Source organism: Leiobunum rupestre, chromosome 5, assembly GCF_980474605.1.
Source record: "Leiobunum rupestre chromosome 5, qqLeiRupe1.1.hap1, whole genome shotgun sequence".
Taxonomy (NCBI): domain Eukaryota; kingdom Metazoa; phylum Arthropoda; class Arachnida; order Opiliones; family Sclerosomatidae; genus Leiobunum; species Leiobunum rupestre.
This window is the reverse complement of record NC_143388.1, coordinates 39,522,946-39,592,034: the sequence shown is the minus strand read 5'-3', so window position 1 is coordinate 39,592,034 and position 69,089 is coordinate 39,522,946. Positions and strand designations below refer to the sequence as shown.

The following is a 69,089-nucleotide window of genomic DNA, read 5'->3' as shown; positions in this document are numbered from 1 at the left end:
TTCCCAAATGGAATCGAAAATTGCAACCGGCTATAGCTCCTCAACCGTTGGTGGTAGAGCAATGACAGTGACCCTTTCTAAACATGGATCGACCACCCTGAATCCGAAAATGCCGGTTTCAGGGGCGTAACTGCATTATTAAAAAAGTTGTTAAAAACGACATCTGGCGTTACTGCCGAAACTATTGTCGCTCTGAAAAAACCGACAACTCCACGAGAAAAGAAACAAAAAAATATTAAAAATTGTTTCTGGTGTCATTTTTCTATCGTTTACACGTTTCGAGAAAATTTAAGAAAAATGCAAAAACTCCATTTGTCGAAGACTTTTGTAACATAATGTACAAAGGTTTTAGTCACGCTTACAATAACGTTGAAAGTGGTTACTTGTTGTAATACATTTTTTGCCTCTCCAAGACAACTTTGTTCAATAGGAGGATTATTACATTCACAGTGTCAAATCTGGGTGTGTTTGTGTGTGTCTGTCTGTCTGTCTGAGGAAACGCGTTTGCTGTTTCGGGGCACTGCGTTCGCAGTTTCTTGAATTTTGATAAAGTGTTTATTGTTTCTAAACGCCTGAGCTCAAATTCGTTTTTGTATTGCAACGTGTGCGGATGTTGCGATGTATGTCGAAGTTGTCTTCGTGTTGTGCATGTTATGTGCGTACGGGGTTTCTTTTCTCCAACTTCTATTTATTGGCTTGATATCGGGCCTTCCTTCTTGTCAGGCGAGTATTCTACCACAGAACCACCGATACACATGAAGTATAATTGAAAATTAGAAATTTAGCTTAAGCGGATGCGTATATTGATTGTTAAAAGAGTTTTCATTTTGGTTCTTATTTAAATATAACGGGATTTCATGTTCGATTTAAATAACTTCGTAGAGGATTTCAAATGTTGCCACTTGTCTATTCAATAAAAACAAATACGGCGATCAAGATTTGAATTCTGGACCTCAAGTGAGTGCTCTGCCACCGACTCACCGGCACATAAAATGTTACAACGATATTTAAAGAAACAATTTTGAGGAAAGTTCATCTTACTTTACGTTTTTATGAACTTATTAACGTCAATTTATTCTATAATTTTTAAATATTTTATTAACTGAATAAAAGTTAATTAATTATTTTTATTAAAAATACCGTCGTGGCCAGGAATCGAACCCGAGTCACATTCATAACAGATGGATCTATTACAGCAGAGCTATTGACTTCCACATGCTCATATTGAAAATCATTAATATCACTGACTAGCCATGGAGGAATAACAGGATAAGTTTAAATTTGCGGAACTATTTAGTACAGTGCGACAGCCAGGTGACGCTAGCTTCTCCTTTCAAAATAAACTTACAAAGCCTAAGAGCTGAGTCGACTACCTGTTATTTCTCCATATCTTGCCAACTTGATATTTTCAGGCCACGGCTAACGAGTGGCGTTCCCAACGAGTGGCGTTCCCAACGAGTGGCGTTCCCAACGAGTGGCGTTCCCAACGAGTGGCGTTCCCAACGAGTGGCGTTCCCAACGAGTGGCGTTCCCAACGAGTGGCGTTCCCAACGAGTGGCGTTCCCAACGAGTGGCGTTCCCAACGAGTGGCGTTCCCAACGAGTGGCGTTCCCAACGAGTGGCGTTCCCAACGAGTGGCGTTCCCAACGAGTGGCGTTCCCAACGAGTGGCGTTCCCAACGAGTGGCGTTCCCAACGAGTGGCGTTCCCAACGAGTGGCGTTCCCAACGAGTGGCGTTCCCAACGAGTGGCGTTCCCAACGAGTGGCGTTCCCAACGAGTGGCGTTCCCAACGAGTGGCGTTCCCAACGAGTGGCGTTCCCAACGAGTGGCGTTCCCAACGAGTGGCGTTCCCAACGAGTGGCGTTCCCAACGAGTGGCGTTCCCAACGAGTGGCGTTCCCAACGAGTGGCGTTCCCAACGAGTGGCGTTCCCAACGAGTGGCGTTCCCAACGAGTAGCGTTCCTGACGAGTGGCGTTCCTGACGAGTTACTTTCTTGACGAGTGAAGTTTCTTACGAAAGACTTACGATCTACTTTCCTTACAAAGAACGTTCCTTATGACAAAAGTAAATAGGGGGAGAAAGTCTGGCACTTGGGTCAAACCGCACGACGTCTTATTTGAGCGGTAAAATTTTTGGGCTTCGGAAATGAATTCCCCCTCGCCTCTTTACAGGGACAAAAAGGTATCGGTTGTACTCCGCCACGATGAAAAATAGTTATCTATAAAGTACGTGAATATTAAACTTTTGCTTTCGATAATTTGGTTAATTTAGTTCATAAATAAAGTAGATGTATGATAGAAACTAAAATGCGACATTTTAAAAATTATGGCACGACTTTTGAAAAGAAATAAACCGTAACTAGAATAACGCTCAATTAAATCGTGGAGAGTGTTGCGCCATCTAAGAGCAGAGATCGGGACTAATTGGTAAATCTACGATGTTAAGGCCTAACAATTTGCAAGTTTAACTGAAATAATAGCTATAGGCCTAGCTTCGACCTTTTTTTTTTTTACAATTGATATTAGGGATGCAACGGTTCCACTGTTTTGGACTATCTCGGTTCCGGATCCGGTTACGGTTCCTAAATTTTTGCTTTATCGGTTCCGGTTCCGGTTCCGGTTCCGCTTCTTAAAATTTTTATTTATCGGTTCCGGTTTCGGTTCCGGTTCTCAAAATTTAGAACCGATCGGTTCCGGTCAGAGATGGGCAAAAATTGTGAGCGCTCAAATTTGAAAATAACCTAGTAATGAACGAGCACTTAAAATTCGAAAGTCGGCTGATCTTGTTCAGAGAGAGAGATACACTGAGCAAGCTCAGGGCGAACGCAGAATGGTTTTTTCACTGGCTGATAAATCACGGCGCGGTGAGCGAGATCGGCCGATCAACGGGCTAATCTTTTCACTTTTGAGCGATAATCCCTCTAGCGGCGCGGCAGGTTTTCAGTTGAAAGCGAATAGCGGGGCGTCGAGAAATATCTTCCCGATTGACGGAATTGGATGTTCAATTTTGAAAACTAGTAGAGGGCGAATCTTGATCACGCTGAGCAATGGCGTGGTTTTTTCCTCGAATATCGTTCACCGGGAGGCGAACCTTCATTGAAAATATTTGGTTTTCTAATCGATTTGTCTATTATTTTTTAATAAGTGGCCGTTCGAATAATTGTTTACACAACGATTTGTCTATTCTAAAATTGGAAATATCTAGGCGGTAATAGAAACATTACGGTTATACTTGAAATATTCCACACTTTTTAATTATTGAGCCTAGTTCACACTGTACAATTAATTGGGCCACATAATTGTATCCAACTATTTGTAAGGCTGATAATTGTATAGTGTGAACGGAAAAAGTGGGAACAATTGTTACAATTGTCTTGTTCATTGTATACAATTTTCTTCCTTACAATTAGTTTGATACAATTAAGTGGGCCAATTAATTGTACAGTGCGAACTGGGCTTAGAATATAGTGGCATTAAAGGTTCTTTTTGTGATTGTTGTCGCCCCCCCCCCCAATTCGTCCCGGAAACGTTACAATAGTTAACTTGTTCTTTATCATTGTTTGGAATGAATCGGAACCAAGCTTTAACAATGCAAAATATACGATAAAAAATTTCGGGAAACAAAAATGTAATGTACACAAAAAATAAAGAAGCCCATGGACATGATTTTTAAAGTGCTTAATAACGCCATTACGGGCTATCAAATGCCACCCAAGGAACTTCCAAAGGGAAGCTAATTTAACCGCTAGAAGGCACAGCTGACAAATGTTTGTTATCGGTTAATCACTGTTAATTTTTATTCCAAATATGCAAACATTACTTAAAGGGCAACGCAAGTGACCATGCAGGGTGGTAAATTATCTTATAGATAAAAAGAACGACTGCGCATGCGCTATCTGCCATAGCCTTTCCCTCTGTAAAAAAAGTAGAACCATATTTGCCGAATTTATTTTGTATAAATGCGCCTCGCGCGGTTTTTACGCAAAATCCATGCATTCTTTAGTCGCGAAAATGGCCGAGGAAAGTGAAGTCTCCGTGCTTACCGACAAATCGGATCCTAAACTTCTACAAAATAAATATAATAAAAAAAGATAAATATTCTGTCGGGGTATAATGGGCCCAAAATGGGTTAGAGTGTGCAATAACTGGTGGCTTTACCGGGGAGTCGGGGTCCGGCTCTTGTAACCCATAAGGGCGGTGGCGCACTGGGGGATGTTAGCTCTGATCAAATGGTCCTATCTCCACCTCCGTTTTCGGTCAGGTTTGGGCTGGATACTGAGCTTCGGCTCAGGCTAACGGAGAGGGTGCGGGCAAACTGGCCGCTTCGGCGGATTGGGTAGCCTGCTGTGGGGCGGCGGGCCTCCGTATGAGGGCACGGCGGTCCTGTTTCCCGGCCTTTTGGAGCCACACTGGGATCTCCAGTGCCAGCTGTGCCGGGTTACTTGGGCTGCTGTGTGTCCGTCGTTCCCCTTTAGGAGCTCTCTCCAAAGGGTTTGGCTCCTTACCTACGTAGGTAGGGTGTCGGCTGGAGTTGCTACAGCATCCACTCTTAATCCCACTGCTGTGTGCGAAGTGGGGATTGTTCCACCCGTTGCTTCACCTTCTGCTGGGTTGAGTGGCTTGCGTCAAAGGTGTGACCATCAGTAGTAGGGTTCTACTACCCATGCTGGATTTGTCACCTGTCCGGGCTAGGGGGACGCTGGCGTAGGGCACTATGATGATAGGCCTCCGGTGGTATGGTCTCTGTTACTAGGTGCACCGGGCTATAAATTCTGACACACTGTCGGGGTATAATGATAGGGAAATTGTTAAGGGAGACGGGATATAGGAGTGTGTGTGGTGTTGAATTTTCTTAATCCAATGTGAGGCTAGCGGCAGAGATTTACCACGTCCAAGGCCTAATGTTTCAACTTCCATAATTAAAAATATTCAATTCACAAATAATTTTATTCCAAAACATGTTAAATCGAAAATATCAAAGTCCAACTCTCGGTAACTAACCCAGTTCTTTTCTCCATAATAAATAAATTAAGGTGGCCTAAATTCCTGGGTTCGTTGATTGCGAGCTGCTAACTCGGCGAAGAAAATCGAAAAATTCGCGAATGAGAGCGAAATTGCGCCACGTGGTTACACCAAGGAGAATAAGGCTTTCGCGCTGTATAAAATCATCCTTGGGAAACCTACTTACGGCTTGTTGAAGAAAACATAGTTCCCCCCTGCATGACCACTTGCGTTGCCCTTTAAATGATTGCGTTTTTTTTTTTTTTTCATTTCGCCGATTATTCGGCGTTTGGATAAACTGTACCCTTTTCAGGGGCGGACTGACCTGGTAGGCAGGTGGGCGCTATACCACGAGGTCAAGACCACAATTACCTTTTAGTTCGACATGGGGCCTCTTGAAAAGCGATTTGGGGGCCGCAAGTCAACAGTGCCCACGTCACAAAAAAGGCGCCAGTCCGCCCCTGACCCTGCTTGCAATGCTTTTTACCAGTGGCCGGGCTATTTAATAATAATTAGCTAGGCTAAAACCCTAGGCGCCACCACTGTCCCAAGTCAGCTAGCGACTTTTAATGCCTTATTTACAGGACTGGTGGCCGTGTAAAATTGTGTAGGAGTGTCGTTGCCAACTAATCAACCATACATGTTTTATATATAAAATCAATTTTAATTTAAAGTTTTACGAGGGTTCAGATCCAAGTTACTTAATATCTACGGGAGGGGGCAGGAACTAATCGTCATTTTAGTATCGTATTATACAATATTGCGAAAACGTGGTACACACCGATGAAGTGGACAAGCATTATGCTTTGTAAACACTGCTGTCGGTTAAGATGTGTGGCAATTTTTTTATGAAATAGTGGATTATAATTAATAACAATCGATTCTATAATTTGTTTTTAAAATATATTTACAGCGTTTATAAATTATAACTTATGTAACTTATGAGTTTAATAACCTTTAATATGTTTTAAAAAATGCTTGTACCATTTCTTTAGCAAGTTGCGCTCCAAGATTTAATGATTGGTTTTATCGCACTTAATAATATCCTATTGGTAGAAATAATCCAATAAAAAGTCAATAGACCTTCGTATTATATACCAATTCAGATAAAATAAAGCTTAATCGGAGAATTTAATTTTATATATTTCACCTTTGACCCCTCTTATCTGTATGACGTTCAAACCATATAAATAAACCGTCGCGTATGATCAGAATGCAATTATCAAGTTTATCTAATAAGCAGGTATATCTGAAAAAAATAAAAAAAAAACAATTGCTCGTTGGGTAAATTACGCAATAAATAAAGTAGACATTCTATCAGATAAAAACAACATAACCTTTATCTCATTCGTTTTTGTAATATACTTGGTTTTCGCAAATGAACATTGCATCTAATTTTTTTATCCGATTATCCGTTACGAGGTAGGCTACATAGTTTGGTAGAATTCACAGGTGACTTGTAAACTCAGTTCCCGGATAAACGGATTTTCAAACGGAAGCGTGGCAGGCACCTCTAAACTGCGAATTGACGTATATAATAAGCAAGGCTAGGCTAAGTACAAAATACCAAGTGGCCAAATGCCTTTACTGCGCGGAGTATTAGCAAAAGCAGAATTATATATTTCTTATGAGAAAAATATACATCGCACTATATTGTGACCATAGAGTGCTTCGTACACGCGAGCAGTTTCAGTGAGACAGGGAGTCCACTAAAAAACGATCCAGGGCGAATAACTCGAAATCGGTTTTAGCTAGGATTTTGAATTTTTAAGGTCACATAGCAGGCGTAGGGGGCATTCGACGATGAAAATTTCAACGTCATTCAAAATCTATCTCGAGACTGGTAAAAGTCCAGCTGAAGAAGGAGGAACAGTTCCTCCGAAACGTAGGATTTTTTAAATAAATAAATTGTGAATTTTAAAACCGTTTTAAGTCTATTTTCATTTAGTTTTTCACAATGTGCTTCTCTTCACTTCTATCTCGAGAACCATTGGGTTTAGAGATTTTGTTCCAATTAAAAAAGTGTGCGCTACCACATTCTACGTCTAATACGCTTTGATCCGATGTAAATTGACTAATAAGAACCAGAGAAAACAAAGAAATAAACCTGTGTGGCCATCAAGCTAACAATAACAAAGATTCCAACCAACCTGTTTCGGCGTTCAATTTTTAAGCTCCCAATTGATGAAATTAAGTCAGTTCAAATTTATTTAGACATAAAATTTGATGAGGAAAAACTTTCACTACTCTACTTTGTACCCTCTTGCTAAGTGGGTTCTGAAACTTTGGTTACCCTAGCAAAAGTAGTCTTGAGTTTATTAACGTACAACCGTGGAATCTTTGTTATTTTTAGCTTGATGACCACCCAGTTTTCTTTCTTCGTTTTCTTATCTTCTTAATGGTCAATTTACATCGGGTCAAAGCTTATTAGAGGTAGAATGTGGTAGCACAAAATCTCTAAACCAAGAGGTTCTGAAGTGAGATTTTGAATGACCTTGAAGACATGGTTCAAGGACATTGAAATTTTCAACGTCCAATGGCCCCCTGGGCGTGCTATGTGACATGAAAAATTCAAAATCAAAGCTAAAACCGATTTTGAATTATACGCCCTGGGTCGGTTTTTAGTGGACACCTGTATAACAATGGTCGATGCCCCGTAAGATGCTTGTTAAATAATTTTTTTTTCAAACGATTCCTTCAAGATTTCAATTTGGTTCAAAACTTTACCAAGAAAAACGTTGTTCACGGTTTTACCTTCGATATTATTTAAATCGACAGCCAGAACTTGCCCCTGTTCAATTGCACAGGGACGTTGGCACGTGCCTGCTAATTACCCACCCGTGGAGGTTTGTACGGTTCTAGCCCGCGCCTTAAGTAACCCACGGGCGTAGCACTGTATGCCAACATACATTTGTTAGGGCTAGAAAAGTCCAAGAATGTACTGCATCAAGAGCCTTCATAATTTTTGGAATCAGAGCCCGAGAAATTGCAATTACGTTGCTTAATTATAAATCTAATTTTTTGGACCAGTATACAAACCCCCACAACTTCCAACATTGTCAATCCGTGTGTTTACAGAGGTTTATACGCGAGTTTTCTTTTCGCATTTTTCAAAGCTGCCACCCTCCCAATTTCCAAAAGTGTCATCGTTTAATCGTTAAAAACAGTAAAAACTACAATACAAGGCACTGTAGGCACACTAGTGAATAATGGTGTTCTAAAGGCTAGTAACCTTGCTTTATTATCTACAAAATATTTGAAATATTACAGCAAAAGTACAAAAACATTAAGAATACGCATTAATTCTTGCCCAATGAACAAAAAGCGAGTCTCACTACGAGAAAAGGATACACTTTAACCATTACTAAAAACAGGCAATTTTCTTTACTTCAATGAAAATGCCGCCCGGGGCGGACAGCCCCTTCCGCCCTCCCCTGGTAAAGCCACTGCACTTGACGGAAAATTAACAACGTAAAGTTGAGCGTTAACGGTATATCAAATGTGAAACAAAATTCCGCGCGGCGTTTATCGTAGACACTCCGTCGAGTGTGAAACCAGCTTAAGTCGTATGCCTTGGTTTCAACGTATGACCAGAATTAACAAATAAGTGTAAAATTTTCGGAGCAGTACACGTTGCTTCCAACGTATGATCCGACATAACAAATATAAGTGTGACACTTATCGGAGAAGTACGAACGTCGCTCTCAACGTGTGACGAAAAGTAACAAATAAATGTGACACTGATTTTAATCGGGTTTTCGACAGGATTGTGTGTATTCTGACTGTCGTACGTCTTGTTTCAAAACGAAGGGCTTTGGAAATATCAGTCTGCATAAGCAATTATGGGGTCGGCCTCATTTGGCCCGCAGGCTTTGACGGATTTCGGGTGGCCAACCCCACTCATCTCTAAAATATCGGAAGAAAAGTACTTCGATACTATTATGTTGAAATACATTACGTGATAAATTTAGTTATATAGCAAAGAACAAAAACCGTATGTGACGGTACCATGGTCACATTAGGACAACACGAACTTTCAGGACAAATAGTGGTGTCCCTAAGAGATGTAGACTGGCGTTGTTTAATTAATTTTAGTTGCAAAATGCTATTTCTTCAATTGTCGGATTTTTTCATTTCGTTGAATAAAGAATTGACATGAACTGGGTTTCCGATTCTATATCATTAGTCCTAAACACAGGGCCGTGCTTAGAGGTCTCGCGGCCCCGGGCGAAATGCATGGGCGAAACTGAGTGTAGCGGCCCTCCGGTATATACATCCCCATGGGAAAATTTTTGCGGCCCTAGGCGACCGCCCGGCTCGCCCCAACCCCTAAGTACGGCCATGCCTAAACAATTTCATCTATATTTCCTCAAATAATAAAACTAGCTTTCTAGAGCATTGTGGGAGTACTTAATAAGGCTCCCTACACCGACAAAAAAAATGTAAACAGAGCCACGCGAGTCCGTTCGTGTGAAGGTTTGATATACGTTTACGTTAAATTTCGCAAAAACAAAATTTACCAAATGACAATAAATTTTGAATTTAATTTGCATATATTGCGATATCATTATTATTCGTTTCCAATCGACGTTAATCGCATTAATTTTAATTAGGCTTACGTTAAATTTAACATGTGGCAACATTTTGATGAGGGGGATGAGTCTACCAGGGGTGAGGGATACACAACATTGGACACGTGGGGGTTGAGTCCAAAGAATGGCTAGATCACGCGTAAAACATCTCACGCCCGTATTGGCTTCCCTCTGGCTTAGAGGTCGGCGTTTGAATAAGAAATTATACGATTGTTTATATTTATCCATAACCGAAAATTATTCAGAAATATTCGAAAAAATTATTGATTTTGCATGTTAAATCGTTGTTTAATCATATAATTTATTCGTATAAAACAAATAATGCTAATTTTAATGATTAATTGAAATTTTTGCGGTTAATTTATTTGTTCCGCCGACCACTACTCTGGCTACAGGCCTGGTGTCTACACCATCCGCCCACCCTTTATTTAGGTCGCGCTCGCGATAGCCGTTGCCCAACCCACAACGTACGATGATTTATTCTTGAAGTGACGACATGGATATTGGTCAAGCTGATTATTATAAATTAATTTGTTTAATATTAATAATAAATATAAATATAAATATAAATTATTTATAATAAAAATATTTTTTTAAACTAATATATATTTGTTAATGTTATATATCATTTAATCTTTATTATTACATTTTATATGGATAAGTTTAATTCCATATTTGCAGGCGACCTGCGCAAATGTATTATAATTCTTCAAACATTTTGTATTTTGTTAGGCAGTTAGTGTGTTGTTACGCACTTTAAAAATTATGTCCGTGGCCCATGGACTTCTTTATTTTTTGTGTACATTACATTTTTGTTTCCCGAAATTTTTTATCGTATATTTTGCATTGTTAAAGCTTGGTTCCGATTCATTCCAAACAATGATAAAAAACAAGTTAACTATTGTAACGTTTCCGGGACGAATTGGGGGGGGGGCTACAACAATCACAAAAATAACCTTTAATGCCACTGTATTCTAAGCCCAGTTCGCACTATACAATTAATTGGCCCACTTAATTGTATCAAACTAATTGTAAGGAAGAAAATTGTATACAATGAACATGACAATTGTAACAATTGTTCCCACTTTTTCCGTTCACACTATACAATTATCAGCCTTACAAATAGTTGGATACCATTAAGTGGCCCAATTAATTGTACAGTGTGAACTAGGCTCAATAATTAAAAAGTGTGGAATATTTCAAGTATAACCGTAATGTGTCTATTACCGCCTAGATATTTCCAATTTTAGAATAGACAAATCGTTGTGTAAACAATTATTCGAACGGCCACTTATTAAAAAATAATAGACAAATCGATGAGAAAACCAAATATTTTCAATGAAGGTTCGCCTCCCGGTGAACGATATTCGAGGAAAAAACCACGCCATTGCTCAGCGTGATCAAGATTCGCCCTCTACTAGTTTTCAAAATTGAACATCCAATTCCGTCAACCGTGGGAATGTTCAAACAGAAGATTTCATTTTAATAGTAGCAATAATTTTTTAATTATTTTACATTAAGTCATCTAGATCGTGATTCTAAATAAATAAATATTTTATTAACTTGGGAGTCTGAACTCCAGACTTCCAACTTCTACCAGATCCTTGGTTTTTAATGCTCCAGACGCTGATTGCCGTGATTTATCTTAATCGTTTCACTTAGGGCTTAAAGCCATTTTTAAGCGTTTTATATATTTAACATGCAAGTACGTGTGAAATCTAATTGTAGAAGGCGATACATGTTAGCCCTAACTCTAGATAGCGATAATCGCGACTCGGCCTTAATGATTATAAGGGACCCCAAAAACAGTTTCGTGGGAGGACCCCGAACCCATAGCTACGTCACTGAGAAAGCAATTTTTTTTAAATATAATTTACCAAAAACAAATTTTATATTCTAAATAAATAAATGTGGTGGATATTATTTATCTTTAACTTCATTTGAATTGCTTGTGTATTTAAGTTTAATTAATACTAAACACACTGGAACCGTATAGGAACCGTTTAGGAACCGGAACCGATCGGTTCTAAATTTTGAGAACCGGAACCGAAACCGGAACCGATAAATTAAAATTTTAAGAACCGGAACCGGAACCGATAAAGCAAAAATTTAGGAACCGTAACCGGATCCGGAACCGAGATAGTCGTTTAACATAAAATACCCTCAACTCATTTAAACCAAAGATCAATTTTAATTCAAAAAATTCTTTTGCAACGCTTTATTAATCACCTTGCCAATTAACTAAAAACAATAATTCAATCACTTTGTACGAAAAATTATTAATCGTAGCTAAACAACCCATGTATTAATTTCACAAAATGATAACCACCCTGAACAATCAATCATTTACTCTTTTCACATAATAATACCACTAATTTAACTGAAAAGTAACTTTACCGCAAAAATTTATTTACAACGCTTCATCAAACACCCTGTTAATTAGGAACAATATTTAAATCATCCCAATCATAATGTTGATAAGAACAATACACCAACCTAAAGGAACGTATATTGAAAGCAGCACTTTCTTAATAACCAGGTGCATTAAAAACCATCCTTATCACCTGGTCTTTCTTCCTGAAAAATCCATTTAATCAATGGATTGGTTTAATAACAAACACCATGTATAAGTAAATATGGCGCCATTAAAATTGAATTCCAAAAGCACCCAATATAGCATAGTCAAAACTAGTATATCAATTCCCAAGATATTTTAACCTAGTATAAACAACTAACATTAGTCAAGATAGCTTAGCGTAGCATGAATAACACCCTGTTAAGATACGTGGGGTACCCGAAAAGTACACTGAAGTTATCGGTCATCCTGTCACAGTTCTAAGAATTGGTACTAAATTCGAATATTATTTAAAATGAAAAATTATTATTGCAACCGTTATTGTAGTCTGGAAATGATCATCAATGAAATTTGGACCAAGTTTGTCTCAATTTAAAATGTATGTATATTTTATGTCTAAAATCTATAAGTTCACTTTATCGAGCAATATCTTCGGCTTCAATATCAAAATTATTTATAGTGGCAGAGATGGTTTAATATTCACTGTCGATAGATGAATCATTAACCATATATTACAAACGGTTCAAGAGTTGTGCCGCGAACGGCGGTGGCAGATGCGTAATAGATAAAAAAAAACACGCAAATCCCCATTTTGAATTGTAGGTAAAAAGAGAAATGTACATATAAACCATTCATGATCCTCATAATGGTGTTATAAGAAACTAAGCGTTTATTGATATATACTCACCATCTTTGTTTCCTGCTTGTTGTTCCGATTCGTTGCCAGCGGTAAAATTCTCGCCAGAAGCGTTTTTAATTGCAGACTTGGAAATTTTTGCATCCAACATAAGTTGCAAAAGGTCAGATCTTTTATTCTAAAATGACATACCAGGTCAAATAATGATGTACAATTATTGTTAACTTTAAATCAATATCAAAGCTGTACCTTAAGATCAGCTCTTCGCTCTTTAACAATACCAAGACAGCTCATTATAGCATGCTGTGGCTTGCTAGGCCAAAATATACTTTTCAGTTTTGATATTGTCTTTCGTACAAATGGAAATATAGGACAATCCGGAAAGCATGCTTTAAAAAAATAATTTAAAATATCAACACACTTCACGTAGGCAACAACTTGGAAACTAAATATGGCCGAAATATTTACTGTCTAATCAGAATACGAAAGCACTGCTATATATTTATTAGGTAAGGGATCACATAATCGGCTCACACTTCAGCTAAGCTATGAACTTACTAGCAAGAAAGATGAGCCCTGATATGGGATTTTCCTTGAGGAAGGCTTGAAGGTGATCCAGGAATGGATCCTTTTGGTTAGTCTGCACGTTGGTTTCCATTCCAAAAGAAGTTCTCGAGATGAAATCTAATGTCAGCCCTTTGAACATTTCGTACAAGTCGAATTCGTTTCCTTGAAGACTTTCTTTGTTTACTTTGTCGAGAAAAATGTCCAGAGCGGATTGGAAGTGAGGAAAAATCTGGAAAATAAATTAAAATGTCTTAAAAATAAAGAAAGATATTGACTACATTAAAATAAATAAATTATATATATGAAAATTTGGTTAAACACCGTGTATAAAATAATCATCATTAAATACAAACGCTCTTCTTGGGCACCAAATTACAATTACAGTTTGAACCGGATGCTCTTTTAGTTTAAACCACGAAATATTAGTCTCTTTACATATTGAGCTAATTGGTTGAATTATTTAATGAACTGTTCAGACCTGTTTCATTTTTCCACCGGAGAAGGTCGGTGTCAGAATGGCTCTTTGCTGTTTCCATCTGTCGTCTTCTTCGAAGAAAACGTTTTGGGAATATATATCATCGTCTGATTTTCGTTTCTTAATTACATAAAGCATTTGGCTTAACGCATTTTAGGATATGAACTATTTTCTAAAACATCTTACGTGATGGTTAATGAATGAGTGGAAATCTTTAATTTGTATTTGCTTTAATATCTCAGTGTCTGAAATAACCACAATTGGACTTCCTCCCAGGTAATACCTATTTTAAAAAGGCTGATATTTAATTGTATTACAATTTTTTATTTCAGGACAATTTTTTACGGCGAAGTTAAAAAATTTATAGAAATTTACAAACATCGCGTGTAAAAAATTAAGGAGCGATTCACCGGTTGACATTGAAGAAACATTCTATTGCATTTTTTGTAGTTCGATATTTAGTGACCATTAAACACCTCTTAATTAAGGCACTTCCACCTGATTTCCATTCATCGCTGAAAACGTGATAATCTGAATTTCTTTTTACACGTTGCCGTGTTGCTAAATAATTAAAATAATCAATAAATGTTTCAAAATACCCAAAGGTTTTTCCATATTGTTTCCTCCAATCAATATATGCATTGTTCAAACCCTGAAAATACATTATAATCATTGTTCGGAGTTCTTTAAAATCGTGAAAACATTTGACGAAAGCTTTTATTGCTTTCATGAATAATGAAAAATTCTAACTGAACATGATTACTTAATATCTAAAAAGGTAGAGATCAAGCCCTTTAATGAGTATCAAAAAGTAATGGTTCCACCCTTTAAAATAATAAACGTACGATAATAACATTTTTTTTAAAGCATTATTACGATTTATTACGAATCAAATTATTTTCAAATTTTAAAAACTAGCTTTCCTGACAACGCGTTTCAAAACGTACACAAGATTCTGCTTTTCGTCCTTTTGATTTTTAATTTTGTCTGTCAATGAAACATAGGTGGGGCCAGTATAGATTAGTTCGGAAATTTGTTTTCCGTACGAGTATATAACACGCCGGATATACTTGTCCTTTTTTTTAAATATTGAAAAAAAAACTGATATTGCTTTAAACCAATTTAATTATAAATTATACTATTTTAAAAACAACAGAACCTATAAGGAATTTAAAATAAAAATTGTAAGGTCTAGGAAAATTTTTAGGGTGATATAACCTCCGGTATGAAATTTCAGTAAATGTTTTACGCCATGTATTCACAATAGCGCCAAATAATCTTTTACGGGCACCTCTCCATCAAGGAAAATATGTCAGCCAACTCTGCCAATTTCTGGGAAAATGACTGAAACCCTTCCTAGGCATTTTCTCCCTGACATAAAGTTGACGTCTGTTCTTTTTAAATAACACTTATACATGTATGCTGAAATTTAGTGAAAAAAAGAAGGCAGTGACGGGTCCTTTCAGCAAGCCGGATAAATTTAAAAAGCGTGACTTTTGAAACAACACCTGGTATATCTAAAATACTTATCAACCTTTTTTATTTTCTAGAAAAATCATCTCTGCTTATTTGTTAATCATTTGAGATTAAAGTTTACCGAAATTTAAACTGCAGTTAAAATAACAATAATATAAAGATGACATTTTGAATTGGAACTAAACTTCGATATTTAAAAACACTCGTTCCGTCTATAGATATAATTTTTTTAATGCAAATCTAAACGTTTTTATGTGAAGTTTACTATGATTTGCCTATATTTTTAGTAATCGCACCGGATGAAAAGGCGCTTCAAAAAATCTAGTCGAGCTCAAATAAAGACTTTATGCAAACCAGAACTGGACATGAAATCGGAGCATTTAAGGTTTCTGTCTTCGTTTGGCAAAGAATTATTTTTAGGAATGGGGGAAGCAATTGGAATTTTTATTAGAAAAATCCCGGCTGAAGTATTTATTAATCCTTCTACTAATTTGGGAGTGAGGATATAAAAAAGAGTAGTAATTAGTAATTTTGTACTTATTTGTTAAAGGATTACTTATTCACTCTATACTACTCATGAAGTTATATAATTTAACAAAAAATTAAATAACCGGAAATGACCAATTGTTTTTCGAAAATCAACGGAATTCACCAAAACCACGAAATACAAATAATCATTATATTCGCATTTTCCACTTTCTTCAGACGCCGGTATTACTTGAAAACAATTTATTTACAAACCATTTTGTAGGGAAGGGATTGATTTATCCCAAATATTGAAAAATTATTCAGATATTTCTTGAAACATTTTAAAAATTACTGGAATAATTTTAGGAACTAAAACTTAATATTTTAATAATGAGCATTGAGTTTTCTCTTTTAGAATAAAGTTTAAGAAAAAAGATAATTCAAGTAAACATCTTATTAGCACCCTGAAATAGATTAACAATTAATTACTATTAATAAATAAAAAGCTTGTCATGAGATTTAATTTGTTGTACCAAATATTAAGCGTTCAAAAATTATCAATTTGAGAAATTCCAAAAAATTATTAAATAAAAGCCAGCCAAATTATTAAACATGTAGGTTTGTAGACACGTATGACGCACACACTTCCCTGATATCTCCATACAGTCGGCTTAATAGCGTAGTCTAGACAGAAAAAAATAACATTTTGGGAAAAATAATTTCGGGGGTATAAATGCAGCTATAGGTGCCGTATACTGCTTGCATAAAGAACTAATATCAAGTTCTAGTGAAAGAATAAATACCAAAGCTTTATAATTAAGTGTAACAATGCACCGGAGATTCAAATTAAGCCAATTGTCTTTCTCCGTAGAATGTAGATTATTCTCGGTCACAAAGGACCTTTTGAAGATCGGAATTTGGAAAAAGTTTTTATTTATGACGTATCAAACTGGGAAATATTCCTTTCAGATTGAAAAAAGGAAAGAAAACTCAATGGCAATTATTAAAATATTTTGGTTTTAGGTTATCAAATTAATTTTAAATATTTCTGAAATAATTTAGTTAAATAAAGTAACTAAAATGCCCCTGGGTATTTGGAAATTAAAAATGAGTTTGAAATTAAGCTTTGGGGGTTAGGATGTCTCAAGGAACACATTTTAAATACCATATCTGAAAAAATTAATAATTAATGAAAAATTAAAAAAGACTACTTTAATTATTGTGTAATTAAAGTAGTCTTGTTTTAATTTTTCATTAACAATAAAGTTTTTCAGATATTGTTTTTTCAATGTGTTCCTTGAGACATCCTAATGTTTTTGTAGTAGACTAACAGACCCGATGATTCTGGTAAAAAAATAAATGTTTATATAAAATATATTTCATTATATTTCTATATTTTAAATATACTAGGCATAACTAGAAAAGAGGTTTAGGTTTAATAATAATATATAACCAAAAATATTGTTGACTTATTTATTTCAAAAAGGTTAAGAAATAATAACCTTTCTTTTTATTTCGAGGAGATTTCCAATGATAAAATTTGGGCTGGGGCCTGGTATCCCGAGATCTTTCAAAACTGACATTTTCCTCCATCTTTTACTGTAATCGAAGAAAGAACGAATTATTAATTTAATATATCTTCTGCTAACTGTTGTTAAAATAAATACCATTAAATTTAATAATATATTTTACCATGCCTTTCTGTAAGTCGTTGGTGTTTTTATTTTAAATTGCTTCATATTGATCAACCAAATAAAATTAGAAAGAAAGCGTGTGTTTTCATTGTCAGAAAATCGAGATATAAATCGCCGAAATCGGTGGACGAACAAACCTACCTACCACCCAACCAACAGCTTTTTATTATATAGATACTCTTGTTTCTTTGTCCAGGGCGCCATCTCTGCTTAGAATTATCAATTATTATCCGGTTCTTAAGCCTCAATTAAGAGAACGACTGAGAAATAACTAAAGCATTAGCAAAACTACCGCGTAATTTATTAATATGTAAAGAAATTCCAATGAGGTATATTCCCTTTTCTCATCGGAAATTAAAAGAAGGAAATACGGAACATTGAGCGTACCCTTCCCTTGTTGGAAGAAATGAAATAACTGCGTAGCTCAATAGTAAAGCGAAAGGCAATTTTATTTCTGACCTTTATTATTATATGGAAAAATGCTTACAGAAAAAATAAAATAAAAAACTTACTAAAACCACAGTGACACAAGTGCTATGACTAAAATGAGCGTAATCGACGACACGTTCATTTCAACCTAGCAAACATTTGAATGAAATGAAATTATCAATACGGTAAAAGTGGTCGATTAGGTTGACCACCTCTTCCTCCCCTCCTTAAATTAAAGAGAAAAGTAAACGACTGTCACCTAGTTTTATATTACTTTAAAAATATAAATAAGCAACACTTTTGAGTCTAAATTTGGGTACAAACATTGTCGTAAAGGCAGAAGAAGGGTGATTGGGCGTGCTGATGAGCCCTTGCATAGGTTGGTGTCAGAAATGTATATTTCAATGGCATCGTTAGTAGGTGAACATATAACACTTAAACTAAATTTAAAACTTTATGGCTTTAATTTAAGGGATTTTTAATTTTTTCTCATATCGTAGATCTGTTTTGGGTGAAAATAAAGAAACGGCTTGACGAAATTGATTACTTTTAACAAATTGTATTGATATATTGATTGTCTTAATATAAAAAAGGCATTTTTGAATACTTTAAATTGTAACTCTGCAAATGTTTCTCAGAAGAAGAGATATAACCATCGGTAAAAACGTCATATTATCGGGTCATAGAAAATTAATACCTAGAGTTAAAACACTTAATGATCAAAGGAATTTACCGAATTAAAATGCTATAAAATTGATTTGGCTTAACGCTTATGACAAAAATGTCTGAAAATTCACTTTGATTTGTAAATTAATAATTTATTGGAATTCAATTTTTCTCAGGAATATAAACGTAAAAAAACTTATTTCATTATGAAATATATTTGAATATAATGTTCAATCTACAAAATTTTTACATTTTGTTTAGAGAAACTCCCAATGAAATATCCGTAACAAATATAAATTAATTATTGAATAAATAAATCAGTAATATTTACCTTTAACAAGAATCTAAATAGCTTGCTTTATATCCTTACAATGAGCAGCTTAAATTTAGGTGTTGCTTTTTCATCCTGACGTGTCCCGAAAGGATAATGAACCACGGATGCAGCTAGATGGATTTGCCTCACTCTCAAAAACAGTTGTCGCAGCGTAACGAGTCCATGTAATGCGCAAGCGCGGCTATTTGGTAGACCTTTACCAGGTCAATTTCATTTTAATCGTACGGGTAGTTTTTATTTTACGTTATACAACCAAGTATGGCCCTATTTTTCGCCAATGATAATTCAAATAATTTGATGGCTTATAACTGACTAGCTAACTTAACGATTAAAAAAATGGAAATCCAGATATTTTTCATGCAAAGGCTTAAAAAAATTGAAAGACTTTCAATGGTTAAAATAAAGTGAACTTTGTCAAATTCGAGACAAATTAGTTAATCGAAACGTAATATCGCAAACACTAGTTTCGTTTCTGAAATAGTTATTCTAATTAAAATATGTATGCCCTTCTATTTGGTCTTTTTAGGATAACAAAAGACGCTACTGTTTTTATGCCGCAATTTTTTTAATTTCGATGAAAAGTTTCGAGTTGAACACCTATTATTATAAGAACTAGTTGGGCAAGTCAAATTATATTTTGTAATCCAAATATCACCCACAGTGAATTAAAATTCTTAAGCCACCACCTGTTGAAATGTTTCAGCTTTCAACTCGGCGCCCCGAAGTAGCCGACTGACATATGCCAAAGGAACATCTTCCCTGTTCTGCACCTGAGACAGCATGCCCCCAATCCCAATCCCACTAGCATCGGTAGTCACAAAGAATTTACCCGCAGGGTCCGGGACGCGGAGCATAGTAGCGTTGGAGATCTGATCCTTTAACCCCTGAAAAGATGCCTCCTGCTCAGGTCCTCACCGCCAACGTTGAGATTTCCGTTTTAACTTATTCAAGGGGGCGACCAAGGTAGCGAAATGAGGAATGAATCGCGAATGCCAGCCACACATCCCCAGGAACCGCACGCTCCGAGGTCGAAGAAACGCAGTAACAGCCCGTACCTTACCAGGATCTAGTTGTACCCCGTCCCCACTAATAATGAACCCAAATAATTCCAATTTTGGCTGGGCAAAGCTACACTTATCCAACCGCAGAGTTAAGCCCGCACTCCGTAACTGGGAAAATACATACCGCAGCGCAGCCATGTGCTCTTCCCAGGTCTGGGAGGCAATTACAATGTCGTCTAAATACACCGAGATCCAAAAACGCCTTGCTTACCGCAGAACCCGGTTCATTAGGCGCTGGAATGTTGCGGGGGCCCCAGTTAACCCAAAAGCCATGACCAGATATTCAAACTTACCCTCCCGAGTAACAAAAGCGGTTTTGTCAATATCCTCAGGGGCCATCTCGACTGGACAAAACCCTGACTTCAGGTCTAACCGAGTAATAAATTTGGGCTTACCCACCCGATCCAAAACCTCATCGATACGAGGAATGGGAAAAGGATCCCCAATAGTCACTTTATTCACCGCCGTAAAATCAATACAGGGCCTCACCTCCCCATTCTTTTTGCCCTTTAATAAAACCGAGAAATGGGGAGAGAACTCCCGACACAGGTTCTCCAAATCCTCCCGCTGTCCCTCAGCTAATTGCCCGACCACCAACTCCCCCAGGTCCCCTATTACTGATTCCTCTGGTCCTAACTCCAGAACGCCCAGACCGGTCTCAAGAAAACACAATGGGAGCGTACCATTCTTACAGTGAAATAGATTCCGTACATCAGCGGTTTCCAAAAGGTGTTCCGCGGAACCCTGGGGTTCCGTGGAAGGGTCACAGGGGTTCCGAGAATTCGCAGCGCGGTCATCTTTGGTCGTGGCAACAGTCTTCTAAGATAAGTAAAAAAATGAGTTGGGGTTCCGCCAGTATTAGCTTCATAATTTAGGGTTCCATAGCAAAAATAAATTGGGAACCGCTACCGTACATAATCTACCCTCACCCCCATTATATCCACAAAGTCCAACCCAAGAACTAGGTTAAACCCCAAGCCCTCTACCACCCAAAAGGTAACAGGAACAGCCCCAATGTCCTCCGAAAACTCGAGATCGAGGACCACATATCCCAGACAGGAGACACTGGGACCCACCTCCGGGAAAAGAAGACGCTCCACCCTATGGACTAATGCCTCCAATCCCAGCCTGGCCACAAACCCCGCCGACATTACACAAATTTCTGCCCCAGGATCTATAAACGCCGTACAGGCAACATTGGAAACCCGGACCGCAATGCCCCGTAGACGCCCCCCACAACTAACAGAGTTCAATGTACTATTACTAAAGCCAGTGCCATTAGGTGAAGACCCTCCTGACCCAACCAAAGGCCTCACCAAGAGTTTCCCGACTCAGCCTGTGGAGGACCGACGGACTCATCCCGGACACGGGGACGGCGACCCATATCTGCCCGAGAGGGACAATCCCTAACAAAATGACCCGGCTCCCCGCAAAGGAAACAAGTAAGAGGATGTTGGACAACAGGTGATACCCCTGACCACCCCGAGACGGACCCCTTATCCCAGGATATAAACCACCAGACCCCGGGTTCCCGGCGGCCGATAAACATTCCCAAAACCATGGGCCGAATGAAATTGTGAGGGATCATTGAATGGTTTCACCCCCACGGAGGTTTCCAACCCCAAATTCCGCAACACTGCATCGAACTCCTTGATCGACCGGACCAACAGGGCGCCCGGGAGAGCAAACACGTACCCTATGATCAATTGTAGAAAATAGGAGACTTAGAAGCTCAGCCTCCGGTAAAGGACTCCCCAAAAGGGAATTTAAGGTAACAACCCGACGACGAAAAGCCCGAATGCTTTCCCCCGCCAGCTGCACCACCCTCCATAAGTCTGCCCGCAAGGCGCTCTCCCTGTCCCGGGAGAGAAACCGATCCCGGAATTCCCGCCTGAACATGTCCCAGGACAAAACCCCAGCGAGCTGTGTCTTAAAATCCCAAAACCATAACTCAGCCTCATCCCGCAAAGCTTGTGGCAAAAGATTTACAACCTCGTCAGGAATAATCCCGTGGAACGTAATATAAGTTTCCAAGTCACCAAGAAAAAACCCGAGGGTCCTCCAAAGGAATCCCCGAAAAAGAAGGTAAAGTTAAGGAGACCCCAGACCCATGAAAGGGACCAGATTCCACCCCCCCCCCCCCCGGTAGCCACCAAGGGTACTGGACCAAGGTTAGGCGGCCCCATGGGAAAAAATGGATTACCGGTAGGACATCGAGACCCAGAAGGCACAGGTGACGAAGGCAGGAATGGGTTGGTGGTACTAGGCCTTGACTGAGATGCCCTACTGGACAAACCGTGCACGGGATCGCTTACCACCCGACAAAGACCAGCTACTGAACCACTATCACCCGGATTTCCCTGAACCGCGGACCCCGACCGCCCAACCCCTACATTGTCCGCGACCCCTCCCACTGACAAAGTGTCTGAGGACGCAGCCACATCTGCTGGTCGACCATCCCGGATAGACGTTGGACGAGTTGGAACGTTGGTCCCCCCAGGGTCAGGCAAAGGCCCCGAAGTCAAAGGACGCCCGGCAACTAAATCCAATAAATCTCTATCCCTCTCCCGCATGCCAGGGTTAGGGTCAAGACGCTGACGACGAAGTTCAGAATCGAGTGCCGCCCTCCGCATAGCCCGATACTCAGAATCCCCATCAGAACTAGACGCCCCCGGAACCCATGACCGATCGCTAGATGTACGGTGAGCCCTACGCCTCCGTCTCCTTTCCCTATAAACGTCCCGCCCAGGTACCCGACTTTCCCTGCCCTGCGGCAAATTAGGAACCTCAAGATAAACCGGCAAGGAGCCCGCCCAACGACTGCCCCAACAGAAACCAAGGACAACCGCCAGAGCCCCAAAAATAGCCACAAGCCAGAAATACATAACCGAAAGAATAACTTAGAATAATAAAAAAACTCCCCCAAAGCATAAAACTTAACAAATTTATTTAACTTATAAAACGTAAAACAATCCCAATAAAACCCTAACACAATTATGGTACAAAAAACTAAGTACAATGGCCAAAAAAAAACCTCCTACTTACCACCATACACAAAAAAGAGTATCTCGGTGGTCCCTACTAAAAACGATGTAGATGGCAGCATTACCTAATCACGGGACCATTTCAACCTCCCGACTTGAAAGTTTTCTTTCGTTCTCTCAAAACGTGGCCCGGCTTGTTTATTTTATTTATAGGAGCATATATTGTTTAGATCGAAATATATTATCTACTCTGTTTAGATTTACTCTTTTACCTTAAAAGCATAGTAAACGAGTACAATAATCAGAGTCAACATAACTTGGCAGTGAAATCAACGTTGGCACGTCTTTAATTCTTGTCTCGCTCAAAGTACCACCTAAGCCAACCGATACAAAATAAAAACACTCGATAAAATTACTGAAACTGTCCGTACTAGTGGTACTCGAACATTTCTGTATATTATCGATAGGTGACGGTGCGACTATTGAAACTGGCAAATTACTGAAAGCAGACAAGTTGTTGACTGCAATGACGTAATTACTGCAGTCAGCAACTTGGCTGCTTTATTTAATTATGGTTTTAAGGTAAAAGAGTAAATTTAAACAAATTAGATAATATATTTTGATCTAAACAATATATTTGATAATATTAGCCATTCTCTTTGAAATGTTTTATGGTTGTACAAAGGATTTTAACTTAGTAAAACACTTAGGACGCGCAAGGTCTAGCATATTACTTCAGAGCACATCACTTGTCGATAAATAAGTCTAGTTTATGACGTTTATGGGAATATAATTACAGATCTTGCCCGTTATTTGATTTCACTACTTTTATGGCCTAGAGTTATATAGGACGTGACGTTTTTGTTTAAAGGACCTTGCAGTTTTTAACCGAATGGTATATTGAGAACTGCCTAGGTCTTTCGCCAACATTGTGTACGTTTAGATATTATTTACTTTCATTTTTTGAAAACGTGACGTCATTATGCTCTTTAATTAATTTTTAATGTTAATAAATAAGCTTGTACGATTGTTATTAAACTTTACTCGTTTTGTACTGTGTTTATTACTCATTGGCATCGTTTACCGCCCTCTGACGGCTCACTGCCCACCCTGATACTGGCGAGACACTTCCAACTCACTGCACCTCTTTCACTTAGAAACAACCTATAAATAAGTAGCATTCGAATGTTTAATCTATTTCCCTAGTGCTAGATCTGTAATTATATTCTCAGAAACGTCATAATCTGGACTTATTTATCGACAAGCCCTAAGGCGGACAACCACCACCCTGACACTCGCAAGACTATTGTTGTCGAACTCAGCGGCCCATTTTACCTACAATCCACCTATAAATATGTTGCATACATAGTTTAGTATATCCATCATAGCGGGCATTTTAACCTGTAAGACTATTTTTTTCGAACACAGCGCCACGTTTTCACCTAGAATCAACCCTCAAACCTTTTGCATTATTTTTTTTAAATCGCTCCGGTTTAGTACTTCTTTTGTGTTTATTACTCCACGGTTTCGTTACCGACTCGTTAAACTGTACATTTGTCACCGTAGCTCAAGAACTATACCATATATGAACTTCGCCTTTGGAAGAAAACAATAGGAGCTTAATGTGAAACTGCATACTAAATTGCATTTAAATCGGTGCAGTAGTTTTTTCTGTAGAGCGGTCTGCGAGGAGAAGATGGAAGAAGAAGAAGAAGAAAAATTAAGCCTTACTTTGCCCCATTACTACGAAACGTTGCCTCAACCCTGTTCGATGGAATTCGTATATATAACCTTTCAAACGATACATCACTTGTTTTGATACTTCCTATAGTTTTTGAGATACGAGGGGTAAAATCGGCTTCATTCTGACTCGAGATAATATAGCAAGTGCCCGGGTAGGTGCTCTACTCTACCGGACCTTGCATAGGGACTACCGTCACTTTTGAGAATTAAAATAATAAGCAAGGCTAATAATTTTTCAAGCAGAGCTTTGATTTAGAAATTGTATCGAATTGTATTTATTTATTGATAATTTATAAGGAGCTCGGAATAAGCCACCCAGGCTGAAAGGAAGAACCGCGACAAGTACTCTGGTCTAGATAATCGCGGTGGCTATCGAGACTCTAGGTTTGTTCGGGCACGACGGGTTGTCTCTGGTCGATGCCATATGCCGAAGGATTCGGGAAGCAACGGGAGAACTGCGTTCGCCGGAATATCTTATTCAACGCATCGCGATCGTGGTCCAAGGAGGGAATGTGGCTTCTGTGCTCAACACTTTTCCTCCGGGTTCTTCCTTAGAGGAATGGTTATTTATGTTGTAAATAATTGTATATTATCGCTGTAAATAAACGTAATAATACCACGAAAAACACTTTTTGTAAAGGTTAAACAAACCCCCATGTTTAAAATATATCGATCACTCTGGGGATAAAATGAAAGTAATATAAAAAACCACTAATGGTTATACTAAACAATTTCTATGCAATTTATTCCATTTTAAAAAACCGTGCTTTGGTCTTTTTCAAACATTCGTTCGCAAAGTAGTAATGTCTTCACCTTGGTGATGTGGGACATTTAACATTTTTTTCTCTAACAACTCAGAAATATAACTTACGGTCCAAAATTGTGGCAACGTATTGGCCAGGCAAGAAGTCGGACCGTGGATGCATCGTTTCATCGCATATTTTAACTTTCATAAATGATTCTTCACCCGAGAGTCTGTTTAATATTATCACGATGTAAATCTATGTAGATTTACATCGTGATAATATTAAAAAACAGACTTGAAAAAACTAAAACCGTTCAAGGAACACGCAGTCACCAATCTTTTATCACAATTAGGCAAACGGAATTGAAAATTGCCAGACTCTCGGTTGAAGAATCATTTATGAAAGTTAAAATATGCGATGAAACGATGCATCCACGGTCCGACTTCTTGCCTGGCCAATACGTTGCCACAATTTTGGACCGTAAGTTATATTTCTGAGTTGTTAGAGAAAAAAATTAAGAATGCAGAGAATCACTTATTAGTTTACTCACCCGCACGGGATATTGAGCTCTTACAACTGGCCAAATAGAAAAGATGAACAAAGGATTTCGGAATTTGAAATTCTTTTGTGTAGTTAAAAGTCCCACATCACCAAGGTGAAGACATTACTACTTTGCGAACGAATGTTTGAATAAGACCAAAGCACGGTTCTTAAAAATGGAATAAATTGCATAGAAATTGTTTAGTATAACCATTAGTGGTTTTTTTATATTACTTCAAAAAAATTGAAATAAATAATTGGTCAAAAATTAGAAAAATTTAATATTATTTTTATATAGAAATAATGATTAGACCAAAACGATATTTTACAAGAACGTTTCTGTGTATAAGATGATGCACTGAAAAAAGGCTTCTTGATATTGGAGGTGTGCCGCCTAGTGAGTAAAATATTAAGTGTCACCCAACGTTTTGGCTCGTATATCAAAATTTATAGCAGATACAATAAAATAGATTTCAAATTGTGTTTCAGCGTACAGTTTTATCTTAGGATACCCTTTTTTTATGTTTTCCCAACCTTTAGTGAACGCGATATTAAAATTAATGTCAATAACATACACCAAAATTAAACCAAAAAACTCAATTTCAAAAAATCATAACTTTTAAAATTTTTGAAATATTTCCGGTAAACTTCGGAATTCTTCATTGTAGAGATAGATGAACGCACAAAAAAAGTTTGGTTAAAATCTGTTACTATCATGGAGCAAAGTCTGATGATTTCAGAAGTAATTACACTGTTACGTGATTTCTACGTCTTGCAGTGAGGGTAGGTGGTGTCTAAGGTCCTTAGCGATATAAGGTGATGTCAAGGGTACTTAACGAGGATAGATACAATTGATGACCCTAAGATAAATTTTCTAGGACTCATAGTGAAGACTATCGTGCTTAGGCCCGATGCTTTTAGAAAATAATGTCTTATCGTTTTTCATTACACGCAACCATTTTCTCTGAACGGATGCGATTCTGAACTTTTTTATTAATATCTTTATCAGATCAAGAAAACCTATTTTTTGTGGGTCTCTATGTTTCTGATTCATTTGTGGCTTATCTAATGTGTTTTCAAATTCAACATAACCTTTACTTTTTCATGTGTTCCACAAATAATTTAAAGTTGCTGCCTTATAATAATATGAATTCAAGAAGAGTTAAGGGAAATATGTGACAGGTGCTACAATCGTTTTAATTTCAACAGTCTCTTGCGCAACATTTTTTAAATAAGGCTGGAAACAATGCAAAATATGACTGTTCATACCTGGTTCTACAGGTACGGAAGTCGATGAGCTACTAGAATTCCGGACCGAAATTTGTAAATGACTATGTTACCCTTAATTACGCTTTTAAGATCAACCTGAAATTATTTTATTTTACAATTTTTATTTCCGTATTACTTTGGGCAGGCTACCGTTCTTCGTGTAAAAGGTGTACCTACGCATGTACATGTAGTCCTAAACATTTTGAACAAAACAATAATAGGTGGGTTCTTATGGCTTGTTCTGAGGTTTCGGAGAAATATAATAAAAGTAACCATATGACGTGATTTAACTCAGATGGCGATAATAGTCAGGGCGAAGAAGTTTTCTAATAATGGCGGGGTGTGTCAATTTTATCAGAAATTTGTTTTGGTCGCAGACCATTTGAAACGTGCACTGTCTTTACTCCCACTTTCGATGAGAAGTTAGTTCAGAGTGAACTGTACTTCTATCCACGAGATCAATCGAATAGTTTAAATTACGAGGAGTGTACCCGAGGTGTAAATCACCGATTTTGATGAAACTTGGGGGGTATGTAGACCTTGGGGTAACATGAATTTTTACCGAGGGAAAAGTTACGCTGGGCTTCCGTTTTGCTATGGCAACCGAAAATGTTTTTGACAACATAAAATGAAAAAATCTACATTTAAAAAAGCATGGGATTTTCTCGGTTTCACAGGGGGGCTACTTGATGGATTTCACCCAAAATTGTTAAAATTTAGCATTTTAGTTGAAATTTTAATTTTAATTTTAATTTTGGGTTTTCAAACCGAGAAAATCCCATGCTTTTTTAAATGTAGATTTTTTCATTTTCATATAACGCGGGCTCTCAGGTCGCAGCATTCTGTTTGGCTCTGGTTCCCAGCTGTAAGAATTTTACTGTATAGCAGGATTAATTCTACAGATAACCAATGGAGAAGCTAGGCTTATCCCACATTACCAAAATAGTCAAATGTTTAGTTTGTTTTGAGTGTTTACCTCGGTTTTTGTTTACATATATTTTAGTTATGGCAGAGCGACTTAACCTTATGATTTAGACCCTTTATATACCGATTCAGAATTAGAATTGATGCATTTTCCCGTGGCTCGTGGCAAAAAAAAATTCACTCTGCTGAAATTCCAAGCGACGGTATTGGAGGTACAGCTAAGCGTCTTGTAGCACGATCTTCCTTGCAGTTGCCAGTTGACGATCAAATTGTTACTCCAGGTCAATTTTTCGAATGGGCTAACGAAAATATTAAAGGAATTATATATTTTTTCGTATCCAAAGAAAACGTAAAATTGCACAAAGTAAAACTGGAGGAAAGATTTTCAAAGGCCTCGACTGTGATGGGTACAAGAAGCCATCACTGATTTGTTCCCTTAAATAAGTTTGAAACGAATATGCGCAGAATATCATCCGACCATTTTAGTTCTTAGGTTTCAGTTGTATGAAGAGAAAAAGAGTCCGACATTTAGTTTTCCGATATATCTGTGGGTCAGAATGCCGTAGCCATTGTGATGGAAACCTTCAGAGACGAAAACGATTACCGTCTAAAATTCATGGTCCGCGACCCATTTGTTTTATTTATATTATTATTATAATTATAATTATTAATTATTATTAAGCCACACGCTTATAGCATTTCTGTGAGGAATTTTAAATTAGATAATGAGTGTCTTAAACAAATACGAGAGCTGTTTATATTGGAAAACTAATGGTAACATACGCCTTACTTTTGAAATAAATAAATTTTAAAAAAATACGGTTTTTTCTAATTATATTTTTAGTAATACATAATAAAATACTCTAATAAAATAATGTGTTTTTAGAAAGGTCTCGTTGCGTACTACAATAACAACTGTTTAATTATTTATTTGAAGTTGGACAGTTTCCGTAAATGGACCCAAAATGGCACCCCCCACAATTTCTTTGCGTATACTTTACGAACTATACTATTTATGTTAAATCGGAGTAGCCCACCGTTTGAGTCAGTCTACATTACATACTTGATGCGAGTTTCGACAAGTTGATATAACAAGTGAGGAATTTATTCAATATTTTGTAAAGGGGTACCGAAATGGTCTTTTACAAATTCTATTTTTCTGGGGTGTCAAACATTTCGACATAAAAAAATAACCACTTCATATTTTTAGAAAACATTTTATATTCGCTATTCGTATAGCTAAAGTAATATTTCTGTCAATTTTCATTAAAATTTGTTGACCCATGGTACCCACGTTGACCCATTCTGTGTGAAATGACCCTTTACTTTAAAAATAAATATAAATAGGCAACAATTTTGGGTCTAACTTGGGGCACAAACATTGTAGGAAAGGCGGAAGAAGGGATTAGCTCTTGCATAGGTTGTTGTGATAAATATATTTTTCAATGGCATAGTTAGTAGGTGAACATAAAACTCTTTAACTGAATGTAAAACATTATGGCTTTAGTTTCAGGGAGTGTTATATTTTTCTCGGATCGTAGATCTGTTTTGAGTAAAGCCCATGAACTAAGAAACGGCTTAATGAAATTGATTAATATTATCATATTTTACTTTTATAATGATTGTTTTAATATAAATAAGGAGATACAGTACAAACAAAAAATAAAATATGGAATACTTTAAACTGTTACTCTGCTCAGCTTTGTCCTGGTTAAAAACGTAATTTTGTCGGCTGTTGACAAATGAATTACTAGACTTAAAACACTAAATAATCTTAAGAGTTCTAACTTTTTTGAAATCCATATACAGCATAAAAATGTGAAAATTGAATTGCCTTAACACTTATGATCAAAATGTCCGAAATTTCAAAATAATGACGCCCAAAATCCTGAGCATATTTATAGTGGGGTGGCGGAGTGGTTAGCACTTTCGCCTCGCAGCAAGAGGAGCCGGGTTCGATCCCAGCTTGTGGCACTGGTTGAAAGTTCTCTCCCCACTGGTATAAGGGGTTTTCCCCCAAGTTCTTCGGTTTCCCCTTCCATACAAACTTGTCTAGGTTAACGGTAATAGTTAGTGTAGGGAGTTGTTGGCTCGATCTCGTGGCATGCAGGGCTTGTCACCACCCTCCTACGCATTATGACCCGGCAACCTGAATTAAAAGCTTCAAAAGTCGCATGATGACTTAGGCCTAAGGTGTTGCCTTGGGTATTAGCCTAGCTGATTTATCAATTAAGAATTTATTGGACTTCAATTTTTCTCGGGAATATCAATGTACAAACACTCGAAAAAAAAAGAAATTTATCTTTGTGAAATATTTGAATATAATGTTCAGCCTAGAAAATTTTTACTTTTTCTTTAAAGAAAATGCCAATGAAAACTTCGTAACAAATTTAGTTAAACATTATATAAATAAATAAAAAATATTTACCTTAACAAGAAACTAAATAGCTTGCTTTATATCCTTAGAATGAGCAGCTTCAAATTAAGCTTTGCTTTTTTATCCTGACGTGACCCGAAAGGATAATGAACCGCGGATGCAGCTAGATGGATTTGCCGCACTCTCAAAAACAGTTGTCGCAGCGTAACGAGTCCATGTAATACGCAAGCGCGGCTATTTGGTAGACCTTTACCAGGTCAATTTCTTTTTAGTCGTACGGGTGGTATTTATTTTACGTTATACAAACAAGTATGAAACTATTTTCCGCCAATGATAATTTATTAATTTTATGGCTTTTAACGGACTAGCTAACTTTAAAAAATTTTAATACAGATATCTTTCATTTCAAGGCTTAAAGAAAATCAAAAAGCTTTCGAACTAAAAATAAAGTGAAATTTGTCCAATTCAAGACCAATTATTGAATGGGAACGTAAAATTAACTATCGCAAACACTCATTTTGTTTCTGATATAGTTTTTAATGTAAAATTCATGCATGTGTATTTAGTGTAAGGTTGAAAATAGATTAATTACAATTGATTTACGTCCCAAATATTTAAGGAATAGTCGCTTGTTGAAAACGATAAGTGTCGTGAACAGCGAAATAAAAGACGCGAACTTTTCCGACATAAAAACCGGTAAACCTTTTTCCTCTTATTTCAAAACAGAACTGGCCGTTAATTTATTTTTACACGCGCAAAAAATAACACCTTTTTTAACAGCAACCAAAAACTCACTTTCACGCGCGCGTGCGCTATATTAACATTTGAAAACGAATATAGGTACCTGTACTATACAAAATTACGATGTGTACAACCGAACATTCCGCCCGCCTTGAAATAACGAATTTCAAATGAGATAGTAAAAGTCCGAAAAGTTACATTTGCATACATAAATAACCCTTAGTAAACAGTTTGAATACTATTAAAATCAGTCTAGTGGTAACTGGCATAATTTAACTACGGGTCTTTTCAGTGATTTGTCAGAGGTTCTGACAGTTACGACGCGAACTTGATTGTCTTGTCCTGGATGAAGTTCAGTGATTCTTGCCATTCTCCACTTGGTTGGAGGTAAATCTTCATCTTTGAGCAAGACCAAGTCGCCGACTCGTAGATTCGGTTTTGGTGTAGTCCACTTTGGACGTTGTTGAAGGCGAGAGAGGAATTCATTTCGCCAACGGTTCCAAAAGTGCTGCAGTACTTGTTGGCCCAATTGCCAACGTGACAGGCGGTTGACGTTTTCAGAAGTGAGATCGGGTTCGGGTATTGCGGTGAGCGCATCTCCGATTAGGAAATGTCCAGGTGTCAACGCATTGAACCATGGTGCCAAGAACTCGTTTCAGATGATACTTGACGGACTTCACCCCGGCTTCCCAGAGGCCTTCAAAATGTGGCGCTGCAGGCGGGTTGAAGTGCCAATTAATTCCTTCGTCTGCGAGCCATCGTGACACATGATCGTTGTTGTTTGTAGAGACTATGAATTTGATGAATGTTTTCATCTCTCGATCGGCTCCTGTAAAGTTGGTTCCACAGTCGCTGTAAATGTCGGCGCATTTTCCTCGTCGAGCAACAAAGCGTTTCAATGCTGCCAGAAATGCTTCGGTGGTCATGTCACTGACAAGTTCAAGATGAATTGATCTTGTGGTAAAGCAAGCGAAGACGGCAATGTATCCCTTAAACCTGAGGTGACTTCGTCCCTTCATTAGTTTAAGGGTAAATGGTCCTGCGTAGTCGACTCCACACTTCAAAAATGGCCGAGCAGGATTTACTCTCGCTGGTGGTAAATCGCCCATAAGTTGCTTTACAGTGACTGCCTGCTGTCGTACACATGAAACACATCTTCTGATATGGAAACGTATGGCATCACGAAGACCGACGATCCAATAACGTTTCTGTAAGACAGAAGTTAGTAGTTGAGCACCTCCGTGAAAATGTTTTTCGTGCTCGTGTTGTATTAGAAGTTCTGTTAATTTGCTCTGTCTCGGTAACAGTGCCGGATGCCTTTGTTCGTATGGTAAGTTGGAGTGGCAAAGTCTGCCACCAACTCTAAGAATCCCATCTTGATCGATGTACGGACGCATCGAAAGGATTTTACTTTTCCGTGGTAATTCCTTGTTTTGTTTAAGGCAAGCTATCTCTTCGTTAAAACTGTTGCTTTGGACGACCCGAATCCAATGGGATAGCGCCTTTTCGTTCTCTTCCTTCGATAAAGGTCCAGTAATCCTCAATTCTGTCGCATTTCGCGAATTGAAGACAAAACGTAGAATGTAGGCGGTGATATGAATGAGTTTTTTAAGCGCTGAAAATTTGGAAAGGAGCGTGAAATCCATTTGATGATGTGTTACTAACGAAATAATTCGTCTTTCCTCGGATAAACATTCATTTGGCTCTGAGAGTTCATGTAGTTCTTGCGTTGTTGCGGCGAAAATAAGGCACTGCGGTCCATGCCACCAGAGACCATGATTTCCCAGTTCGCTAGCGGATATTCCTCGAGAAGCGCAATCTGCGGGGTTGCTGTCTCCTGAAATGTGATGCCATTGCGCTCTCGGTAGTTTCTCGTGGATTTCTGACACTCGATTGGCTACGAACGTTTTACAACGTTGCGGTGGAGCTTTCAACCAAGCTAGGACGATTGTTGAGTCCGACCAGCAATGAACATCAGCTATATCCAATCTCAATGACTCCCTGATCAGTTGAATCAGAGAAGCCAAAAGTAATGCACCAGATAATTCCAGTCTCGGAAGTGTGATTTGTTTGAGCGGAGCGACTCTTGTTTTCGCAGCGATCAGTTGTATTTTGATTTGTCCGTTGTTATTCACCGTCTTCAGGTATACGGCAGCTGCGTACGCTTTCTCCGATGCGTCACAAAATCCATGCAGGCTAATGTCTGTAGCATTAGCTTGTGAAATGTGCCGTTGAACCGTAATGTTTTCAATTTCTGGTAAATCGGTTCGAAACGACCTCCATTCAGCTTCAAGTGGTTGGGGAAGTTGCTCATCCCAATTCAATTTTAGCTGCCACATTTCCTGTAACATCAGTTTCGCTCGAACGGTTACTAGTGCCAACAGTCCCAGAGGATCGAATATCCTTGCTGTATCCGAAAGAATCGTACGTTTAGTGATTGAACTTCTTGACGCTGGAGAAGTAACCATAAACGAGAAATTATCAGCCGAAGGAGTCCAATATAGGCCGAGAGTCTCTACTGATTCGTCGTTCTCGATGCATAGTGGCTTTTGTAAATCCTTCATGTTGGCTGGTAGTGTATCCAATAATGCAGCTTCATTTGACGCCCACTTCCTTATTTCAAATCCTGCTTGAGATGTAGCTTGAATGATTTCTGACTGAAGTCTTAAAACGTTCTCAATCGTTTCGTCGCCTGTCATTAGATCGTCCATGTAGAAGTCATTTTGTAAAGCCGAAGATGCCAACGGAAGTGTCTCTTTCACGTCATGGCCGAGTTGCTTCAAGACTTTAAATGCTAGGTATGGCGCTGATGCGGTTCCATATGTAACCGTTAGCAAACGGTATTCGAGCAAGGGTTCGTGTGAGTTGTTTCGCCAAACAATTCTTTGAAGATCGGAGTCGTCTGGATGTACTCTAATTTGACGAAACATTTTGGCAAGGTCTGCTTTCATTACAATGCGATGTTGACGAAAGCGAATAAGGAGGTTGACCAAATCATCTTGAAGTTTTTGCCCCACTAGCAGATGATCGTTTAGGGAAACTCCAGTTGTAGATTTGGCAGAGGCGTCGAACACCACACGAACTCTCGTGGTGGTACTGTCTTCTTTGAATACCGCATGATGAGGCACGTAGTAAGATGGATTGGTTTCGATTTTCATTTCATTCGAGGGAATGAGTTCCATATGTCCAAGGGCAATGTATTCCCCCATGAACTTGCGGTACTCCTCATAGAGATTCGGGTTAACACGTAGACGTCGTTCTAAGTGAGAGAATCGACGGATTGCCATTTGTTTAGAATCTCCAAGTTTTGGTGCATCGTTTATCTTTGGTAATCGTACAGTGAATCTTCCTGTAGAGTCACGTGTATGTGATTCTTCAAAGTTCTTTTCACATTGAATTTCTGTTGGAGATAGTATTCTTCGAGGCTGGATGTCTTCTAGCTCCCAAAGATGTTTCAAATCTGCTTCCAATGTACAATGGTGGACCTTTATTTTCGAACTTCTTCCGGCCATCAGCAATGGACCGGAAACTGCCCATCCGAAAAGAGTATTAAAGGCACCTGGAAGACCTTCTTTCCCCTTGCAAATGCCATCTTGTAAGAGCTCTAGATACACGTCAGCACCTAGTAAAATATCCACTTTTCCAGGGCTATGAAAAGTTGGATCAGCAAGTGTTAAGCCTTTCAAGTGTAGACAATTTCCAGGATCGAACGGACTGTTAGGTAAATAATCCGTGACCTTTTTCAGGACGATTGCCTCGACGATGACCTCCGACATGTTAATGATATTTGACTGAATATTCACCATGACACTGCCTTGAGAGGTGTTCATTCCGGTTGCTCCAATTCCGTCAACTGAGACGTTGAAACGTGTTCGCTTCAATCTTAGTTTCCTCGTGAATTGTTCCGTGATGAAACTGGCTTGAGAACCCGAGTCCAGAAGCGCTCGGGCTGGATAAAGTTGCTCGTCAAGTCCCTTGACTTGGACCATTGCGGTTGCCAAGATAACTTGGGTTGATCCAATTATTTCACGAGATGGGCATGAAACTACACCGGAGGTTGCCTTCGTCTTCGTTAATTCCTTCTCTTGATGTAGAAGTGTGTTATGTCGTGCGTTGCATTTCCTACAATGACCAGATTTGCAGTCATTGCTTTGATGACCGGTTCGTAAGCAATTGAAACACATGGCACTCCTCTTGACCATGTTCCAACGCTCGTCCGAAGATGCATTCAGAAAATTGGTACATTTGTATACAGAGTGTGTTTCGTTGCAAAAGTGACACGTCTCGCTCAGAGCACCATGATGAGCCTTTGTACTCGGTCTCTGATGTAATGGAGGCTTCGACTTGATTGCAGTAGTTGTAGGCGGAGCTGCTGCTAAGGCTCTGGCCCGTTGTTCAAGAAATGTAACGAGATCCTCGAAAGTTGGTCTTTCGGTCCCCCTCAGGGAAAGTTCCCATTGTCGGCGAGATTCTGAATCCAGTTTTTCCTTTACAAGATGAAGTAGTATGGAGTCCCAATGTTGTACTGGTTCTTTGAGAACCTTGAGCGCCCTTATGCATTCGGCGGTGGTATCGATGAGCGTTCGTAAAGCGGATGAAGATTCTTGGATGACGTTAGATTGACTGAAGAGACGTTTGACGTGTGCATCGATGATCTCCCGGGTATTGTTGAACCAATTGTTTAAGATATCCCAAGCCTCCAGATAGTTAGCGTCAGTTACCGGAATAGATTGAACGAGGAGCGCTGCTTCGTTTCGTAATGATGACTTCAAATACTGAAACTTCTGAGCTCCGGTGAGCGATTCGTTGTTGTGTACGGTGCCCGTGAAGAGATCGTGAAATGGAAGCCAATCGACGTAACCACCGCTGAATGATGGAAGTTCCAGCTTCGGTAAACGTACATCACTAGCTGGTCTGACTTGTCTCACTGGAATGTTTGCTGCTCTTTCATTCGATTCAGTGACGAGTAGGATTGTCAGATCTTCGAGTCGAGCGATTAGGGGGTTGTATTCATCTTCGTGATCCGCGAAATCGTCGTCGTCGGGATCGACATTTGCAACTACGGCATCGTGAACCTCATCCAAGTCTTTCGAAAGTTTTTCCACCTTGTCTACATACAGCTTCAAGCCAACGTCAGATAGATTCGTTGCTGTTTGACCCACCGCATTTTCAATCCTGGTGATCTGTCCCTTGATAGCTGCTCTTCTTCTCACCAGTACATCCATGATGACTTATGTTGATTCGTTTACGATAGGGATATGATCGATGGTTTAAACGGTTTCCAACGGAGAATCCACGTTAATTTTCACTGTCTCTCACGGAAAGATAGCCGATTCGATGATTAGTTGAGGAACATAATCAAGTTGACGAATGTATCCGGCTCGACGGACCAAAAAATGTCGTGAACAGCGAAATAAAAGACGCGAACTTTTCCGACATAAAAACCGGTAAACCTTTTTCCTCTTATTTCAAAACAGAACTGGCCGTTAATTTATTTTTACACGCGCAAAAAATAACACCTTTTTTAACAGCAACCAAAAACTCACTTTCACGCGCGCGTGCGCTATATAAACATTTGAAAACGAATATAGGTACCTGTACTATACAAAATTACGATGTGTACAACCGAACATTAAGTGTTTTTAAAAACTAATAATTAGCAAGCCTAATACCTAAGATATACCGCCACCGCGTTAAAGCCTAGGTTTTCTTCTTCCTGTCACACTTTAAATTTACTGTCCTGCCAAACAAATACCCTGGTGGTAGGCCAACGTGTTCTGCGGTTGGCTACCACCAGGATATTTGTTCGGCGGGAAGTAAACTTAAAGGGTGACAGGCAGAAGAAAATCTAGGACTTTAAGTCGTAGAGCTACGTTTATTGCAATTATCAAAGTTGACTTTATAATGCCGTCAACATTATCAGCGCTTTTTGGCGAACCTAGCGAATATGTTGAAATAAATTCCAGACTCGAAAAAAATATTGTATTTTTATTTTCATTTTTTTTTAAATAGTGCTAATACCCAAGGCACTACCTTCGACCACATAGGCAATGTTGCTTGTGCGTGATCAAGTAACTGGTGGCCGTTTTACAACGCGTAGGAGTAGATAAAGATTCGTCAGTTATCCAGGAAGAAACAGAAGATATATCTCTTCATAAACCGGAATTTTCCCTATTTACGGGAAATCTATTAAGAGAGGGTAAGCCCATGGCCGTTTTTAAAGATGTCATACGGGCTTCTTGCAAAATTTGATATTAGGACGAAAAAGCAATATTACATTATATGCAAACTTAAGCTCAGAAAATTACATTTCCTAATATCTTCGCCTATGATAATTTACCATGTACATATATCATTAAGTGCCTTATTAATTATATTTTGTGCGGTATACTAAGCAAACACACCCACGAGTATTTGTGCACGAATTTCTTTTCGTGGATGGTAACGGAAACCAACACGTGTAGGCCACGAGTATTTGTGCACGAACTTCATTTGTTGGACAAAAAAATACAGAAACACGTGTGGACCACGTGTTATATTTCTCCACACGTTTGTTCCACTATAATAACCTAGTATCCACCAAATCTACACGTGCAGTTGCTACCTGGGAAGGGACTTTAATTATATCTTTAATGATTTTCAGAGAATGAAATATAAACGGTAAACACGGGATTAACGAAGTTAGGAAATCTTTTTTCATATCAAAAACAAATCAATAGCAACATTAGAAAATAAATTGTAGCTCTTATAATAAAGAAAATATTTTTCTCAGAGCCTTTGGGAGCACCATTAATAACCCCAAACTAAATAAATAATTGTTTAGGAAACATTAATAAGACTGTTTTAAAATCATGATAACCATATTAATGTGACAGTTTTTTTAACAACTTTAAAAATTAGAGCGCATTGTCTTTTTAATGAAAATTGTTTGAAGGAGGGGGGTGGTGCCTCTGGCCGCATCCACCCCTTTCAGATTAAGATTTCACTCTGAACAGCTTAGGCTTTTTAAAAAACATTACTTCTAACAATCTCTATTTGAAATAGTTTAATTATTATTATTATATACAAGGAAAGAAATAAAACCAAATCACAATAATTATGAAGAGAGGCCCGGGATCGAAGCCCTCTAACTCAGAGAATCGGAGCTAGTTTATAAGAAATATTAATTCACTCGGTGCTAGCACCGTCTCTGATGCTGTCACGGCAAAAGACTACTGCAAATCGATCTTACCAATAATTTCACTTGATATATATAACGATGTGTATTTTTAAAAAGGACATGCACCAACATTTTCTAAGAAGCGCAGATAATTCCCGTACCCAGCGGGAAATTTATCGGGAAACTTAACAAACGCGTTTTGAAGACTAACACGGAGCAGAAACAACCAAAGTGTAATTTTAACACCAAGAAAAACCCATGATCATGCTTTATTAATCATCTTGTCCATCATTTAAAAACAATTAGAGCTTTCTGGAAGTTAAATTTCTGGTCGATAAAGAAGACAAAGATAGATTTAGAAGTTAAAGTCTAGCAAATTTGAAGGAAGTCAGATTCACCTAAAAGCGTTACCACGAAGAGTTAATCGACATTTACGACGCCACTGATTTATGAATGTATATAGTACGTGCGTTATATTCCATGTTAGGGGTAATGATTTACTCCTTGTGCTACCTATCACTGCCGTCCACACACTCACCCATAACCCCTCTCCAGTTTCTTTAAATTCAAATCCTGGTTTACACCAAAATCATCTAAAAATTTCAAATATTAAATAGAACCTTTTTTGAAAAGACTGTAAGAGTAGGGTCTTCGAGCGGGTCCCAGGGAGTATACAGTGGAAGGCCTCCACCGAGTGGAGACTGCTCCACCGAGTGGAGACTGCTCCACCGAGTGGAGACTGCTCCACCGAGTGGAGACCGCTCCACCGAGTGGAAATTGCTCCACCGAGTAGTAAACGTACAAAGGCAGGGTGGCGCTGGTGGTGAACGCACAAAGGTAGGGTGGTGCTGGGTGGTGAACTAGCAACGCGGTGTGGGTGGTGAAGGCATGGTGGTACAATGTTGCATCTCCACCGTAATGTTATAGTATAACTATAGGTGGGATCTTGGTAAAAGAACATTCTAAGGAACAAGTATCAACACGAAATCATCTATGTAAGTATATTAGTTTTTTTTTTACTTAGTAAATATTTTTTTTTGTATGTTCCTAACATATAAATTTTCATAGCATGTTTGCCCAAGTTTTGTTCGCCGTCTCGTCAGAGAAATTCATCGAGGTTACGTCTACACTAGATGTCCGTCTAGGACTTCGAGATAGTGCTACGGGAATCACCTTAGACGAAGCCGATTTTCATGAGTTATACAGAAAGAAGGATGAAATACTAGCTTTCTTTGAGAAGGATGACGCCCCAGGATCATCGTGCTTTTTCAGCGGTTCCGAGACGAAACGTGTTGAACTAAGAACGTATCAGAATCGAAAAATTTTGGATATCCGGGAGATGGTTCCGGGGTACGGTGAATTGTACGGCCGGTAGTTACGGAGGCATTCGTGGTCTCTATCGGGCTGCCAGATCAAGTTGCCATTGTTCGTCTATCCCATACACGATCGTCTTGTTTCTTCGAAAATTGTGTCTCACTGGTCGGTGTAACGTGTACGTATCTTGGCGTTTTAAAAATTCTCTCACGTCGTTTATGTTAACTTTAATTCCCCTCTCTCTGGCAGCCCGATAGAGACCACGAATGCCTCCGTAACTACCGGCGTCCTTTACATTGAAGTATATTTCTTCTAACTTATCCATTCATCGTACAGTTCATTTTCCGTTCGTGATACCAGTACGCGAAATCAAATAGTTCAAAAACGATAATAATAAATAATAACAAAAACGCCGTAATAACTTTGGGTGATTTCAAGTATGATATCGATAAAGAGGTTATCAACCCAGACGGAGTAGGATCGGTGCCACCTTCCATGTTGAGGTATAATTCGTGAATGAAAGAACTGAAACCTGATATATTATTATATTCTTTATTTCAAATTTATCCAACTCAATAATCCATTGCCATACTTTGATTCGGGACTTGGAGGTAAATAATCTGAATCATCGTACACCTTTTCTGGTGAATCGTTAGAAATAATAGGTACATTTTCAATAGGGGATTCAAAGGGGAATTTATTTTTTACAAGTGATTTGGGTACATTTTCCTTGGCCAACAATTTATAAAAGTTATCTAATCCAACAATTTCATGTTTTGGTTTGGTTTTGTATCCTTTAACTGATTCGTGTAAAATATCCATGATATTAGATCTAACTATAGGACGTCCTTTATAAATAAGTTCACCACTGGTGGACCATTCAATTTTACTGTTTCTTTCAATCCACTTGTACAAAGCAATGACGGGTTTTAGATGTGAATCTGGTATCGCGATAGCTATTTCCGAATACCAGTCTTTCTTTCTTTTCGGTTCTTCAACGAGTTTCGCTTTCTTAGTTCTTTTGTTGAGTTGTAATAAATGGTTGTACAACTCTACTTTTTGTGATTGATTAAGATTTTGATTATTTAAAACCGTTTTCGTATCCAAGTTTTCGTCAAGTTTTGGTTGCGAATTGAGTCGTCGATAAACGTCTTCGGGGACTAAGATCATCTTCCTAGCCATTTTTGATAGCTCTACTTATAGCCGCGCCTGCCGCACTGCTCACAATTGAAAGAAGTGGTGCTAAGAGTAACGGTAAAAAACCTCCCTTCTGTATTAGAATCTTTTTCCGTTTTGCGATTGTAGTGGGTTTAGATATCTTCCGCAAAATATGACAATGTCGCTTCAATCGCTTCTTATGATCATCTGACAGTTTTACATTGCCACGCAGAACATTTATACAGCATTCCACAATAGCCTTAATCGCGTCGTTATTAGCATATTTGATGGCGGCATTTCTTTGACACGAATTACACTTAGACAGATATTTTAAAAACTCCTTATGATTATGAATTCTCTTCATTTTGGCATAAAAACGGCAGCCTCTTCTCCTGGTATAAGTCCGGTTCGTAGTCTGTGATCGTCTGACGTAGTTGGTTTCAAATCCACCCATAAATACCCAAAGTCTCTAGCGATTGCTTGATGAAAGGCGTCGATGACGTATTTACTGTTAGTTGGGGAAATCTGTCTAGCCAAATGAAATATCGCCGATTTGTCACGTGGTGTCTTGAAAATTATCAGATAGTGCGCGTTTAAATTTAACGTTCTTATTTCCTTCCCAGGATAATACAAATTTTGCATAAGTACAAAAACCGACGTGTTTTTATGATGAGAACCTCTTATAAACAAATTCGTGACATCCTTGTTATTAGATATTTCACAAAGTAAATCATCAAGAATAACAAAATTCTTGACATTTGGGTCTAAAATTTTAACGTCTAATAACCCTTCGTGAAATTCAACGGTGGGTGTATCATCTAATACCGAATTAAACAGTTTGGGTTGATATTCCGTATAGCACCATATAATTCTCTCTGGTGGGGGTGAAATACACGTATCTTTATATTTGATAAGATTAGCCACGAAAAAGGATTTCCCAGACTGAGTCGCACCCGCGATCAGACCGTTAAAAGGATGTTGCAACCTGAAATCCATTTTAAAGAATGACACATTTTTCTCAAATCAAATAGTTTTATTCACAAAAGTTGTTTAGCGTTACAGACTATTCTAGCGACCATACATTTGCAAAATTCTTCATTTAAAAAGGTTTTTAAAGTAAAAATTTTATAAATCTCAATGTAGTCAAGATTTCTTATCGCAGTGTCGTAATTCATTTCAACACGCATATCCCAGTCTTCAAGACAGTTGTGTTGAGTCTGTGACGGATGGTCCACGGTACAACCGTAGCAACACTGGCGGATATTAACACGCAACTGCTCCAAAATACTGTCCTTTAAAAGGTCATATATCCTATTTGCTTCATTAAGGTATGTTACAACGTCTTTATACATATCCATTAGCACTTTGGTGAGAGCGTAACCAATGGCGAAACCCTTCTTGGTTGGGAAAAACTTGCCGTACAATTCACCGTACCCCGGAACCATCTCCCGGATATCCAAAATTTTTCGATTCTGATACGTTCTTAGTTCAACACGTTTCGTCTCGGAACCGCTGAAAAAGCACGATGATCCTGGGGCGTCATCCTTCTCAAAGAAAGCTAGTATTTCATCCTTCTTTCTGTATAACTCATGAAAATCGGCTTCGTCTAAGGTGATTCCCGTAGCACTATCTCGAAGTCCTAGACGGACATCTAGTGTAGACGTAACCTCGATGAATTTCTCTGACGAGACGGCGAACAAAACTTGGGCAAACATGCTATGAAAATTTATATGTTAGGAACATACAAAAAAAAATATTTACTAAGTAAAAAAAAAACTAATATACTTACATAGATGATTTCGTGTTGATACTTGTTCCTTAGAATGTTCTTTTACCAAGATCCCACCTATAGTTATACTATAACATTACGGTGGAGATGCAACATTGTACCACCATGCCTTCACCACCCACACCGCGTTGCTAGTTCACCACCCAGCACCACCCTACCTTTGTGCGTTCACCACCAGCGCCACCCTGCCTTTGTACGTTTACTACTCGGTGGAGCGGCCTCCGCCGGGTGGAGCAATCTCCACTCGGTGGAGCAGTCTCCACTCGGTGGAGGCCTTCCACTGTATACTCCCTGGGACCCGCTCGAAGACCCTACTTGTAAGTTATTAGTTTTTTGCTTATTCCGAGCACCTAAAAATTATCAATAAATAAATACAATTCGATAAAATTTCTAAATCAAAGCTATGTTTGAAAAATTATTAGCCTAGCTGAATATTATTATTATTAAAGTAAGCACAAAACAGCAACAGCTAGGGTTTCTTACGTTTAAAAAACACCAATACGTGATATAAAACTGTCGTTTTAATTTATTTAAACAATTAATTTGATCATCTCCAACATAAAGTTAAGTTTAAATGAAATTTTTTCAAATAAATACATTAAAAGTAATTAAAGTTTTTCCGCCTTGAGCCACACTCCTTTTTTTGGCTGGATCACTCCAAGTTTCGAGACCACTGATAGTTTTTCCTAAAATTTAAAGTAAAAAAGACATATAGTGAACACATTGCAATAACATGAAATTTTCATCTTAAGATTTTATTATATGCACTCCAAAAACTAAATTGTACTCTTAAACTCTTAATCCTCCTGGAAAGTTCGAATGGTCACTTTTATTTCTAGGGCGTGTATTAGGGAATTGGAAAAAAAAAATTGAATAATATTAATGGTCCCTCACACTGTTACCTGATATCTACGTCTTGCAGTGAGGGTAGGTGGTGTCTAAGGCCCTTACCGATATTAGGTGATGTCAAGGGTCGTTAACGAGGATAGATACAAATGATGACCATAAAATTAATTTTCTAGGACTCATTATTTTCTAAGAGTCTCGGGGCTCTTAGAAAATAATGTCGTATCGTTTTCCATTACACGCAGCCATTTTCTCTGAAGGGATGCGATTCTGAACTTTTTTTATTAATATATTTATCAGATCAAGAAAACCTATTTTTTGTGGGTCTCTATGTTTCCGATTCATTTGTGGCTTATCTAATGTGTTTTCAAATTCAACATAACCTTTACTTTTTCATGAGTTCCACAAAGAATTTACAGTTGCTGCCTTAGAAAAATATGAATTCTAGAAGAGTTAAGGGAAATATGTGACAGGTGCTACAATCGTTTTTATTTCATCAGTCTCTAGCGCTACATTTTTTAAATAAGGCAAGACACATTGCCAAATATGACTGTTCATACGTAGTTCCACAGGTACGGAAGTCGATGAGCTACTAGAATTCCGGACCGAAATTTTTAAATGACTTTTGTCACCCTTAAATACGCTGTTAAGACCAACCTAAAATTATTTTCTTTTACAATTTCTAGATCAACCTTGATTCTTGGAAAATTAATTTTGTTCTTTTTATTTTAAACAAAATAAAATTGTGAAAGTTGTATACTTGATGATTTTATACAATAAAAATATTATATGTAGAAATATTTAATATCACTAAACGCTCGTAGTCTTTAAATTTTTAAAGAAATTGACTTAAGAGATACGGTAAATCAATATGGTTGTGGTATAAAGCATAAACTTTTGGAAATTTTATAAGAAATAAAACCTTTTTCGTAATTCCTCTTAAAACAATTAGCAGAGGCGGATTTATCCCGTTAGGCAAATTCCAAATTGGATCTTGTTGCTGAAATGAGGAGGATGCTCGCTCTATTATAGGACAGGTGGTTAGGAAGCCAGATCCAATCCATGCGAGTGAAAAGGCTCTAATTGGCTCAGTTAAAATTTTAACAACTTTTAAGAATTCTAGAATTTTACTAAACACCTACACCATCGGCTCAAGTTGGCGAAAAGTGGGGCGAGCAAATTATGCCCAATTGAATAAATGTCGCCAGTCCGTGACCGACCTTTGATTTTGTTTACAACTTTATCCCCAAGTGAAATAACGAAATCGATAAAAGTATTCTATACTTACAAGTTCCGAGTGTTCGCTGGGCACGAGACGGTAACGACTGAGGAGACTGGCCATGGCGAGCTTCGCTTCCAATTGGGCAAACCTCATTCCAATGCAGTTCCTGGGGCCGGCGCCAAATGGCTGATAGGACATTGGAACTATGTTCTTTTTGTTTTCAGGCGAGAACCTTATAAACAAAACAATTGTTCGCAATTAATTTTACATTGAGTATTAACATGTTATAGAAATATTCCTCTTAATTCAACCTTGAAAAATATAAATTGCCGGTTAAATGCTGGTTTTGAGTTGAGTTTACCTTTCAGGATCGAATATTTCTGGACTGTTCCACAGCTCTTCGTCAGAGTGTAAAAGGGCAATCGGTACTTGAACTGTCAGATCTTTTGTAATTCTCAAATTTCCGTATCGTTCTTCTTTTGAGACAGCTCTTGCAACTCTTTATTTAAACAAAAGAACATCATACAATTTTACTGGGATTTTGTTAATAAGGTCCTAGGTTCTCACTTTGAAAATATTTAATCGAAAACAGGATAAGATTTGGTAACCACAAGTTCGTTTAAATTTAACTAGATTTCAGCGCTTGTGTATGAAAGTTGGACAGAAAAATTTCAAAGCACGGAAAAAAGTAACTATCTGAACTTCTAACTGAATATAACATATGACTTTGATGCCCTTTGATCCTCAACACCTGATTCTGCTATGGTTGACAAACCTACTTAAACAGAAGTCTGGAAACCGGAACGCTTCAAAATAAATAATAGCAGAAGTTTATAATAAACCCCTTTGGGGGAAGCATTCAACTTCCCATTGAGCCCATGTTATTTTAATGATACATCATTCCGCCACAGTTCAAAAACCGTGCGTCACTACGGTCGCTATTCATTCGTTCTTAAAATCATGAAGTTTATTAAAATAAAAGTAGTACCAGAGGTCAACATTGGAAGATTTGTTTCTTAAAAATAAAATGGCGGGAATCTACCGAGTTGGCAGTGGTGTTAATAAGGAAACGCAATGTAATTTTTATATAAAAGATAATTTAAATAAGTCATGTCAGTTTCGTGAATCAACAATTAAGAAATCAGTTAGTGGCAAGCGAACTAAAAATATAGAAGAACCTTTACATCAAACAAAAAGGATTAATATCGACGATAAGGTTTGTAGGTCTATAAGCCTTGTTTTGGTTACATAAAAAATATTGGTTTTAAGTAACTTTTAACTGGTCCATGTTTATAATAATATCTAGCAAATAAATGCTGAATATTGCTTTGGCAAAATTTCAATATGGATCAACAAATTAGAGAATTTGAATGAAATTAGGCAGAATGTACTGTGTCTGGAGAAAACATCACTGAACACTAAAATGGTAAGTTATTTGAACAAGAAATATTAAAATAAAAATTATTTTATCTAATTTCATTCTTTTATTTTATACAGAGGTAATTAGAAATATCCCGCAAGGACGTATCATTCCTGAGTTAAGTTCGGAGCCTGTAAGACTTTTGGTTAATAATAAAGGGGAAGCAACTATGTATACGATTTTTAATGGATCTGTAGTTCGTGGAAATCTATTTGAAAATGAAGAGTTATGCGAGGCTGCTGCCTGGTCATTTTTCAAGCCAATATTTGAAGATGGTTACATATTTTATGCTGGTGTTTCAAGTGAAGTTAAATAAAAATTAGACTCCCTTCCATATATATACCTAAAAATATTTCAGTACACGTTCAACCATCTGCAAGATTATCCCCGAAGTTGTGTGCAGTTTGGTTTTAAAATTCCAAAAATATGCCAAGAAAATATGAGAAAACCATACCTCAATGTAACCCATGTAGAAATGTGTTTAGACATGTGCTTGCGTTAGGGTTACAGAAGGAGAAAAAAGTTTACACATCTCCATCATCCAAGTGAGCCTTAAAAAATTTATCACCTTTGACGAAATCCACGCGCCTAGCCAAAGCACGTGTCAGTAAACACAGACTTGTTGAAGCCAACCAGAAATTAAGAGAAAAGTGTGACCAACTTAAAATAGAACTTTCATCGAAACAGAGCTGATATGACAAAATTGATAAACAGCAAATATAAACGAGACTTACAAATTATTCTTGATAGAAATACTGATACTAGTGCGATATTCAAAGAAATCTGGGAAGCAGACTGTTCACGTCAAGAATTTGAAGAGATAGAAGCATTCCTTAGGGCCCCTTCCCCTCCTGTACAGCCCTGATCTTTATTTGTTAATTAATCACAAGTTGTGCCCGCCGAACCGTAGTCAACTTGTGCGTTCAGTGATAGAATGTACATATTTACAAAAGTAAAGATAATTTGGTTACAATACAGTTTTATTAAAAAACCAATGGAAGCTGAAATTGTCGTACAAAACGATAATTATTGTACAGTTGGCAACATTGGTTTGGCGGCCAAAAATTTGTTAGTTGGAGAAGAGTAGAGCAAAGCGCCGATTTTTCAGACATCAACGACGCTATGATCTATCTAGGTGAGAAAAATTCAAAATGTATGGGAAACGTGTCGCCATCTATCAATCGTAGGTGAAAAGCTGCTGTCATAGACAAATTCTTTGTAACCAGTATTTTGCCTGTGCCAAATAACTTGTGCCACCCTTAATAATGTGATGTTAAATATTCTTTATTTTAAATACTTATCCCATGATTTAAGCTTTAGCAGTGGCTTGTCGCAGCAAAGCAGCCTACAAAGCTTTAGCTTCTTTCAACATTATTCAGTTGCCAAGCTGGCATACTCTTCAGTGCAAAATGTCTAAACACCTAGATGCTCCTGGAATTAATTTTCAATATTTGAAAGAGCAAAAACGCCTTTATGAACATTTTGCGAAGAGCAAATTAAACTAGGCTTTTAACCACCAAAAGGTGATGGATGTCTAATATTCGATGAAGTTAATGTTACAGCAAAGAACACATGGAACATCAAAAGTCACGAGTTAATTGGATTAGCTATGAGTTGCACGCAGCTAGCTTCACTTGATGACATATACAATGAACTTAAAGAGGACAAACTATCGAAAGCAAATTATATGCTTCAATTCTATTGGAGGGACTTAACTGTGGATTTCGGTATAATAGGACCCTACTTCTCATCTGAGTCAACAACTGACATGCATTTTATTTCTGCCTGCCTCTTTGAAACGCTAAGAGTTTTTCATTTGTACAATTTCAAAGTTTCTGCCATCATTTGCGACGGAGCATCTTCAAACCTTGGCTTAATGAAACTCACCCAAAATTACCAAGGTGCATACGGAGTTAAAATTCTAGAAAATGGTTCAATTGATGTAGAGGTTAAACCTTTTTTTAAAAAACCCATTCATTATTGACGAATTAATCTATTGGATCAGCTGTCCTTCTCCTGATGTATGTTTAAACAGAAGTTCATAATAAAGGGGCTTACTTCCTTTTTTTATTAACTTCTGGTATCATTTTTTTTAAGTTGAAAGGCTATATCAACGCACTGTTTTCAACAAAAGAAAATGGGTCTCGTCAGTTTGTGAATGAGGGTATCAAATTTGGGTGGAAATCCATAATTGATATGAAGACAAGAGAAGATAATAGAAGAGATGAGCATGTACCACGCTTGGTTCCGAAGTTGCTTCAAAGCTACGTGACAAGGGATGCATGGACCAAATTAAACGTTCAACCGGCCAAGATAATGCAGGTGATGGTTAATTATTTTCTGGGGCCCAGGCAAATGACATGTTTTATTTGCCCACCCCCTTGAGGGGCCCCTACAATTAATTGTGGCTTCCAATCTGTCCCTAATTGGTCTTTTCCTATCGACCTCTTCAGTGGTGTAGCAAGGAGGGGAGGTAAAGGGGCATTATGCCCCGGGTGCCACTCATTTGGGGTGCCAAAATCTGTTTGACGACCTTTTTATCATCGAACCGCCAGTCATTAGAGGGCGCACCACCACTCATTAGGTGGCACCTTTTTAGGTATATTTAAAGCAAAATAAAGCGCCATTCAAGAGATTTGCTCTGGGTGCAACAAACCCTCCATAAGCCCCTGGATCCTTTGGATTTTAAATACATCAGCACGGCCCCGGTTGATCATCAATCATTTAACCGGTAGGTCTGGGCAGAGACTAGATTTTGAAAATTCCAAAGGTTTGCTTCTACAGATATCTTCCTTCGGGGGACCTGCTTCCGAGGGAGCTCTTGTCCCGGGGTGTAGTAACTGGAGGAGAAGGGTGAAGGGCGACGCACCTCCTAAATATTTTACTGGGAGATATAATTAATGTACTTGCCCCCTTCAACTACTTGGTCAGTTAAAAACCTAAAATTGGGAAGTTGGATGTAATGAAGTCAAGTCATTTTCAATCAGCGCTACGTCTTTAGTTTTGAATAAAATTATCGTAGAAATTTTTTAAAACCCTATTTGGAAACAAGGGTTATCAAATTTATTTTAAAATTTTCTTAAAAGTTCCTCCCCCCCCTAGGTTTTTTTGGTCATTCCAACATTCCTGCCCTGCCCTTATGTTGTTGGGACCTTTTTTTAGCATTACCCAGTTAATTTTTCTCTCTCCCCTCCCTGAATAGCCCTGTTAATTTTTGAAAATATTTCATACAGCAAAATGATGTCCTTGCTGAACTGTATGAATATGCTAACCCCAAGAAAGGGCCTAAACCACCAGATAGTGATGAGACCATGGCCACGTACAAATATTTAAAGGCAGGTAATCTTCTCTTTGAACAAGGTATGCTGTCAAAAAAGAAAGTTTTTACAACGAAGGATGAGCCCATGAAAAATATGGCAACGGGTCTAAATTATCTTAAAGAATGGCTAGAATATTTAAAATGTATGTTGTCATTAAAGTAATTTTTCCATTAATTAAATTTCGTTAAACATTAGGTACAAACAAGAAATATTTTGTATGTACCCCGAGAAGGATTTCATTTCTTTGCAGGTAGAAAAAATATTTTTTTGTTGTTAAATATCTGAAAAAGTGACATAATTAGTTACCAAAAATGTGACACTATTTCTTAGTGAATGATACGAGCGAAATAAAAGTTAGGAGGGAAGAAGGGAAAGTAAGCCTTGGGAGGAAAGGAAGTTAAAAAGAATAAATACACCTCGTAGTGAGGAACTGAAGAACTATGTAGCACTGGTCAAAGCCAGTGTATTTCTTATTTTTAGTCGATATGTGGAGACGTTATCGCCATCTACCTATGATGTAATACCAGACTTAAAAAAGAGCCAGAAAGGGTGACAATACAGGGCTCCCAGAGTTCCTATAAATTCCTATAATTTCTATATCCTCCTATAATTTCCTATTTTTTCAAAAATGATCCTATAATTTCCTGTTATTTCGACATTTTCTAGTTTTTTCTATAGCTTAAACCAAAAATTCCTATATTTTTAGAAATAATGTATTGAAAACAGCTTTAAATTCCTATTTTTTGGCAAAAAATGTTCCTATACATTTCTAAATTTTCTATGAATATTCCTATAATTCCTATATTTTTAAACAAATGGCTGGGAGCCGTTTTTGTGGTCACACTTTTGGAAATTATGTAACTTTTGATATCTGTTAAGGTTTTGTAATTTTTTTAGACATGGGATCTATTGCGAATGATGGTTTTTGTTATGGCGGGTGTTGTGAAGTCATTTTCAACTAAATACCCAGGATATTATTTAATAGCTATTCGTATTAATGGTAGTGCAGTTGAGCGCTTATTTGCTCAATACAAATTTAACGCTAATGGAAAGCTTACTGCCACAAATTTCACTACATCTCGCAAGTCACTTCTTACACAGAAAGAATGCATAGGGAATCATCATGCAGGCAGAGGCTATAGAAATAAGAGACTATATGTGCATGCCCATTTTGATAAATATGTAAAAAAAATACATTCTTAAAAAAAATAGAAAATTTTGTAATATGTAAGGAACAAAATTTAATTAATCTCCAATTGTATTTAATAAATTTAATGGTTATTTAATCTGAAATTGTATTTAATGAAATGGTTTCTAAACATACTTTCAAAAATAAATTAACATTAACTGATAATATAAAAGCAGTATCCTGTTCACCCTCGGTCTTGTTTGAAATAAAAACGCCAACTCTGGTCTTTTCGCAGCTAGCTAGTGCTTAATATGAGTTTAAAATGAACATTTGAGCCTTTGGAAGATTTCAACAGACCAAAAAGTTGGAGGGGGAAATACCATTAGTTGCCCCTCCCAGCAAACTTCTAGGGAGAGGCATTGCCCCCCTTGCCCCCCCCCCCGGGTTCCTACGCCCCTGCTTATTTCTTTAAGTAAAGCTAGCTTGAAATACGAAACACCAAGCTTTTTCGACTTTCCAAGTTTCTTCAGAAACAAAGCTTATATTCGCACCTGTTTCTATACAAAATTTTTCTTATGAGATCAGAATGATATTTGAAGAGATATTTGAATAACGCTTGTTAGCCGAACACAGTTAAAGAGATTTTTAAAGAAGTGTTACTACTTCGCCTCAATTAAAATAGTTTTTCTTTGTCAAATGAATTTAATAGATACTTACAAAGGAGTAAGGTTATAGAACCTCAAGGTTTCCGACATCACTTGGTCAAGGTATTTCAACTTTGCAATACTGGAATAGAGTAGTTCACCCTAAAAATAAAAATAAGAAAAAGGTTTTCCATGAAACGTTTCCGATATATATATATATATATATATATATATATATATATATATATATATATATATATATATATATATATAAACATACAGACGTACTTTTTATAGTACCACACGATTAAATTATGTCATAATCATAGACATAATAAAGAAATAGACCCAAGATTCTACCATAGCCAACTATGTATGTATTTAGTTGGCTATGATTCTACGGAGGGTTAATACGGGAGCGATAACTAGCAGACAACCGGTATTTGTTCCGTATTCCTGTGGTACCACGTTTAAGCGACGCCTGTCGATTAGGCGAGAAAATAAAAAATCATCACGTGACACGTCACAAATGATCGTTTTTGTAATCTTTTAGGTACTCTGACGTGATTCGCGAATATTTTGATTGTGAGAATTTAAAATAAGGTTAATTTTTATTATAATTTTTAAATAAGTTAATTAATTCTTTCAAAACCCAAATAAAAAGCAGCAGATGATCTTATAATTAAAAACAAAAAAATTCTAATTGCAAAATGATATTTTGTCAAAGGCTTAAGTAACTCGTGTACTATCCGGTGTGTTTTGGTTATGGCTTGTTATGGGATTCTAAATTGTAAACAAAAGTAAATGGAATTTTGAAAAATGGATGATTCTACATTGGATTAATACTATGACTCCAAGATTCTACTAAAGGTAGGTAGCTATTGTCCTTGAAATAAAATTAGCTTTGACAATTTAAGTCTGATGGCTTGACCCTTCATTTCTAGATTTTTGTCCTTCGCTAATTTGTGGAGTCTGAGCTTGCAATATAAATTAATAACTTTCTTAATGATGATGTTCGATTCCAACTTCAGCATCAAACATGTTCGTGGTGATCTGGGAAGATGTCCATGCCAACAATATTTCATCTCTTCATAACAACTAAACAAAATTGGCTAAAAACCAAGGAGATCTTGCTCAAATTATAATAACATAATTAAACCTACACGAAATGATCCTTGGTCAAATTTTAAAGGTGAGATGTTAGCATCACCGGTTTTTTCTATTTCACTTTCAACTGGATGTACTTTCTTTAAATTAAATAAAAAAATATTTAGACTTTTGTTACTTGTTTTAATTCTATGGAAACCAAACCAGAGTTGGAATGGCTTTTGGTGTGACCCACCTTTTGCCATTTACAATTTGTATATCCTGTTCTAAAAAGTGATAATTACAAATTAAATCATGATTTGAATGTGTCGCGATTTACAGCAATTGTCCATTGAGAAAGTATTGTAGGTTTAGTTATAAAAAGATTTTAAATAATAATGAATATTCATCGAAATAATATGATAATTTAATCCTACTTATGGAATGAAACCTTTTCCGGTATTGTTTTATATGTTATTGCAATGCGTAAAAACACTAAAATTAACTTTTTTTTACCAAATAAAAACAGATTTTTAGTAGAAAACACTTTTTCTATAACTTTTTAATAAAAAAATACCCAAAACGAATTATGAAACATTTTAGCTAACATTAAAGTACTACCCGTTTATCAAATTCACCCCTAAAGTTTTTGCGTCTGATTTTAAACCGGATAAATATTCTTAAGCGTTAGGTACTACGTGGACTAAGCCAAGCGCTCACTGCTCCTCGTAACGTCTCCGTCCTGGCTTCCACAAGCCTCTGCTTCGTAACGGAGACAATGCCTTGTGGAAGGCAGGACGGATACGAAACAGAGAGCCAGTGGGCGCCTAGTCAAGTTTAGGGGCGCTTTATAACTAGGATTAAACTATCATATTATTTCTAGAGGACGATTACACGTGTCTATTGGTTTCCCTAGCGTTAGCAAAGTAGGAGGAATCTCGTGAAAAAGCAACCTTAACGTTAAGTAACCGGGTTCAAGAATGTCTAGGGGTATGATATAGGTCAATACACAACGAGAGTACGGGTGTCCAAAAGGTTTAATATATTGTAAACCAAAATAATAATAGCAATACAAATAACAATAAAATACTTAAACAGTGAGAGAGAGAGAGAGAGAGACAGAGAGAGAGAGAGAGAGAGAGAGAGAGAGAGAGAGAGAGAGAGAGAGAGAGAGAGAGAGAGAGAGAGAGAGAGAGACAGAGAGACAGAGAGAGAGAGAGAGAGAGAGAGAGAGAGAGAGAGAGAGAGAGAGAGAGAGAGAGAGAGAGAGAGAGAGAGAGAGAGAGAGAGAGAGAGAGAGAGAGAGAGAGAGAGAGAGAGAGAGAGAGAGAGAGAGAGAGAGAGAGAGAGAGAGAGAGAGAGAGAGAGAGAGAGAGAGAGAGAGAGAGAGAGAGAGAGAGAGAGAGAGAGAGAGAGAGAGAGAGAGAGAGAGAGAGAGAGAGAGAGAGAGAGAGAGAGAGAGAGAGAGAGAGAGAGAGAGAGAGAGAGAGAGAGAGAGAGAGAGAGAGAGAGAGAGAGAGAGAGAGAGAGAGAGAGAGAGAGAGAGAGAGAGAGAGAGAGAGAGAGAGAGAGAGAGAGAGAGAGAGAGAGAGAGAGAGAGAGAGAGAGAGAGAGAGAGAGAGAGAGAGAGAGAGAGAGAGAGAGAGAGAGAGAGAGAGAGAGAGAGAGAGAGAGAGAGAGAGAGAGAGAGAGAGAGAGAGAGAGAGAGAGAGAGAGAGAGAGAGAGAGAGAGAGAGAGAGAGAGAGAGAGAGAGAGAGAGAGAGAGAGAGAGAGAGAGAGAGAGAGAGAGAGAGAGAGAGAGAGAGAGAGAGAGAGAGAGAGAGAGAGAGAGAGAGAGAGAGAGAGAGAGAGAGAGAGAGAGAGAGAGAGAGAGAGAGAGAGAGAGAGAGAGAGAGAGAGAGAGAGAGAGAGAGAGAGAGAGAGAGAGAGAGAGAGAGAGAGAGAGAGAGAGAGAGAGAGAGAGAGAGAGAGAGAGAGAGAGAGAGAGAGTTTTTTTTTGTTTTCAAAAATACTAGCTTTATTGCAGAGAATACAGCTTAATTAGAAATTAAAGTCGGTTTACAAAAAAACGCTAAACATAAATCAAAAAATCAAATTTTAAAGCACTATAAATATAATATAATATTTACAAAGATAGATAGAGATAGATATATTTACAGTTTGTACATTGCTACCAGTTAGGTTCATTAACGACACCCCACTGCTCTCGTAGACGATTTAGGTTCCCGGAAGTGGCAGCTGACTGACTATTGGCCCTATATCTCGCAATTAGTCGATTTATTATTTGGCGATGGAGTCGGTGCACATACTCGTCGAAGGTGTTAGTGGCTAGAGATATCGTTTGAAGTTCCGAGTACAGCTCGGAAAGTACCACTTTGAGTAGTACAAACGCGAAGTTGCAAAGATGGTGGTTGCTGGTAGAATCACTCACTAACGTCCAGACGTCCGTCAGCGAGTGATTGTGGCCCGTGTAGCGTGAGACGCTTCGAACAACCTCCCTGCCAACACCCTCGGCGAGGGGGCATTCGAAATAACAATGTTTCACTGTCCCTTTAGTCGGGCAATAGGGACATGAGTTTGAGTCGAGACTTTCCACAATGTGGGAAAGCCTCGCGGGCGCAGGGAGAGCGAGATGAAGAGCTCTCCATTGAGCACAGAGTTCAGCGCGAGAGCTCAGTGGAGACAGCTTTTTTAGATTCCAGAAAGCGGCGGTATTTAAGGTGGGGTCATTCACTGGTAGAGATGGTGGTCTACCAGGAAAAGTCGTGTTAACTAGGCATTGCGTGATGTCGCGAGTTTGCGGGTTATCCGTTAGCAGGAAACGAGTGGCCCTTGGCCCTATCCGAGACTCGGCCGCGATGGAAATGTGGTCATCATTTCCGAAAGAGAAGTCTGGATTAACGCCAGAGTTATTAAATATCTCGGGAAAAGAGTGGATACAGGCGTTGACCACTCGTTTGTGCTGTTGTATGAATAGCCTAGAGGGGGGGCGGGAGACTAGTATCTCTTGCAGTGAGATCCAGCGACCACGATGGTTTAGTAGATCGCTCAGCCGGCTAATACCCTGAGAAGTTAGCGCGGAAGTTGCTTCGGCGTTGAGGCAAGAGCCATCGACGTTTCTTACAAAGGGAGAAGAAATGAAAGGGATCTTAAGGAACTGTTGCCGAGAGGTGAGTGTTGGTTGGAGTGTTAAGGGCATTCCGAACCAAGAAGATAGCGCTGATGAATAAAATGGAATTTTGGCGTGTTTGCTGGTTTGGTCAGTTAAAATTGCCTCCGGAGAGGAAAAGCGAGGAAAAAAAGTATTAAAGATGGCGTTAGTGCAGATTATATTTGGAGTTTCGCGTTCTGGGGATGACAAATATAGCGCGAGCGACTGTATTCTAAAGGCTCTAATTTTGAGTTCGATGTTGACGAGACTTAGACCGCCCGCTAGAGTGGAGGGATACAGGTAGTGTGCCGGCACCCAGTGAACTCCCGACCAAAGGAAATTTATCAGAGACGCCTGCCATTCACGAACGAATGAGATTGGCGGATTTAAGACTTTTAGTCTGTGCCATAAGGTAGAAGCGGCTAGCTGATTGATTAGTAATATTCGGCCTTTAAGAGAACATAGGTGTCTGTAATGAAACCAGCGTCCCAGCACCCTGGAAAGCCGCGTGGAGAGCTCTGGCCAATTTCGCTGCTCGTAAACGGGGGTATTTCCTAGGTATACACCAAGAAATTTTGCACCGTCGTTATTTGCGGGGTATGGTATGCGGATCGGTGGCGGGTTGGAGCGCCATTCACCACACCAAAGAACGAAAGACTTATCGTGATTTACGATAGCACCAGAAACTAGGGAAAAATCAGCGAGGCAACGGTCGAATACGGCAAATTCCGAGGGATCTCTAAGAAAACCGTTTAGATCATCGGCGAATGTAGCATTGACGATACTAAGGTGGGAGGTATCAAAGGGGCGTTTAATGGTCTTACGCAGTGAGTGTAAAAGAGGTTCAAAGGCTAGGACGTAAAGAAGCCCAGAAAGAGGACACCCTTGCCTAATACCACTCGCGAAAGGGATCTCGCGAGTGATTGTGTTGTTCACGCGTACGCGAAAAATCGGGTCCGTGTAGACAACGCGCAAGAAATTAAGAAAATCGGTCGGAATCCCGAAACGACTGAGTACATCATAAAGATAGACGTGGTCTACGCGATCAAATGCCTTGCAAAAGTCAATATTGACGATTGCCAGGGTTTCGCGTTTAGAGTTTGCGATGGTTATTAGGTCACGCAAAACGGAGAGCGAGTGGTAAATGCATCTCCCAGGAATCGAATAAGTCTGGGAAGGGTGAATAAGCGCGCCAATCACGCAGTTCAAGCGGTTGGCCAACACTCTCGAGTAAAGCTTGTAGTCGGAGTTCGTCAGGGAGATAGGACGCCAATTAGCCAAGTTAATTAAGTCCCCGGTTTTCGGAAGAAGAGACACGATCGAACAACAGAATTTCTTCCAGTACGCGGGGGAGGTCAAAAGGCCGTTAAAAGCGTCAACCAAAACAGGCCCAAGGATGTTCCAGAAAGCTAAATAAAATTCAACGGGTAAACCATCGAGGCCGCAGGCCCTACCGCGAGATAACCCTTTTAGCGCTGCCGTAGTTTCCGAGAGGTGAAAAAGACCAGAAACACGCGCCGCATTCTGGTTATCAAGTTTGGGAAGATCATCGGGCAAGAAATCGGAGATATTAGACTGGTTTATATTGGTGGATTTCGAGTATAGGTCGCTGTAGTAGTCAACTACCACTTCGCGAATGGAATCAGGGTCTGAGACGGTAACTCCTTGTGAGTCGTAAACCGCTGGAATGATGTTGGAGGCCACGGCCTTTTTTTCGAGCTTGTAAAAATCTCTCGACGGAGTGTCGACGCACTTATAAAACGATTCTCGCGCGCGAACGAGAGAGTCCACAGAGCGGTCGAGTAAAAGACTTTTAAGATTTTCGGCGTGCTGGTGGTGCTCGGGAGAACCAGGAGGGTGGGCAGTGACCATAGCTTCGTGATAGCTGATTGTAGCCGTGTCGCGGAAGTGACGACGGTGCCAAAAAATCATCGAGGAAGACTTTAATTCGGGTTTCATGACGTCAAACCACCAAGAGGTCCAAGTCCTCATTGGTGGCTTGGCGTCAATAAGGGTTTTGAGTAACTCGCGAGTTTCGGATAGAAACTGCTGATCATCAAGGCATCGAATGTTCATCCGCCAAAAGGGTGGAGAACGAGGGATCGGAAAAGTGTCGAAAAATTGGCACAGGACCGCGTCATGGTCTGAGAAACCCGATGAGATGTGCTGAACGGCTTTAAGGCGGAAAGAGGACCGAACGTAAAGTCGGTCTAACCGAGCGGATATAAGTTTTCCGTGGTTTCTAGCACGCCAAGTGAAACTCTGGGTGAGGGGGTTTAGCGTTCTGAACGCGTCCTGGAGGTCAAAAAGACCAACAAGAGCGTTCAAATTAGCGCAAACGGCGTTACGATATTCGGAGCAGTTCTTCCGATCAAGAGGGTTTAAACAACAATTAAAATCTCCGAATATTTTAACTGTATCAGACGGGTCGATTTTTTCTAAGATGGTCTTAATGTAAGTAAGAGTGTCAATAGCGGTAGCATCGCAAGAAGAGGAAATGTAGGTATTAAATAAATGTACCGGGTTCTGAGAGTTAAAAATACCCGCATTAAAACGTATATACAAGCAACGATCTTGAAAACAGTCAACAGAGTTGACGTGTTGGCGAAGAGAGGGGTGTATCGCTATTGACACGCCAGCGCTACGTGGCATGAGCGAGGGGGCGTGGTAAAACACATATGGCCATTGCGACCATATATAGGAATTAGAAAAGGCGGTGGAAACAAAAGTTTCTTGCAGACAGACTATATCTGGTTTAAGGCGACCTATAAAATCGCGAGCACGGATAGATGTTACGGCCTGGCTCATGCCGCGAACGTTCAAAGATAAAATTTTAAAAACCATAACAAGTATAAAACAGTTGGGAAATGGAAAAATAGTAAAAAAATAGTTCATTTCTCTTGAGAACTCTCGACGTCGGAAAGGTCAGGGAAAATGCGACGGATGGTTGATGATAGTCGGTAGTATTTGTTACGTTCATTTTTCCTGAGGCTGTCAGACGCGATGGCGATGATGGCTGGATCTGTGTAGGCGATAACGAGCACTTGGCGCGATAAGGAGTGGATGGTCGACGCGTCACTCGCGAATTCGCCACAGATGGTGCGAGCGATCTGTGCGGGTTGACCGAGAGCACGTTTCACGAATTTTTTAGCTTCATCATATGAGAAAACCGGCTTAAAAGAACCTTTAGGGTCGGCCCACGAGTCATTTAGAGGATCGTGACGGTACTTTACACCTGTAAAACGCTTCTTTGGTTGTTTCGCGGGTGGCCCCATAGGGGTTTTCCTTTTAGTGTTCTCGGGTGGCGACCTAGAGCGGCGCGACTTTTTGCGGTTGACGACTTGAACAGTAGGATCGTTGTCAAAGTCCATATTAGCGTCTTCGAAGTCGGCTTCGGACCCCGAGACCGATTGATATTGGTCAGTAGTCTTGGTTCCCGTAAGATCAAGGGGAGAGTCACGCAATTTGGGAGGTAGGTTTGATACCTCTACGATAATCGGGACGGTTTCGATAACGTTCGAAGGCGTTTGTGAAGACTCTACTGCTTTCATGGTAGTTAAATCGGACGAGGAAGTCACCGCGGGGTTAGGCGTAGTCGAAGATTTGGTCGATTGGGTGGTCGGTTTTTGGGCGCGTTTACAGTTACGATTAATGTGGCCGGTCTCACCACAGGCGACGCAGCGAGTCGGATTGTTAACCGGTAAGACAAACATTTCCTGGTTAACAAAAACCGTGAAGAATTCCGGGAGGGAGCGAAAAGCGTCGTCCGATTCAAAAAGAACCGAAACTTCTCGCCTCGCACTCTTAATGTGCTTGAATTCTGGTCGGGTCACGGCCGCGGGAATGCTACGCACTCCTCCCTGGACGACACCATAGCGAGAAAGAATGGACGTAATCATTGTGTCTTCTATAAGAGGACTTACGTTCGATAACAGAACTTTTTTCGGCGCAATGCCAACAGGAAGGCACTCGAGTAGTGTGTTCCGGAAATTGAGTCCATCAGTGATCAGCTGTCTGGCCCAAGAAACATCGGAGAAATAGATGTAAATGAAGCCATTCGCTCGGTAGCTATCGGTGATATTTTTTGAAGGGACGGTGAGTGCGACAGCTACTAAGTAGTCCTCCACGGTGGCGTTTCGATGCGTCGATCGGATCGCTACGCCCCGTTCATTAGGATTAGCAGCCACGCAGTTGCGAGTGAAGGAGTAAGTGTGAGGAAGATTTTGTCCGTAATGCGAAGAACCACTTGTTGACTTTGGGAAAGTAGAGGTATTTGGGCCACAAGCTACGGAAGCCCAGGAAGAGGTAGCCGACGATAGAGTGGTCGACGTAGTAGCCGATAGAGCGGTCGACGTAGCAGACGATTGAGCGGTCGACGTAGCAAGCGATTGAGTGGTCGACGTAGTAGCCGATAGAGCGGTCGACGTAGCAGACGATTGAGCGATCGACGTAGCGAGCGATTGAGCGGTCGACGTAGCGAGCGATTGAGCGGTCGACGTAGCAAGTGGTTGAGCGGTCGACGTAGCGAGCGATTGAGCGGTCGACGTAGCGAGCGATTGAGCGGTCGACGTAGCAAGTGGTTGAGCGGTCGACGTAGTAAGCGATTGAGCGGTCGACGAGGTAGGCGAAAGAGCGGTCGACGAGGTAGGTGACTGAGCGGTCGACGATCCGGGTATTTCAAGGGACGACGTAGCAGGCGATGTATTAAAAACAAAAGTCTGGGAGGGTGTGGTTGAACAGTTGGTAGAAGTAGTTTTTTGAGAGATTTCATGTTGGTAATTAGCAATACTCTGCGCTTTAATAGCGAGGTAAGTGGGGTTCGTCGGGATATAGCTGCTTGAGGCAAAAGTTGTCGTCTTTCCGTTCAGATCCATACCTTGGTAGCCGTAATTGTGAGTAGTAGATGAAGAAACTCCGGGATAACCCGCATTCGGATCAAGAAGCGTAGCGAAGTACGGAGAATGCACCGTAGATGGCGCCGTCAGCGTTTGTGGCAGCGAAGAGACGGGAGGACCGCCGTAACATCGCGGATGCGGTGAAGGCGACGACGGTGCTAAGCCTTGGGACGCGAAAACTCCGGGCAGCGGAGGCCCGCCGTAGCAGCGCGGAGGCGGGTAGGACGCAAAAAATCCGGACGGCGAGAGCGTAGCGTTACCCGGCTGAAAGCCGGCGCGTACGCTATCTCCGCTATCCATAGTGACGCGACGCGAAAAATGGCGCCAAGGCCCGTTCGCGGCGCGATAATTCGAAAACGCAAAAACTTCAAATTAATAATTAAAACGCACGAAGTTAATAAAAAATAAACACAGTACTTTCTACACGCAATGTTTAGACACTCGAAAAACAGGAAAACAGTGGCGGTACTGCTGGAAAAACTAGGAAACTCAACTAATTAAAGTGGAGTAAAAAGTAGCGACATTAACTCAGACTCAGAGAGAGAGAGAGAGAGAGAGAGAGAGAGAGAGAGAGAGAGAGAGAGAGAGAGAGAGAGAGAGAGAGAGAGAGAGAGAGAGAGAGAGAGAGAGAGAGAGAGAGAGAGAGAGAGAGAGAGAGAGAGAGAGAGAGAGAGAGAGAGAGAGAGAGAGAGAGAGAGAGAGAGAGAGAGAGAGAGAGAGAGAGAGAGAGAGAGAGAGAGAGAGAGAGAGAGAGAGAGAGAGAGAGAGAGAGAGAGAGAGAGAGAGAGAGAGAGAGAGAGAGAGAGAGAGAGAGAGAGAGAGAGAGAGAGAGAGAGAGAGAGAGAGAGAGAGAGAGAGAGAGAGAGAGAGAGTTTTTTGTTTCAAAAATGGCCTTTATTGGCGGCGAAGAAAATACATTAAGTTACAGAGTGATTATGCAGATATTAAAATACTAAATAATACTAGTATAAAAACGGAAAAACAATAGCCAAAATTGGGCTTAACAAACTAAAACATCTTTGGTACAGCCCAGAGGGAATTAAAAGACACTAAAGTGTCCGTGTAAATTGCGTATGCCTTTGCCGAGCGGTACCTGGCAACCACCCGAGTTTTACACCGGTTTTGCAACCATCGGGTGAAAAAGGAACAGTTGGCGGCATTAAAATTGATGGTAGAGAGGTTGTAGTAGCGATCTCTAAGAATGCACTTTAACATAACGAACGCAAGGTTGCAAAAACAGTGATTACCAGGGGTGGCTACCAGGTAAAACATTTCGATAGGGTGATGTTCGTGGCCGGTGTGGAAGCGTACCCACTCCAAAATACCGACGACGACCATACATACAATAGGGCACTCAAAATAGACGTGGTTAAAAGTACCAATGGCAGGGCAGAAGGGACAATGAGGAGTAGTGACCTCTGGAACGAAGTGGACGAGACGCGAAGGACTAGCCAGCGAACCATGAAGGGCGCGCCACTGAACGCAGTTCTCGAGTCGCGTTGTGAACGGTGAAATTTTCGAAATGGGCCACGAAGCAGTCGCTTCTTGAGGAGTGAAAGGAGCGACGGCAACGGGCCTTAAAAGCGAAAAAGTTTTTGAGACGAGAGCGTGGTATATTGATCTTGTGGTGACGGTGTTATCCAGAGAAACACGCGAAACTCCCCAGTAGGAGCGGATTTCAATGAAGAACCGGTGAACTGTTGAGGTACCGAAAGAGAAAGTACGGATGATACCAGAAGAGTCGAAGACACCCGGAAACGAATGTGCGGCCGCGGTGTGAATGGCCCGAAGGGCGAGCAACGTAGCGCGAGATGGGCGAGAGTGAGAGAGAGAGAGAGAGAGAGAGAGAGAGAGAGAGAGAGAGAGAGAGAGAGAGAGAGAGAGAGAGAGAGAGAGAGAGAGAGAGAGAGAGAGAGAGAGAGAGAGAGAGAGAGAGAGAGAGAGAGAGAGAGAGAGAGAGAGAGAGAGAGAGAGAGAGAGAGAGAGAGAGAGAGAGAGAGAGAGAGAGAGAGAGAGAGAGAGAGAGAGAGAGAGAGAGAGAGAGAGAGAGAGAGAGAGAGAGAGAGAGAGAGAGAGAGAGAGAGAGAGAGAGAGAGAGAGAGAGAGAGAGAGAGAGAGAGAGAGAGAGAGAGAGAGAGAGAGAGAGAGAGAGAGAGAGAGAGAGAGAGAGAGAGAGAGAGAGAGAGTATAAAAAGGCTTTATTATAGCCAAAACATAGTTAGTTTTACAAAATAGTGATGAATAAATACAACTATGTCCTTACATGAGTGATAACTTTTACAAATTCTTCAAAATGTAAACATCAAATCATTTCTTAGGTTAAAAGCTTCAGAGTTACAACATTTTCATGTGAAATTAATCTATGATAAGACAGATATTTAAAATTTTAGGTTACAATAACAAATTAAAAGTAAACGAATAAATATATGCAAGAGTAACATTTTTTTCGAATAACAACCGAATTACATAAATTTTTAAAGTTCATTCAAATTGACACGCCAAGTAGAATTAAATTCTTTCATTTTATCATTTTTCTGGGCAAAAAGAGTAGGCTAATTTAATTCGGGAGATGAATCTACCACGAAAACGATTAAATATAAACTTTATAAACTCAGGCAGAGGACGGGAAAAGTTGTTGGCGTACCCGTCTCGCAGACCGTTACGATACAGCGTATCTTTAAGTAGAACGTAGGCCAGGTTGCAAGCGCGATGGGAGTGAAAATTAGGAACTAAAAACCAATAATGGTGGGAACTGTGGGTATGGCCTAACAATTTTGAGAGAAGTATTTGAACGTCGATCAGGATGGTCGTGACAATCGGGCAAGAGTAGTACATATGCACGACGTTCCCTACAGATGGGCAGAAGGGACAGTCGCGCGTTGGATAAGTGTCTGGGTCGTAATGGTGCAGTCGTGTTGGAACGGGAAGGGCATCATGAAGTAAACGCCACTGGGTTGCGTTTTCATGACGAGCCGAAAGAGGACTGATAGTGTTTATTCTCCAGAATTTTGGTGGGATTGGAATGGACAGGTCTGAAGGGAAAATTGGATTTGGAAAATTAGTTGTACGAATGAGGTGGGAGTATGCGAGTCGAGAGATACCAATACCAGAAAGAAAGAGGGACGTGCGGCAAGAACCAGGTAAATTTAGAACGATAGTGGGAGAAAGAGATTCCCCAAAAATGAAGTTATCTCGAACTCCGAAATTATCAAAAATGTCGGGGAAAGCGTCGAGTACGCCTTTTTGTAGAGCCTTAAAAGATTTAACAGTTAAGCGGGAGACGGATTCGGGTGATGAAACTAAATTTGGGATCCGACGCCACCATAGAGAGTCAGAGTCAAGAAGATCCATGACAGAGGAAACTCCATCACGGATAAACCGGTTAAAGAGGAAACCTAAAAAGGGGTTCTTATCAGAGTCAGTGATGGCGGGGTTATCAAAGAGAGGGATGTTTGACAAAACATCCACGCTCGAATTTTCAAGAGAAAGTTTAAAATCAAGATTGGAGAAAGTTTCGGATAAAGAGTTATAAAAAGTCGAATTGGTAAGGTGAGGCTTATTAGTGAGAAAATGAGTAGTAAGGGAATGAGATAATCCGTGAATGAAAGCTGAAGCGGTTACATGATTAGGTTGGGAGGGGTCCGTTTCTAGAAGGCTCGCAACATTCGCCAGGCGAAAGCTACGAATTTTTTCGGCAATTGAAACCAGTCCTAGGCCACCAACTTGCTTAGGGAGAAGACAGTATTCGTTTTTCACCCAATGAACCTTGTCCCAAACGAACGCTTCGAGGGCTTTTTGGCACCTATCAACAAAATCAGTCGGAGGGTTCAAAATTTTCAGTTTATGCCATAATACACTGGCAGCCAACTGATTGGCGATGTTGACACGACCATATAACGAGCAATGGGGTTTTATTGGACGCCAACGCGCGAGAACGCGAAGGAAGCTCCCTTCAAGGTCACTCCAATTTTTAGAGACTACATTCTGACTGTTTCCGAGATGGATTCCCAGGAACTTGTGACCGTCAGACGACCAACAAAAACCTAGTGGGCAGTCAACGCGGCCACGCCACGTTCCACACCAAAGGCCAACGGTTTTTAAATTGTTGACGCGCGCTCCGGAAAAGGCGCAAAATGTATCGAGACACGTTCTTAGGATGGGAAATTCCGCGTCCTCGCGGAGAAGAGCGGTTAAATCATCGGCGTACGTGACGTTAGTTAGCCTCCTGTGAGGAACCAGTTCGTTAGGGCGAGCGAGTTTAAGATCAAGAAAGCGAATGAGAGGTTCAATAGCGATCGAGAAAAGAGCGCCAGATAGTGGGCAGCCTTGGCGGATGCCACGGTTAAATTTAACAGATGGGGTAAGCGAGTTATTAATTTTGATGTGAAACGACGAATTGCAGTAAAGCATAGCAAGAGGGCCAGAAAATTCGGAAGGGAAACCGAAAGCGACAAGAGTTTTGAAAAGATAATCATGGAGGATGGAGTCGAATGCTTTCTCGAAGTCTATATTCACGAAAGCGAGGGGTTCATCTTTAGCGTCAGCGAGATCAATGAGATCTCGAAGAACGTTTAAATTATCGAAAATGGTGCGAGAAGGAACCGAATAAGATTGAGAGGGGGAGATAATATCAGTGAGAACTTTATTAAGGCGAAGGGCAAGGATTTTAGCGAAAATTTTGTAGTCGACGTTTGTCAAAGAAAGAGGACGCCAATTACGAATATCGCGAGGGTCTCCTTTCTTTGGCAAAAGACACATCACAGACTTCGAGAAAGCATTGGAGTACGGCGAATGTTTCAAATTACGAAGGAGTTCACGGTAAACTTGGAATAAAGCTTGACCTATTTCGTCCCAAAAGGTTAAATAAAATTCAGCAGGGAGGCCGTCTAGACCAGGGGAACGACCTCGGGACAAAGATTTGAGGGCTTGAGAAATTTCAGCAAACGAGTACGGATATTTGAGGGATTCAACGGAATCCGGAGAAAGTTTAGGTAAATTTTGAAGTAAAGGAGGTAACGCGGAAGAGGGAGCGGGAATAGAATTTGGATTAGAATAGAGTTCGGAATAAAAGTTAATGACAGTTTCGCGAAGACGGGGAGGATCGGAGACTAAATCACCGTTGGGGTCGTAAACGCTATCCATAGGCTTCACGGAGGAAGACACTCGTGAAGTCCAGCGGAAGAATTCTGCCGAGGGCTTGTCAACATTGGCAACGTGAGACATTCGACACTTTAAGAGCGCCTCCTTAGCACGATTATTCAGACAGTCGTTCAATTGAGAACGAAGTGCTTTGGCATCGGGGCTTTCTGGGTCGTTAAAAGCGTGAACTTCTCGTTGCAGGTCCCGTAAACGAGACCGTTCTAAATTAGATTTAAAATTGCAGAATTCGCGGCAAAGCGCGCGGACGTTCGGTTTAAAATCGTCAAACCACCACTGGCACCAAGAGCGATTAGTGGTGTTTGAAGCCTGTTCATTTACTGAATCGCGGATAAAAGTTTTAACATCTTTGACAAAATCAGGGTCTTCAAGGGCTTTAACATCCAACTTCCAATAGGCCGGTTTAGACCGAACTTTCGAAAGCGGATTGGCGATACGTAAGATAACTGGGCAGTGGTCCGAAAAAGGACACACTTCGTGAACACACGCTCTGACAGGGGTGGCACTGTCAACGTAAAAACGGTCCAAGCGTGCCCGAAAGACGCGACCACGCTGAGGGACGGAAGTCCAAGTATAGGAACGAGTATTTGGTTGGAAAATTCTAAAAGCATCTTGCAAATCCTGGCCGTTTACGAGGGAACGGAGGGTCTGCGAGACGTTTACGCGACGGTCAATACAGCCGCGGCGGTCGAGAGCTTCATCGAGGGTGCAATTAAAGTCACCATTTAAAATAACTGATTCACCAACAGGTAAATTTTCAATTAGCAAATTTAAATGATCAAGGACGTTTAACGCAACTTGATCGTCATTAGACGGAATATAAACAGAGGGGGTGAATTCGAAACGAATATAAACCAAATAACTTAGATGAATTTTGACTTCACGAACGAAAGGGAGGAATTGGGGCTTCATACCGATGGAAACACCGGAACCCATTTTAGAAGCAAAAGCGTGTTCGAAAGAATACGACCAGTGTTTCCAAAGGTATGACGCCCCAAAATCCGTTTTAACATTAGTTTCTTGAAAACAAACAATATCAGGGTTAGAATTTTGAATAAATAAACGAGCGCGGGTATTGGTCTCGGGGGTACCAATGCCCCTGACATTTAAAGAATAAATAGAAAGCATTAAAATTAAAATTAAAATTAACCAGTACATAGAAAAATAAATCAAGTTCCGTAAAATACGAAGGAAAAATAAACAAAAATGTAAAATACCCATAAAAATTAAATAGACGATTCCGCTACAATTTCCTTCATGATTTTTCGCTCCCACTGGTAGATGGCCTGTTTAGACAATCTAGAAAGTGGACTCTTTCGGTACGTGGCTTCGTTCTTTCGAATGCTTTCTAGCTGCTTGATAAGAGCAACTGGTGAGTTTGTGAACTGACGAACATGGATAAGGATGGGGATCTTGGATCGATACATCGAGTCAAAAAGGCTGACTAGTGACGAGTCGCTGAGCGGAATGGACGTTGAAGATTTCGGGTCACAGTCAGAATCAAGGAAGTCTGTCAGGTCACTCTCTGAAGTGACGCTGGAGTAGGAAGAAGCAGATTTTTGTGATCTCGCTTTAGGAGAAGTAGGTTCAATAATGGAAAATTTCATTGGCGGGCCAGAGGAAGCCTCTATTGCTGGCGAATGCCTCTTGTTCTTATTGAGGACGGTGAAACCCGGAGGATGTTTACGGGTCGGTGAATTAATTGGAGTCTTGAAGACGTCCAAATCTTCATCATCTACACGAGGCACAATTGGAGTCATGTCCAAGACGGGAAGAACATCTTCATTTTGAGATGCCATGGTGACATCCATTTCAATTTCGGCAGCGTTTTCAACCACTTTCGGTGTGGTAGAACTGTTTTCACCGGCTAGATCTTTTTCAGCGTGAGTTTTTGGACAATGATCACGGGTGTGGCCAGTCTCGTGACAATTGTGACACCGGATGTCAGTGGAAACAAAGAAAGTATACGGGACGTCATCAAGATCAACGAAAAGTCTCTCGGGGAGCATCTCACGAGCCTTAGAGGTCGGAAACTTCATCATAACTTGGCGACGGAAGCTTTGCAAAGCAGGGAGCTCTGGATCTACATACGAAGCTCTGAGTGTCTTGATTGGGCCGACAACGGAGCCAAAGTCCGACATAATATCACGCAAGTCTGAGTTTTCAAAGAGGGGTGGAACATCAGAAACCACCACACGCGTTGGAGGGGTTCCGTAGGCGTGGCATTGAACGATTGTGTTATCAGGCATGGGCAGACCGTTGGTCTTCAGATCCGTAGCCCACGTCGAGTTGTTGAAAAATATTTGAAATGTACCTTGGATTCTAGCAAAAGCGTAGATCTGGTTTGGGTTCGTCGCCGCCTTGACGGCGTCAATCAGCTCTTTGTTTGAATATGGATAAACCGAGGAATCAATCAAAATACCGTTCGAGGCAGTCATCTTCTTGTTGGTCGTGTTCGTATTATTCGTCCTGGAGCGAAAAACGTATCGTTTTGGCTGGGTGCGGTTGGATCGGTTCGTGTTGGGTTGGCGTGTATTTTTAACGGTGACATTGGCAAAAGATTGTCGGTTCGGATATGATGGATTCGGGTTGTTTGGAGATGGAGTAGGGTTAGCGGCATTCGCCGCGATTGAATCGGATGGCGCGCGACCTTTTGAAGGCATAGCGCGAGAATTGAAAGTCTAATTTCGCGCGCGCGCGAAATTAAAAACTTTCAAAAGCTACGAAGCCTAAAAAGCCGAAAATCGACTTTTTGGCGTAAAAACCGAAAACCGAAAAACGGTTGAAAAACCGAAAATATCGGTTCTTTTGGGAAACTTTTTTCACCAAAAGTAAGCAGGAACGTTCTCGAACCGGAAAAATACAAAAATAAAGCCTGTACGGCACTTTGAACAATAAAAATACTCTAAAAATCGGGAGCGTTAATAAGCGCGAACTTTATAAAACGAGCGAGAGAGAGAGAGGGAGAGAGAGGGAGAGAGTGAGAGAGAGAGAGAGAGAGAGAGAGAGAGAGAGAGAGAGAGAGACAGAGAGAGAGAGAGAGAGAGAGAGAGAGAGAGAGAGAGAGAGAGAGAGAGAGAGAGAGAGAGAGAGAGAGAGAGAGAGAGAGAGAGAGAGAGAGAGAGAGAGAGAGAGAGAGAGAGAGAGAGAGAGAGAGAGAGAGAGAGAGAGAGAGAGAGAGAGAGAGAGAGAGAGAGAGAGAGAGAGAGAGAGAGACAGAGAGAGAGAGAGAGAGAGAGAGAGAGAGAGAGAGAGAGAGAGAGAGAGAGAGAGAGAGAGAGAGACAGAGAGAGAGAGAGAGACAGAGAGAGACAGAGAGAGACAGAGAGAGACAGAGAGAGACAGAGAGAGACAGAGAGAGACAGAGAGAGACAGAGAGAGACAGAGAGAGACAGAGAGAGACAGAGAGAGACAGAGAGAGACAGAGAGAGACAGAGAGAGACAGAGAGAGACAGAGAGAGACAGAGAGAGACAGAGAGAGACAGAGAGAGACAGAGA

At 39.6% G+C, this 69,089-nt stretch overlaps 2 protein-coding genes across 2 annotated transcripts; both read right to left on the bottom strand.

Annotated features, from left to right (window-relative positions):
- Positions 1-12,623: 12,623 nt before the first annotated feature.
- On the bottom strand, positions 12,624-22,609 carry LOC149944442 (cytochrome P450 3A21-like). Its single transcript, XM_090176361.1, has 11 exons — positions 22,180-22,609; positions 20,906-21,150; positions 17,999-18,063; positions 17,295-17,391; positions 14,448-14,500; positions 14,035-14,131; positions 13,852-13,968; positions 13,365-13,602; positions 13,056-13,195; positions 12,858-12,984; positions 12,624-12,652 (listed from the first exon to the last, which is right to left on the bottom strand). Exons 1-11 carry the CDS (start codon positions 22,607-22,609, stop codon positions 12,624-12,626), a joined length of 1,638 nt encoding a protein of 545 aa, XP_090032487.1.
- A 20,614-nt stretch (positions 22,610-43,223) lies between these two features.
- LOC149944441 (cytochrome P450 3A19-like) lies at positions 43,224-45,313 on the bottom strand. Its single transcript, XM_090175275.1, has 3 exons — positions 45,150-45,313; positions 44,855-45,020; positions 43,224-43,406 (listed from the first exon to the last, which is right to left on the bottom strand). The coding sequence occupies exons 2-3, from the start codon at positions 44,984-44,986 to the stop codon at positions 43,329-43,331; spliced, it is 210 nt and encodes a 69-aa protein (XP_090031401.1). The 5' UTR covers positions 44,987-45,020; positions 45,150-45,313; the 3' UTR covers positions 43,224-43,328.
- Positions 45,314-69,089: the final 23,776 nt, after the last annotated feature.

Bases quoted from the DNA above. Each gene is read 5' to 3' on its own strand.
- LOC149944442 (XM_090176361.1), bottom strand. From the start codon at position 22,609: ATGCGGAGGGCGGCACTCGATTCTGAACTTCGTCGTCAGCGTCTTGAC. The intron at 17,392-17,998 runs GTAAGTTTTTTA...CTTCGATTACAG, and splicing joins CTTGTGTCACTGTGGTTTTA to TAAAAGATGGAGGAAAATGT. The intron at 14,132-14,447 runs GTATTTTGAAAC...TTTTTAAAATAG, and splicing joins CAATATGGAAAAACCTTTGG to GTATTACCTGGGAGGAAGTC.
- LOC149944441 (XM_090175275.1), bottom strand. From the start codon at position 44,986: ATGTCCTATCAGCCATTTGGCGCCGGCCCCAGGAACTGCATTGGAATG. The intron at 43,407-44,854 runs GTAAGTATAGAA...TTTAAATTTTAG, and splicing joins CCAGCGAACACTCGGAACTT to GAAAAACTATCAGTGGTCTC.